Source organism: Bubalus kerabau, chromosome 22 (assembly GCF_029407905.1).
Source record: "Bubalus kerabau isolate K-KA32 ecotype Philippines breed swamp buffalo chromosome 22, PCC_UOA_SB_1v2, whole genome shotgun sequence".
NCBI classification, from domain to species: domain Eukaryota; kingdom Metazoa; phylum Chordata; class Mammalia; order Artiodactyla; family Bovidae; genus Bubalus; species Bubalus kerabau.
Window position 1 is genome coordinate 35,147,400 of NC_073645.1, and position 60,948 is coordinate 35,208,347.

At 43.4% G+C, this 60,948-nt stretch overlaps 1 protein-coding gene across 3 annotated transcripts; it reads left to right on the forward strand.

The window, feature by feature from the left end:
- Positions 1–8,304: 8,304 nt before the first annotated feature.
- On the forward strand, positions 8,305–60,595 carry ACSL5 (acyl-CoA synthetase long chain family member 5). 3 transcript variants are annotated; one of them, XM_055560115.1, is made up of 23 exons: positions 8,305–9,259; positions 9,487–9,666; positions 31,276–31,460; positions 34,963–35,071; positions 40,905–40,969; positions 41,108–41,209; positions 43,450–43,549; positions 44,534–44,712; positions 45,477–45,509; positions 45,598–45,649; positions 46,446–46,519; positions 47,091–47,168; positions 49,455–49,589; positions 50,681–50,815; positions 51,341–51,436; positions 54,325–54,397; positions 54,675–54,763; positions 55,295–55,411; positions 57,276–57,419; positions 58,081–58,182; positions 58,668–58,739; positions 59,442–59,588; positions 60,330–60,595. In XM_055560115.1, the coding sequence occupies exons 3-22, from the start codon at positions 31,305–31,307 to the stop codon at positions 59,580–59,582; spliced, it is 2,052 nt and encodes a 683-aa protein (XP_055416090.1). In that variant the 5' UTR covers positions 8,305–9,259; positions 9,487–9,666; positions 31,276–31,304; the 3' UTR covers positions 59,583–59,588; positions 60,330–60,595. The 3 variants fall into 3 exon arrangements, with proteins under 3 accessions (XP_055416090.1, XP_055416089.1, XP_055416091.1); XM_055560114.1 differs by lacking the exons at positions 8,305–9,259; positions 9,487–9,666 and adding an exon at positions 12,048–12,293; XM_055560116.1 differs by lacking the exons at positions 8,305–9,259; positions 9,487–9,666; positions 31,276–31,460 and adding an exon at positions 12,048–12,293.
- Positions 60,596–60,948: the final 353 nt, after the last annotated feature.

A 60,948-nucleotide genomic window follows, 5' to 3' on the forward strand; every position in this document is an offset into this window, starting at 1 on the left:
CTTCTTGTCCTGAAAGTCTAGGAGTCTGATGGATTCATAATTAACCCAGTACTCCATGCTAGTGATGCAACAGTTTCTTTCTGGGTCTTGCTTAGAGGTTCCTATCTTGAAGGTCTAGTCCACCAAGTACCAACCATCCTACAAGTAAGTGTAAGTCAAAATTGTTCTCACCTGCTGGGGTGTGAGCTTCAAACTTTCCTATTATGTTCTCAGTGCTTGTAAATAGTTGTGATGAAGTCAAGTAAAAAGAATCTCCAGGTAAGTAAATATTTAAACAGCTGTAGGACAGTGGAGTAAAGGTTGACTTTGTATAAAGGGGAGATGTGTTTCTTAGGTTGCAACAAAAGGCAATTCCTTGAATCCAAAGCCTCTCCTTTAGGTAATCGTGCACATACTACTCCCCAGAGGCCAAGGATGGGGCACTGGCCTTGGTTTTCTGATGAGAACATGCTGCTTGTTTCTGAAAAGGTTTGGGTCGTCCTAAGTGGCGCTAGTGGTAAAGACCTTTACCCGCCTTTATGCAGGGTATGTTAAGAGACACAGGTTCGATCCCTGGGTCGGGAAGATCCCCTGGAAAAGGGCATGGCAACCCACTCCAGTATTCTTGCATGGAGAACCCCATGGACAGAGGAGCCTAGTGGAGTACAGTCCATAGGGGCACAAAGAGTTGGACACGACTGAAGCAACTTAGCAGGCACACATGGCTGATTCACGTTGGTGTACAGCAGATACTGACACAACTTTGTGAGGCAATTATCCTCCAATTAAAAATTAATTCATTAATTTTTAAAAATGAACGTGTCCTTGCTTTACTTCATCTTTCTCTGGGGATTATACCCACCTTTGACCCATAAGAATGACATGCTCCACTATCTGAGCCAATCGGAGGCCTGGGTAGCAACTGGCTTGTCATCTGGGCACCTTCTCTCTGGTACGCAGCCATCTAAACCCAGCAGGATGTCCCTGTGGCTCCCCACCCTCTTCAGCTTCTGGTCTGGAGAGACCAGAACCCCTCCCACTTCCTGGCGTTCCTGCTCTGTTTGTGTTAAAAGCTCCCAAACAGCTCCCTAGCCACGCACTCAGTGTTGTTCTCCCACGCTATGAGCCCAGGGAACCACGGCTGCAAAGCTGAGGACACTGTCCTTAAAGCCTTGGCGAGGGGACAACTGTAAGATGCCCCACCCAGAGTACTGATACTCTTGTCTGAGATTTCTCCACACTGCCCTGTAAGAGGCAGTGTAACAGAAATGTTGAGAGCACAAGTTTTTGCAATAAGACTTAGGCTGGTTGTGATGTTTTGTACTATATGAACCTTCAGTTCAGTTCAGTCACTCAGTCATATCCGACTCTTTGTGACCCCATGAGCCACAGCACACCAGGCCTCCCTGTCCATCACCAACTCCTGGAGTTTACCCAAACTCATGTCCATTGAGTCATTGATGCCATCCAACCATCTCATCCTCTGTCACCTCCTTCTCCTGCCCTCAATCTTTCCCAGCATCAGGGTCTTTTCAAATGAGTCAGCTCTTTGCATCAGGCGACCAAAGTATTAGAGTTTCAGCTACAACATCAGTCCTTCCAATGAACACCCAGGACTGATCTTTAGGATGGACTGGTTGGGTCTCCTTGCAGTCCAAGGGACTCTCAAGAGTCTTCTCCAACACCACAGTTCAAAAGCATCAATTCTTCGGCACTCAGTTTTCTTTATAGTCCAACTCTCACATCCATACATGACTACTGGAAAAACCATAGCCTTGACTAGATGGACCTTTGTGAACAAAGTAATGTCTCTGCTTTTTAATATGCTGTCTAGGTTGGTCATAACTTTCCTCCCAAGGAGTAAGCGTCTTTTAATTTCATGGCTGCAGTCACCATCTGCAGTGATTTTGGAGCTCAAAAAAATAAAGTCAGCCACTGTTTCCACTGTTTCCCCATCTATTTCCCATGAAGTGATGGGACCAGATGCCATGATCTTCATTTTCTGAATGTTGAGCTTTAAGCCAACTTTTTCACTCTCCTCTTTCACTTTCATCAAGAGGCTCTTTAGTTCTTCTTCACTTTCTGACATAAGGGTGGTCTAATCTGCATATCTGAGATTACTGATATTTCTCCTGGCAATCTTGATTCCAGCTTGTGCTTCATCCAGCCCAGCATTTCTCATGATGTACTCTGCATATGGAGAAGGAAATGGCAATCCACTCCAGTACTCCTGCCTGGAAAATCCCATGGACAGAGGAGCCTGGTAGGCTACAGTCCATGGGGTCGCAAAGAGTCGGACACGACTGAGCGACTTCACTCACTTTTTCACTCTGCATATAAGTTAAATAAGCAGGGGGACAATATACAGCCTTGACGTACTCCTTTTCCTATTTGAAACCAGTCTGTTGTTCCATGTCCAGTTCTAAGTGTTGCTTCCTGACCTGCATATAGGTTTCTCAAGAGGCAGGTCAGGTGGTCTAGTATTTCCATCTCTTTCAGAATTTTCCATAGTTTATTGTGATCCACACAGTCAAAGGCTTTGGCATAGTTAATAAAGCAGAAATAGATGTTTTTCTGGGACTCTCTTGCTTTTTCCATGATCCAGCAGATGTTGGCAATTTGATCTCTGGTTCCTCTGCCTTTTCTAAATCCAGCTTGAACATCTGGAAGTTCACAATTCACGTATTGCTGGAGCCTGGCTTGGAGAATTTTGAGCATTACTTTACTAGCGTGTGAGATGAGTGCAATTGTGCGGTAGTTTGAGCATTCTTTGGCATTGCCTTTCTTTGGGATTGGAATGAAAACTGACCTTTTCCAGTCCTGTGGCCACTGCTGAGTTTTCCAAATTTGCTGACATATTGAGTGCAGCACTTTCACAGCATCATCTTTGAGGATTTGAAATAGCTCAACTGGAATTCCATCACCTCCACTAGCTTTGTTCATAGGGATGCTTTCTAAGGCCCACTTGACATCACACTCCAGGATATCTGGCTCTAGGTGAGTGATCACATCATTGTGATTATCTAGGTCGTGAAGATCTTTTTTTGTACAGTTCTTCTGTGTATTCTTGCCTCCTCTTCTTAATATTTTCTGCTTCTGTTAGGTCCATACCATTTTTGTCCTTTATTGAGCCCATCTTTGCATGAAATATTCCCTTGGTATCTCTAATTTTCTTGAAGAGATCTCTAGTCTTTCCCATTCTATTGTTTTCCTCTATTGCTTTGCGTTGATTGCTGAGGAAGGCTTTCTTATCTCTCCTTGCTATTCTTTGGAATTCTGCATTTAAATGTGTATATCTTTCCTTTTCTCCTTTGCTTTTTGCTTCTCTTCTTTTCGCAGCTATTTGTAAGGCCTCCCCAGACAGCCATTTTGCTTTTTTGCATTTCTTTTCCATGGGGATGGTCTTGATCCCTGTCTCCTGTACAATGTCATGAACCTCAGTCCATAGTTCATCAGGCACTCTATCTATCAGATCTAGTCCCTTAAATCTATTTCTCACTTCCACTGTATAATCGTAAGGGATTTGATTTAGGTCATACCTGAGTGGTCTAGTGATTTTCCCCACTTTCTTCAATTTAAGTCTGAACCTTAGTTTAATTTAATTTAATATGAACCTTAGTTTCCTCATTTTTAATTACCTTGATCAGCTCATGAGAGGATTAGGTGAAGTAATAGATTTTTTTAAACTTTTTATTTTATATTAGAGCACAATTGGTTAATCATGTTGTAATAGTTTCAAGTGTACAGCAAAGTGATTCAGTTAGACATATACAAGTATCTATTCTTTTTTCAAAGTTCTTTTCCCCATCTTTGTTGTACATAATATTGAGTAGCGTTACCTGTGCTATGGGCTTCCCTGGTGGCTCAGCTGGTAGAGTCTGCCTACAATGCATGAGACCTGGGTTCGATCCCTGGGTTGGGAAGATCCCCTGGAGGAGGGAAAGGCTACCCACTCCAGTATTCTAGCCTGGAGAATTCCATTGACTGTGTAGTCCATGGGGTCACGAAGTGTTGGACATGACTGAGCAACTTTCACACACACACACCTGTGCTATACAGTAGGTCCTTATCAGTTATCCATTTTACACAGAGCAGTGTGTAATAATAGCAGTTTTATAATAAGGAACAATTGTGTCAGTCAAGGAGATCATGACTTCTGTTGAATGACTGCTATATAAACTCAAAGAAACAAACTGATGGTGCTATAGAACCCAGAGGAACAAATGAAAGATTTCATTGTCTTCAAGAACACCCAGAGCAGGTATAACGTGTTCACTGCTAACATCAGGTAATACCTCTTTTGGCTTATATCGTATAGGCATTAGGCCAGAGGATCTTTGGTCTAAATTAGTGTCCAAGAAAAATAGAGTGTGAGCCACTTATGTAGTGTTAAAATTCCCAGCAGAAATATTTAAAAATTAAAAGCAGCAAATAAGATTGATTACTTAGTTTATTCAAAATGTTATCAATTCAACACATACTCCATATTTTAAAATTTGAGATTTTATGTTATTTGCTTCATACTAAGTCTCTGAAATTTGGTGTATTTTGTACTTAAGCACATCTTAATTCAGACTTTCTTTGTTACAAGTACTCAGTTGCCACCCGGAGAGACTGCTTACAGTATTGGACAGTCCACGTCTGAACCTTCACTCTGAGCTATGCGTCTAATCAGCTGGGAAATAGAGATGTTTTCTATGGGGCTGTTGGTTCTGGGAATTCAGAGCCAGAGCCTCTCTGAGGACCTTCTCACTGTTCATCTGACTCTTAATTGCTCTTGCCTATAAAGGAGCAAGTTGTCTGTGTCACTGTGTTCCAACCTTGTTGACATGACCCTGAGAATAATAGTTTTATATGATGCACTGAATCCCCTATGTGGGGCCATAGAGTGTGTACTGATGTGCTATGGTTTGCCAGTTGGGAATCTCAGATCCAAACTTGCAAGGCAATCTGCACCCTGAGGGTTTTCTGGGGGAGGGAGGCAAGCTTTTTATTGCAATCTATGCAAAAACCATTCTTCTCAATTATGTGCTCAATCTTAAGTAACACCTCCTTCCCACAAAGAATGAGCAAGTGGCCTCATGAGCTCAGGTGCCCAAGCTGTTGCTGTTAGCCACTTGAGTTGAGCAAAACAAGCTCCTCCAGCCGCTGAGCCTTGGGGTCATCTTGTCCCATGTGGTTGACAGTGGGGCCCAGAAAAGCACTGTGGCCACTCCCAGTACAGCAGACAACAAAGCAGAAAGAGCTGGGGATGGCACAGCTGAAAGACATGACCCACTGACACCCCGTCCCCCGCCCCACCCAGCGCCAGCCCAGCCCACCTTCAGCTGAGTGAAGCAAGGCTTTGTGTGGGAAGTGAACTCAGCCTCAGGAAGCACGTCCAGGCAGGTGGGAAGCCCTTCAGAGGAAGGGGAAGGGACCCGTTGTTCCACCCTGGGCATCAGGTTCTCCTTCCTGATGGTGGCCATTGGGCTTTCCTTCCTCTAGGCCAACAGTTCTTGATTCTCTTTGAGACACCAATCAGAGTTCCCAAGAGGAATGCATGTATAAACAAATGAGATTGCACAGGTTACATGGAATTAGTTCATTTCAGTTCAATCACTCAGTCATGTCCAACTCTTTGCAACCCCATGGACGGCAGCAGGCCAGGCCTCCCTGTCTATCACCAACTCCCGGAATTTACTCAAACTCATGTTCATTGAGTCAGTGATGCCATCCAACAATCTCATCCTCTGTCATCCCCTTCTCCTGTCTTCAATCTTTCCCAGCATCAGGGTCTTTTCAAATGAGTCAGCTCTTCACATCAGGTGGCCAAAGTATTGGAATTTCAGCTTCAACATCAGTCCTTCCAATGAACATTCAGGACTGATTTCCTTTAGGATGGACTGGTTGGTTCTCCTTGCAGTCCAAGGGAGTCTCAAAGGTCTTCTCCAACACCATAGGATGAGTACATGGAATGAGTCATCCTTAATCAATGTACTTGGGCTGTGGACTCAGGACTACCTGAACTCAAAATCTGCCTTTAAGACTGTGTCAACTCTTAGCCACATGCCTTGGGTGAGTTAACTTGACCTCCCTTAGCCTTCCCTCTTCTGAAAAATGATAACAACTTCTTCATCGGACTGCTGTAAGATGAAATGAGGTATTGCAGGCAGTTCAGCCCAGCAGGGCCCCATGGGAAGTGCTCAATAATATTCACAATCATTTCAAAGGCCTTCGGAATGGAGTTGACCTGGGAACCTTAGAGTGCTCCCCTGAAGGTGTACTCTGAGTGCCATTAGCCTTTTGAAACCTCAGATAACAAAGGAAAAGGTAGGTATGGAATTCTGATAATCGGAATAGTCAATTAGGGCAACTTTGTCAAGTTGAGGGAACTTTGTCCCTTCCTTTTCACATCTCAGTGGAAGGGAAAACTTCGAAGTCAGCTCTGCCATGTGGGAAGCTAAAGGTCAATCCATCACAGCTTACATTTCATCCAATTTGTACCATTGTACCCTCTGCCCTGCTGTCCAATTGACTCCTGGGAGGGACATGACGTCTCTTTCTTTTTGTCTGATTCATCAGACAGGAGTCAACATGCATAGGTTCAGCCTATAGCTCTAGGATTCTCCCCACTCCAGTATTCTTGCCTAGAGAATTCCATGGGCAGAGGAGCGTGGCGGGCTACAGTCCACGGGGTCGCAAGAGTTGAACGTGACTAAGCGACTAAACCACCACCATAGCTCTAGGACTCTGCTTCTCCTTTTTCTTGGGTCATGTTGCCTGACTTCTAAAGTCTTGGATTAGCAGTTAAAACAGCCTCAGATCCTTCCTTGATAAGTGTTTGCCAGGCACCACACGTCTCAGCTACTCCACCCATCCTGTGCCGCCCCTTCTCATCTCCAGCTTCCTTCTTTGCCCTCCCTCGGAATGCCGATGGTGAGCATTGTTGAGCAGCTATTCTGGAATCTGAACCCAGTGAAGTCTTCTAAAGCAGAGGAGCCAGAAATGCAAGATGAGTCATCTATATTCTGAGGGCAGAGGCTTTATTCAAAGGAGAAATTCCACTTTAAAAATATAGGAAACCTGGTTTCTACTTCCAATGACCTGCCAGCCCTATCACATGAGGTATCTTGGCTGTTTCCAGACTGTGTTACAAAACTCTGGAATGTTGGCTTCGGTCTTCTCCAACTGTTGTAAATGAGATGTGTGGTTCCTTTGTCCCTACAAAAGGGGAAATAGTGTACACCGTTCCTCTCCTGCTGACCAGAGCAGCGAGCATGTGTGTCAGAAATATAGCTATTGGGTCAGACTCCTTACCTCGGACACCCCACCCTTGAAAGACATAAAACAATGAAGGTTTGCACTTTTTAGAGGCAATGGGATGCCTGGACTGGCAAGGGGCTTGGTTTTTATTGATTTCTCAATGCAAATGGCTATGTGAGGGGAGGGACACGTGGAGGGTGTTGCAGAGCATTGTCGAACACGTGGGTTTTTGAAGAGAGAGGCTGTAGAAAACCATAGTTGAGCGTGAGACAGTGTGGCCTGCTAGGCAGTGGAAGCCTGGGTTCGGGACTCCCCTCTCCTACTAAACTGATGACTCACCCTTGCTGGCTGCTTCATCTTTTGGGGTCTCAGGTGCCCTGGAGAATAAAGTTATGGTTGTTAGATCAGGGGGTGCCCCTTCTACACCCACACTCATACCCACATGGGTCATCCAGCTAGGATGCCAGCGCTGATTTACATAAAGAAGGGTGAGAGGCAATACTTCCTGCTAGTGTCAAAGCACCCTCCAGGTCTTGGCCCCTCGATGGTCTTGAGCATCACCTCTCTTCTAGGGCACATCATGAGTTCCACTCTGCGTCAAGTTGTCCTCCCAATTATAGGGTCACCAGAGCCAAAATGGCCCTATGCAGAGTTCTTTTTAACAGTCCAGTAGTTGAGCCCATGGACGATGGGGTGGCTGCTTGGAGCAGTGGTGGTCCAAGTGTGTCCCCAAATCAGCAGCCTCCACATCACCTGGAATTGTTAGTAATGCAGATTCTAGGGCCCTGACCCAGGCCCACTGAGTCAGAAACGCCAGCATGGGCCCAGCCATCAGCATAACACACTCTCCAGGGAACTATATGGCTCCCTGGAGTTTGGGAACCACTCAGAGCATCGTGCTCTCAGGCAAGTGTGGTGTCAGCAGGTGTTCAGTGGGTTGCTACTTAACACAAGTTGACATTACCCCAGTCAAGTGAGAATCCCGCCCCCAGTTCCTATTGAACTGTATCTTTGTCTAAGCTACCTCTTAGAAGACTTTTTGTTTCAGGTCCTAGGTCAGGCTTAGGGCTGCAGGGCAAGAAGTGTGTCTGTGGAATTAATGTGCCGACAACCTAGATGAGATTCTGGCCAACTAAGACCTCTTACTGTTAATGAGGACTTGACGACTCCTCCAGGCCGAGTCAGCAGGAAGTGGTGTTGCCTTCTGATTTAGATATTGGCCACCTGACCAAATTCAGTGAGCAGAAACCTAATGCAGCATTTCCACGAATTTCTGCAGGCCTGATACCCAGAAAGTGTTCAAGTATTTGAGGTCTGCATGTGGTGAAATGAACATTTAGCAACAAAGCAGCACCATACAAAGGTTCTGTGGTGGTGGTCTGTGGCTCTGGGTCAGGTCCAGCCTTGACTGCTAACCGACTGCATGATGCTGGGTGATTTTTTTTCACCTGAAAAGGCCTCATTGGCCTCACCCATAAAATAGAGATTGCTCTCCAGAGTTGCTTGCGTGCCCATCCAGCATTTTTGCCTAGTGATGATGCCTTGCAGTCTCGAAGATTTTGGACTGGAGACTGATGACGAATGACTTTAAAATGGAAAGAGAGAGGAGGACAGGCTGAATTGTGATGCCTTAGCAACCCTGCTTCTTCAGTGCTCGCTCAGCTGTGGGTGGTGCAGGCTGTACCCATCATTCTGGGTTCTAAATCCGACCCAGCTATGCCTATCCCTCTGTCTAGATTCTAGAGTGACTTGAAAACATTGTAATTCTAGAGGGGTCACCAGCCCATTCCAGAAGAAAGCTTATCTCTAAAAGACAGACCTCTGCTTATCAGAATCTTAAAGTTATAACTGGAGCCACTTAGAGTGGTGTCTCAATCTTCTCTCCCCCTAAAATCAAGGAGCACTTTCCCCCTCTTAGAGGAAACTAAGGTTTCCCTCTAAGGTTACTTAGACCTTCCTCTCCCTATCACAATCTCAGGGATTCCGCCCAAAAATGAAGGTGCAAAGCCTTGTTTGCCTCCTCCTCTTCCCCAAGGTATGGGCTTTATAAAAGGTTTTGCTTGTTATAAGTTAGCTTTCCGAGCTGAGGACTCTCTCTCCCTTTCATTCGCTTTCTCTCTCCTTCTTTTTCTTCCTCTAAAGCCCATTGCATAACAATCTCCTGTTTTAACCTTTTGCCAAATCCTACACTTCTCACTGCCAGAGGTTACTGTGCAAATGTTTGAATAGGTAATGTCTACCTTTGAACCTCTATTGCAATAGGTTCAAAGGTTCCATGAGAGCTGGTTAGCTACTCTCAGTACGATACACATTGGCTTCAGGTGTGGTCCCGACTCCAGCGCTAAGGAAAAGGCAGAGGCTCCTGAATGTTGTGCTGAACCAGTACAGACAGCTGTGAGGGGCACATTTCCTGGAACCCAGGAGTGAGCAGACTCTTACAAGGTAAACTTCAATAATGCTACCCGCTCTATAGCTTATATGATATGAGATAGTAGAGATGGGGGTGACTGGGGAGAAAAAAGTTGGACGTGTGCCTATTCTCAGCCTAAGGCTCTTTTACAAGATGAAATAGCATTTGTTTGCATAGTGATCTTAGTTGACCTGCATGGGAGGCAAAAAAAAATCAGCTGCAAAAGGGGAGTGGAGACATGGAAGGAATCTGAACTGTTAGCAGGTAATGGACTTGGAAGAGAGAGTGGTTGATTTCACTAAGTGCAAATAAAACAGACTTAAAAGCTTTAAGGGTTATAGCCAAAGCCAAGATGTAGGTCTCCTTCATCTTCCATTTTGAAATGTCTGTATGATTGGAAAGGCCATCAGACAGCTGCAGACCCTCCCATTTGGAAGGAAGCAGGGAAGGGAACCCTTAGCAGACTTGCTGTCCTATGCTGGGGTCTGTACTAGATGTGTGATATACATTGGCTTATTACCTCCTGTAAGGTAAGGGGGTATCAGTCCCATATCACAGGTGAATAACATGCCTCTGGGCTCTTAAACAGCTCGGCCTGGGCTGCATAGCTAAGAGGAGGTGGGGCGAGAATCTGAGTCCTGATCGGTATGCTGCCTGATGCAGAATTCTTGAGTTCTGTGAAAACTGTCCATCATTCCCTCAAAATTTGGCAGTGTCCCTGGTGTGTGTATAGGATTGAACAAGAATGCACCTCCAGGTGCTAGAGCTTTAGAACCACCCAGACTCTTCCAAACTTGAGCGTTTGATCCTGGAGAAAACCATCTTCTCCTGGTCCTAAGCTCTTCATCTGGTTGGTGAAAGAAGAAAGCACCCAGGGAAAAGCCCAGCAGCATTAGAATGGCTGAGATTCGACACCCACTGTCCCATCCTCTGCTCTTTACTGGAGGGAGCTACCCCTGGGGAGATGAGCTTGGAAACTTAGCAAAGACAAGTGTTCTTCCAGCCAAGAGATGAACCCAAATATGGAAAGGCGGGGGGGGGGGGGCACCCTCATCCTAACCTACTTCAGCTTTCTTCCATGTCTAAAGTGGGATCCCATGAGGTCAAGGAACCAGCTCTTATGTTCCCTGAGATTGGGGCACAGCTCACTCTGGCTTTTCTGGTTGGAAGCTTTGAGGAACTCCTCTGTGCAGAGAGGGAATCCTAATACATCTCTAGTGAAGACCAGAGCTCTTGTTGGTTTTACGTTGAGCCTTCTTAAAGGGACTGAGGTTGGGGGAAATTGCTGCTTAATTCTGGGGTGTCTGAGAGGTGGTAGGGAGAGGTAGGGTTGGGAAGGGGTAGGGACCTCGTTTTTTTCTGCCTTCACATCTGAGAATAGAAACTCCCATGCCCTTCTGCAGCCACAGCCATAGGTGAATCTGATGAGACTACTATGGGTCCTGATGCCCTGAAGACCAGTCCTCAAGACGCTTTCAAGGTGTCTTCACATTCAAAGCAATTTTGATAATAATTGTTATTGTTTAGTCACTAAGTTATGTCCAACTCATTTGCAACCCCATGGACTATAGCCCGCCAGTATCTTCTGTCCATGGGATTTCCCAGGCAAGAATACTAGAGCGAGTTGCCATTTCCTCCTCCAGGGGATCTTCCCAACCTAGGAATCCAACCTGTGTCTCCTGTACTGCAGGCAGATTCTTAACCAGTGAGCCACAGGGAAGCCCCTTTTATAAAAATATCAAGAAGTAGTTTGCCTTTTCACTGTTGTTGTCTCACGAGTGTGCAGTGAAGTTTTTCAGAGGCTCCTGCGAGATGCAGGGTCAGTCTGACAGCTAATGGCATACGTGCTTGTGGATTCCTGATTTTACAATTTCTCAGATTTTATCTGGAAGGTGACAGTGCGAGCCGCAAACATTTTTAATTAAACATTGGAGGCCTGAAGAAAATGTGTCAGAGGAAACAGACTCTCCACGCTGTCCCTGTGGTTCTTGATGTGCTTGTTTTGCTGGCTTTGTCAGCACAGCTCTAGGATCTGAGGCAGGCAAGAGGGGACTGGGGAGAGGCGACAACATGCATGGCTGGCCAGCAGAGCTGGCCTCCAGGTGTCCCCATGGTCCTGGGAAGGATGTGAGGGCCGAGGTGCCCTGTGGTTGGACCTCATTGTCCCAGGAATCCAGCATGGGTCTCACCTCTCTGACAAGGGTGGTCTGCGAGGGGCACCTCCATCATCTCCGTCTGGTTCTCCGTCATCAGGCAGACAGAGCATGAGCTGTGAATGCAGGCTGGCTGCTGTATCAGCCCTCAGGGACTGCCAGTTAAGGCTCTGAAACCCAGCCAGAGGAGCTTTGGCGGCTTTTCTCCTTCTGGTCAGAACACTTCCACTTTCTGTTGTGAAAGAAAAACCAGGAAGTGAAGTCCCCGAGCACGTTAGAAGCCCGCTGTGGCCTGACTCCTGCCTCAGGGCAGCTCAGACTCGGGGCTGACGGCTTGGAACCAGAGATCCTCAGCCTGCAGGGATGCTCTGAAGCCCCCCCTGACCCTGGAGGAGCTGGGGTGAGGGGTGAGGATTCGCAGCGATTCATGTGCCAGGACTCACAGGCACTCAGAGCCAGGAGGCTCCACTCGCTGGGAGCACCAAGAGATGTGGTCCCCTCACAGGGTAAGGGGGCAGCTGGAGGTGTATTTGGCAAGGGGTCTTGTGGGTGTGGGGCAGTAGCCTGGGGGGCATCCTGACCCCCAGCTCTGGGGAGCTTGGAACTTCCTGTGTCCCAAGCACATGTCGGCACTTGCTTTCTCCCCGGTCTCTGAAGGACTTTTTTAAACCCTTCTCATCAGGAAGGTCAAGGGGGAGGAGGAATGTGGAGCAAGAATTGGTTTTCTTTTCTCCTGCCTCTCTTGGGGAAGGGAAACACAACCCAGACCCCTTTTTGAGGGCCTGAGGCTCTGCCTATAGCTCCCCTGGGCTACGCTGGGAGGGAAGAGAAGAGTTCTACTGAGTCATGTTTGACTCTTTGTGACCGCATAGCGTGCTAGGCCCCTCTGTCCATGGAATTTCCCAGGTAAGAATGCTGGAGTGGTTGTCATTTCCTTCTCCAAGGGATCTTCCCGACCCAGGGATCTGGGCTGGAGGGTGTCCTCGATTTTCCTGATGGATTTTGAGACCTTCCGAGGGGAAGAGCTGCTGGATGTGTGACGGATGGGATGAATGCTTTCTGGATGAAGCTGAGTCTGTTTTAAGGGGTAGGGCCACAAGTTGGCCTTCAAGGAGTGAGTGTTGGGAAGGGATTTCATTATTGGGGCTTACTCCCTTCTGTGGGTATCTGTCTTTTTGGTTATTTGAAAAGCAGGATTGAATCTAAACTCTGATTTGTAGGTAATTAGTAGTCTTCAAAAGTAATAAAATTAAGCTAAATTTAATTTAATTTAAAAATAAAAGATTGATCCAGTTAAAAATTTTAAAAAGGAGTCATTGGTTTGGGGGATACTGCCCTCTGTATTCCAGCATGGGAGTTACTTTATGGTTGTTCCCTCCAATTGATAAATATTTGAGATTGAACACTGAATAGTCTTGGAAGAGATGTCGTATAACATCTTGTAAGTATCACTTATGTAGTTGGCACAAAAAAAAGGAACAGAACCAGAAATAAAACAAGAGTCACAAATAATTATAGAACAGACAGGCAATAGAGCTAAGTAACGTAGAGTATATGAAATAAGATGCAGGTCGGGGTGGAGAAGTCTGACAGAATGCAAGGCAGGCACACCCCAGATAAACATAGTCCAATTCAATCCCTAGGTCGGGAAGATCTCCTGGAGAAGGCAATGGCAAGCCACTCCAGTACTCTTGCATGTAAAATCCCATGGACGGAGGAGCCTAGTAGGCTACAGTCCATGGGGTCGCAAAGAGTCAGACATGGCTGAGCAACTTCACTCATTCAAAGTAATACTGGTTTTGTTTTTTTTTTTTCCTAAATATTATCCAGACCAAACAGGATGCTTCAGCCAGTATATTTGTTGAGGTCCTGACCTAAAATAATCTTTTATCCGAATCATATTCTAATTCTCTGAGGGCAATGACACCTAAAATAATATCAGTGTATCACTGAATGCCTAAATGCTAAACATGCAGGGGGAACTCCAGATAAAAGAAGTGGGCTGGGTGTTAGGGAAGGAGAAAGTATACAGAAACGAAGCGGGAGAGGGAAGAGGAAGCCAGTTAAGCACCAGATCATCATGGGTACTCTGACATTAAGACAATATTAGGAGATAGGTGGTGAAGAGAGTAGGCTCAGAGAGGTGAAGCCAGTTGTCAACTGGAATTGAAGCTACAGTCCATATGATGCTAAAAGACATGTTCCATCCACCTCTGTGTGGAGTTAGCCCTTCTTTGGATTTCCTAGATATTTTCATTTGTAAAAAGATTCTTATGTATGGTGACCTAGGTGGTAGGTAGGTAGGTAGGTAGATATTGACTTCATGTATCTATTAGAGACTTTTTAGGTTGACATTTTTCTAGAATGCAAATAGTACAGCTATCATTCATTGACTATTTACTGTGGGGGCAGTGCTGTGTTTACTGTTTTATGGGGCTTTCATCTCCTGATCTTCAAAAACAGTCCTATGAGGTAGGTATGTGTTTTTGTAGATGGGGAAACCAAGACGGAACAAACTGGATACAGTATGAAAAGACTGAGTGGAATCTGGCTCATTTAGTTCTGAGGGCAAACTTGGCCTCCATTTCTGATGAGTCTAGTTTAGTGCATGGACCTAAGAGCAACAAACTAGGAGAAATTTCTTTTTTGCAAATCCTCCCACTTCATGTCCATGGAAATGGAAAGCAGATCGATCGGTGGTTGCCAGGGATAGGGAGGAAAGAAGAGTAACTGCTTAATGGGGAGAGGATTTCCTTTGGGGATGACGAAAGTGTTTTGAATCTAGATAGAGGTGGTTGTACAACATTATGAATGTACTAAGTGCCCACTGAATCGTTTACTTTTAAGTGGTTCATTTTATAAATTTGCATGATTGCACCACCCCCACTTCAAAAAAAAACAACTCCCACTTCTTGGCAGGTGAATTCCTAAACCAGGATTTGGAGATTTTTCAGAAATCAGGAATGTGATTTCTGTTTTTGTCTGTCTCATATGCCTGGCCAGCAGATGAACTGACTCCCATTTGAGATATGACCTCAGGTGACCCACGTCTGGAAACATCCTGCTGGGGTGACGTGTCTCCAGCAGCCCTGAGGTCAGCCTTCACTTGTACTCTCTCCACACCCTGCTGTAGACATATCCTGGTCTGTTTCTTTCCCCGTGTAACTGCATCCTGAGATCAGAAATACACTTCTTATTCCTCCCCTGGCACAGAGCCTGGTATTTCCCAGGCTCTTAATTCATGTCATTAAGATAAATAAGAGCTTTGAAGCTCAGAAGGTTAGGCAGCCCTTGGACTGCTGTTGCCAGGCCATGGTACCCACCCTCTGTTGGGGAGCTGGTCGTAGATCTCTGGGTTTCTCCATGGGTCATTCTACTCTAGGAAGTTGAGGTGGCTGTGGGAGGAGGCAGGAGTTTCACAAGGTTGAGAGAGACCTTGTGGCCTCCAATTAGAAATCCTCTGTTTGAATGCAAATGAGGAGATGGTCATACATTTGCATATAAATCGAAGGGCAGTTACAGTACAAAGTCCATGATCAACTCTTCACTTTGGGGACATCTCAAAATAGAACATCTGATATTGACAAGAAGTTGGAAATCGAGGTAAGTGGAAGAGGGAAAAAGGAAGCTTATCTTCACTGAGGGCTTCCCATGTCCCAGACAGTATACTGAAAGGTTCATCCAAAGCAAGGATACTAATCTGCCCCTTCTGGAGTGCAATGGAGGGAAACTGATGCTCAGTGACATTAAGTAACTGTCAAACTAGGAGAAATCAAACAGGGCCACCTATCTGGTAGATGGTAGTGCTGATACTCAGGTACCTGGAAAGGATAGGGCCTTAGAAGTTTACCGCTGGAGCTGAGACTTTGGGGAATAAAGCTGCTTGTTTGCACATTGCCTTTTCATTCTGTTCATGGGGTTCTCAAAGCAAGAATGCTGAAGTGGTTTGCCATTCCATTCACCAACAGACCATGTTTTGTCAGAACTCTCCACCATGACCTGTCTGTCTTGGGTGGCCATACATGACATGGCTCATAATTTCATTGAGTTATGCCAGGCTGTGGTCCATGTGATCAGTTTGGTTAGTTTTTCTGTAATTGTGATTTTCTGTCTGCCCTCTAATGGATGAGGATAAGAGGCTTGTGCAAGCTTCTTGATGGGAGGGACTGGCTGTGGGGAAAACTGAGTCTTATTCTGGTGGGCAAGAACAGGCTCAGTAAGCCTTTAATCCAATTTGCTGCTGCTGGGTGGAGTTGTGTTCCCTCCCTGTGGTGTGGCCTGAGGCCACTTGCATATTGAGTCTGGTGAGCCCTGACCATTGGCCCAGCCAGTAGTGTGAAGACTAATTCTGCAAAGAGGCCTCTTTCCCAACCTCTTGTGTCCGCCTGTCTTTATCCTGGCCTGCAGTGACTTAGTCCTAGCACTTTGTCCAGCCTATCTTTGTACAGGCTCTTATCAACTCCACTGGATGGTACTGGCTCTGCTGACCGCCATGCTCTCATAATTCACTTGGTCAGCAATAAGCTTGGAGGCCTTTGGAAATGTTTACTGAAGCAAGGCTTTTCTTGGGGTTGGGCTGCTGGACTGTGACTTGTTGGAAGCGCAGTAGTAGATCAAAGCTGACTGAGTTGATCTGAGATCCAGTGGGATTTGTCACTGCCTGTCACCAGGTTATGAGTGGCTCAGCAACTCTTCTATACTATTCTCATGGACTGAGGTAAGATGATTGTGGCATTTGACTTAATGAGGGCTTTCCTGGTAAATTCTACCCAACCCAGCTGGCCAAGGTTGGCACCCCAAGGCTCTCTGACGTTCAGGAACTGAATGACTCCTGTGCTGCAGTGTCTATATCAGGCCCCACTGTCTTATTCAGTCATTTGGAAGCCTTTTCTCTTTCCCTCTCAACTAAAGGCAGATCCTCTACTCCCATCAGAAGTGCCTCTTCACCATTCCCCTTCATTCACCCTTTTCCTTCATGCTTGTCCTGCTCTTGTGTCTCCAACCATGCCCCATCTCTCACCCAACATCTGGGTATTCCTCTTTCTCTCTTCCCCGGAGGTTTATCCTGCCTAAAGTGGTGACCACTCTTGCCATGGAAGAGTGGATGGTGAGTCACAGACAACAGTGGAGAAAGATGGTTTGGTAACAGTGACCCTGGTTGGGATCTTAGTTGGGATCTTAGCAGCCATCGGCTTCCTTTGTGGGGTGGTCGTCCTTGATTGACCTTGGACAAAAGGCTATTGGCAATAAAGCCAGGGGATCAAGGACCACACATCCTTGAGGAGCTAGTGCTCCTTGGAGGTACCTCCACTGTCTCCAGTCTACACTGGCTTCTCCTTCAAATTCATTAGCTCATCTTCCACACTGCATCCTTCTGTAAGTGCTTTTAGTGTTTAGTCCCCAGAGGGCAGGAGCTGCGTCTTCTAAGTCTTTGGCCCTCTGCACACGGCACAATGATGAATACACATAGCACATTGCTGGGTATACACCAATGTATACAAACAAGATCTTAGTTTGCCTTATTCAAAGGAAATGATATGTAAATTTAAAGTTCAGAGGATAAATATATCTCTTGCCACACACACATTTTGTCCAGTTCCACAGATGCTCCCAGAGCCGGGATACATTTCACAGAACACTTGTTTCCCACCTAGGAAGTGGCTTTATCCCCTGATGGACTAGGAACTCTGAATGAACTTTCCCCATTGCTGAACCCACTGCCTGGCACACAGTAAGTATCTGAATACTTGCAGGATGAATGAAGATTGACCTCACTCAGGTCAGGCTGTTGAGTGTTGCCCCTGCTATGGCAGGAAGTCCCAGATGTGGCATTTCTGAAGAGGGCTAGGTGACTCTGCCCCCATCCCTACCTGCACTCCCTGCCCCACTGGGCATAGGTGACCATCATGTTCAATGCAGGGTTAAATTTTGCAAACTGTTTCCTCCCCCAGACCACCCCCCTCAAGCCTGCCCTTCTCTGAACTTGTGACAATGGTGAGCAAAAGAGGAGGGTGACTCTCGGGCACTCTCTGCTGCTGCTAAGTCACGTCAGTCGTGTCTGACTCTGTGCAACCCCATAGACAGCAGGCCACCAGGCTCCCCCGTCCCTGGGATTCTCCAGGCAAGAACACCGGAGTGGGTTGCCATTTCCTTCTCCAATGCATGAACGTGAAAAGTGAAAATGAAGTCACTTAGTCGTGTCCAACTCCTAGCGACCCCATGGACTGCAGCACACCAGGCTCCTCCATCCATGGGATTTTCCAGGCAAGAGTACTGGAGTGGGGTGCCATTGCCTTCTCCCTCTGGCACTCTGGGCTAAGACAATCTCTGCCTAGGGGTGCTTGCAGCCCAAGTTGTCTGCTGAGCCCCAGGAAACACGCAAAACCCAAACCCAAGGACAGAGCAGATTCAACTCCAATACAATAGCTTTTCTTGTGCCATTTGGCAGCAGAGACATCTCCAGTGTGTATACATCGCAACCCTGAGGATTTGTTTACAGTTAGTGGGCCAGGGGACCTGTCCCAAGGCCAGCCCTCCCCTTCTCTCTACCAGCTGCCCAACAAATGGGAACTGTTGGGTATGGCCTGGGAACTGGGCTAGGAAAAGCAAGGTCTGGGAGACTGGTATATCTGTCCTGTTTTAATTATTTAAGTGCTCATAGAATCTTTCCATGGCTGGAAAAGACTTCTTCACTGTCTTTGGGGATTTAACAGGGACCCCATTTGGTAATGGTGTCTTCCTGCTTGGAACCACATGAATAATCCTGTGGAAGGGAAAAAGAGGTCCTTTCCCGTCTGCCTGGGGACATCCCTCCCCAACCAGCCCTGTGTGGAGAAGGCTAGAGGCTAGAGCCAGGCAGTGGCCTGAGCACCAGGGCGCTGGTGAGTGGCTGGGAAGTTATCTGTAGTCTTGTAGTCAGAATGTTACGCCAGCCTCTATTCTCAGCAACTGCTGAGAATGATGCAAGATGCAATTTCAGGTACCCTTTGGCCCCGTGACTCAAACTTCACCTTTGGTTTCTTATCTGCTAAGGGCATTGATCTGGTTACTCTCGGAGCTGCTGTCCAGACTGGCGGGTGACGGGAGCGTGGAGAAGAGGCTGCCGATGGAATGTGGCTTTAGTGATGAGGGAGGTTGAGTTCTAGAAATGAGGCTGAGGCTGTCTTCTCAGGCATAGTCATGTGAAAGGTCTCCAGCCAAGGTGGGATAATACAGAGTAGTTCACTTTTAAGTTGTTTTTTTTTTTAAAGCATGACTGTTACAGATTAAATGATATATCTCCTCAGGTGCTATGTTCCCAGTGAGACCTACTCTATCCTCCCCAATTAAAACTCACCCCACTGCTGTCCCCTCAATCCCTCCTTCCCTACTATAGTTTTGTTTTAACTTTTTATTTTGTATTGATCAGATCAGATCAGCTCAGTCGCTCAGTCGTGTCCGACTCTTTGCGACCCCATGAATTGCAGCACGCCAGGCCTCCTTGTCCATCACCAACTCCCGGAGTTCACTCAGACTCACGCCCATCGAGTCAGTGATGCCATCCAGCCATCTCATCCTCTGTCGTCCCCTTCTCCTCCTGCCCCCAATCCCTCCCAACATCAGAGTCTTTTCCAATGAGTCAACTCTTCGCATGAGGTGGCCAAAGTACTGGAGTTGCAGCTTTAGCATCATTCCTTCCAAAGAAATCCCAGGGCTGATCTCCTTCAGAATGGACTGGTTGGATCTCCTTGCAGTCCAAGGGACTCTCAAGAGTCTTCTCCAACATCACAGTTCAAAAGCATCAATTCTTTGGCACTCAGCCTTCTTCACAGTCCAACTCTCACATCCATATATGACCACAGGAAAAACCATAGCCTTGACTAGACGAACCTTTGTTGGCAAAGTAATGTCTCTGCTTTTGAATATGCTATCTAGGTTGGTCATAACTTTCCTTCCAAGGAGTAAGCGTCTTTTAATTTCATGCCTGCAGTCACCATCTGCAGTGATTTTGGAGCCCAGAAAAATAAAGTCTGACACTGTTTCCACTGTTTCCCCATCTATTTCCCATGAAGTGATGGGACCAGATGCCATGATCTTCATTTTCTGAATGTTGAGCTTTAAGCCAACTTTTTCACTCTCCACTTTCACCTTCATCAAGAGGCTTTTTAGTTCCTCTTCACTTTCTGCCATAAGGGTGGTGTCATCTGCATATCTGAGGTTATTGAGATTTCTCCCGGCAATCTTGATTCCAATTTGTGTTTCTTGCAGTCCAGTGTTTCTCATGATGTAATCTGCATAGAAGTTAAATAAACAGGGTGACAATATACAGCCTTGACTTACTCCTTTTCCTATTTGGAACCAGTCTGTTGTTCCATGTCCAATTCTAACTGTTGCTTCCTGACCTGCATACAGGTTTCTCAAGAGGCAGGTCAGGTGGTATTGGGGTATTGCCAATTAACAGTGTTGTGATAGTTTCAGGTGAACAGCAAAGGGACTCTGCCATACATATGCATGCACCCATTCTCCCCCAGACTCCCCTCCCATCCTGGCTGCCATATAACACTGAGCAGAGTTCCATGACCCACTGGGGTTGTATTTTACTGGGGAGTTCAACAGCAAACCTGAGCAAGAACTAGATTATAGAGCACTGTGGAATAAAAACTATTTCCCCAGCACCTGGAATGATGTTAATGATACCTGAGCCACCAAGGAAGCCAATGATATATAGACAAGCCCTTAAATATTTTAGGCTGAATGATTTGAATACTCAAACGTTTCTAGAAAATCCGTTCATAAAAACTCTTCAGTCTGTCTTTTCCTGTGAGGATTATTCTTTCAGGAACACAAAAGCATACACTGCATGGCCCAAGCAGTTTTCCCCTTTGTTGTTGTTCAGCTGCTCAGTCATATCCGACTCTTTGTGACCCTATACACTGCAGCACACCAGGCTTCCCTGTCCTTCACTATCTCCTGGAGCTTGCTCAAACTCATGTTCATTTAGTCGGTGATGCCATCCAACCATCTCATCCTCTGTCATCCCCTTCTCCTCCTGCCCTCAATCTTTCCCAGCATCAGGGTTTTTTCCAATGAGTCAGCTCTTCGCAGTACTTGGTGATATTTTGTGTGTGTGTGTGTGTGTGTGTGAGATGTCGCTTCAGTTGTGATCAACTCTTTGTGACCCTATGGACTATAACCCACCAGGCTCCTCTGTCCATGGAATTCTCCAGGCAAGAATACTGAAGTGGATTGCCATGCCCTCCTTCAGGAGATCTTCCCGACCGAGGGATAGAACCCACGTCTCTTATGTCTCCTGCATTGGTAGGCAGGAGTTTTTTACCACTAGTGCCCCCTAGGAAGCCTGATATTTCACACAGTTCTTTCCTTATCAATATATACAGATCTGCTTTATTTTTCTTAATGTGCTCAGTTGCTCAGTTGTGTCCAACTCTTTGTGACCCCGCAGAGTGTAGCCCACCAGGCTCTTCTGTCCATGGGATTTTTCCAACAAGAATACCAGAGTGGGTTGCCATTTCATCCTCCAGAATTCTCTTTAATACCTGCCAATAATTCTGTTGTATGTAAGTGGTATAATTTATCTGGTTATTCTCCTATTGAGGAAGGCTTTTCTGGTGTCTGACATTATCAACAATGTTGATAATAGCTATTATGTAATAGCTAATACCTGAGCCTGTGGGTCAGGCATTGTTCTAGGCACCACACAGGTACATTAACTTCTTTAATCATGAGGATAGCCTTATGAGGGAGATATTAGTATTGCCATTTTATAGACGCAGAAGTACACAGAAGTTATTTACCCTAGGTCACAAAGGTGATCACAAAAATTGGGTGCAACCAGACTCAGAATCCACATTCCTAACCCATGACTCAGACAGCCACTTAAAGTGATGTGCTTTATTGAACTTAGGTCTTTCTACAAGATAAATTACTAGTCGTGTCTTTAGGTCAGAAGGCACATAATTTAAATTGTGGTTTCAGACAGTAGACACATCCCTAAGGAGACTGCCCCAAATTTACATCTCCATGATTGATCCTGCATTTAATACTGCTTCATCACTGCTAATCTGAAAGATGGGGAAATGGGATTTTATTTAGATTTGCATTTTAAAAAACTGTAAGTGAAGTTGAATGTCTTTCCCCGTTTTAAGTAACCTGTTTGTTTTGCTTTGAACTTTTTGGTCCTTCCCTCTGCTCTTTGTTTTACTGGGTTATGTGTTGTTTTTCATTGACTTCTAAGCACTTCTACTGAGGAAATGAGCTCTTTGCCTAGCTGGAATATTTGATACTATTCCCAGTTTATCTTTGACTTTGTCTTTGATATCTTTTCTGCAGGGCAAGTATCTTTTAAAGTTTTGTATAAGCCAACATTTTCCTTGCACAGCTTCTAGGTTTCATGTCTGTCTTGAGTCTTCTCCATGTCAGGATTATAAAAAACAATTCTCTCATATTTTTTATCCTCCAGTACTCTCACAGCATTCAATGTTTTATATCTCGTCTTTGGTCCATCTTCAATGTATTTTCTAAAATAAGTAACTTATTTTTGGTTGTGCTGGGTCTTTTCTGCTGCTCACATGCTTTCTCTGATTGCAGCGACCGAGGGCTACTCTTTTGTTGAGGTATGCAAGCTTCTCACTGCGGTGGCATCTCTCGATCACAGGCTGGGGTCTGCAGCCGATAGACTCAGCAGTCGCCACCCTCAGGCTCAGCAGTTGTAGCACATGGGCTTAGCTGCTCTGCAGCATGTGGAATCCTTCCAGCCCAGGGATCGAACCCAGGTCCCTGCATTTGTAGGTGGATTCTTATCCACTGTACTACCAGGGAAGTCCTACCAATGCATTTTTGTTTTAGGGGTACGACAGAAATCAGCTTTAGGTATTCTGTCTGAATGGCTAGTCAGTTGTTTCAACACATTAACTAGAAGTGAAAAAAAAAATCTATCTTAATTTGGACTGCAGTTTAGTATATGATAATAGCATCCACTGAGGTTATTTCAGGATTATCTCATCACATAGACTTGTCTATTGATAACCAAGAGAAAATTTCCATAGTAAGCAAATTTGGTAATGTTTACTTCACTGCTACCCACCCAATTCCTGTTATTTTTCAAAAATTTTCTATTTTTTGTACGTTTTATTTTTCTGGGTGAGCTTTAACTTCTTAGTTTCCCAAGAAAATTTTGTTAGTCTTTATTAGGGTTGCATTAAATGTATAGATATATTTAGGAAGATAGGACCTCTTGACTATTTCAAATATATCTTTCCATTTTTTTCAAGGTCTCACTTTTTGAATATAGGTTTTACACATTTATTCTTATATACACTATTGGGAATGGCACCTTTTCCATTATTTTCAAAATATAGGAAAGCTATTGATTTTCTGACTAGTGGTTTGGTAACTGGCCACCTTATTGAAGGCTTCCCTGATGGCTCAGCAGACAACAAATCTGCCTGCAATGCAGGAGATGCAGGAGACATGAGTTTGATCCCTGGGTTGGGAAGATCCTTTAGAGGAAGAAATAGCAATCCACTCCAGTATCTTGCCTGGAAAATCCCATGGACAGAGGAACCTGGCAGGCTATGGACCAAAGAGTTGGATAAGAGTGATTGCGATGAGATGACACCTTATTGACATATCTCATGGTATCTAATTGCCTCTTATTTCTTTAGAGGAATTTTAGGATTCCCCTCTCAGCTACTTTTTTTAAAATTGGGAAATATGACAACAAATTTTATGTGGAATATAACTGAATATTGGTCCTTTTGGTTTTTGAATGATTTAAAATAGCATAGGTACTTGGATCCTGGATGAAGGATGAGCAAGAAATATTGGTTGTTGTAAAAAAATAAAATAAAAATAATAATGGCATGGTTAGTTGAGGTTTACCCTCTTTAAGAACCAATGCTTTTCTGTATCTGCCTTTAAAAAATTATTATTATTTAAAATTATTATTGAAATATAGTTGGTTTACAATGTTGTGTTAGTTTCAGGTGTACAGCAAAGTGATTCAGCTATTCCTATGTATATAAATACATATATTCCTTTTTTACAATCTCTTTTATTATAAGTTATTATAAGATGCTGAGTATAGTTCCCTGTGCTATGTCCTCATTATCAGCTTTTCCTCTGGCTAGATTTGCAAAACAAGTTTGTTGTCTCAAATCATATTATCTTTTATTTCTTAGTAGAAGAAAACTCTATTTGCTACAGAAGAGTAAAGGTATAAGGAAAGGTGGAAAGTCCTTAGTTCTTGAGGAATAGGTAAAGGGTCTTTCAGTAGAACACTTATGTGGTTCACATTCATTGCATATTAAGGAAAAGTTTATCAGTTCCTCCCAAGTGTACTCATGAGGCTATTGGTTTGTAATGCCCTATTGATCTTTTGCCATTATTTTGAAATTTGTCTATACATATTAACTATTCAGTTAAGGAATGAAATGCTGTTGTTGTTTAATCGCTAAATCATGTCTGACTCTTTTGCAACCTTAGGGACTGTATCCTACTAGGCTCCTCTGTCCATGAGATTTTCCCAGGCAAGAATACTGGAGTGGGTTGCCATTTCCTTCTCCAGGGGATCTTCCCAACCCAGGGATCGAACCCACATCTCCTGCATTGGCAGGGGGATCCTTTACTGCTGAGCCAGCAGGAAAGCCCTTGAGGAATGAAATGAAGCCCTCCTAAACTGAAGGTGGCAGAAAGTTAAGGGAAATAACAGTGAAGGCTGGGTTAGAATTTAAAGCCCAACCAAGAAAGCAGAACTTTCATATACAGCCTCCTAAATAATACACAGGCCCCTCTGGAGTCATTATGCGTTGTGAAGACTTGTGACATAGTCTCTAGGAGACAGTAGATAATTGGATGGAAGAATGTTGATTAATTGGGTATAAGAACTTGGGGACTCTGGACTCTCTTTTAATGAGCTTTCTGTCACCACCGAATGAGCCCATACATGCAGGAGAACACAAAAACCAGTTAAACCCAAATGAGTGGGCCACTTTCTGGAAGGCAACTTTTTTTTTGTAAAAAGCTTATAATTGCAATATATATTCATTATTGCATAGAAAAATAATTAGTTCTTCAAGCTTAAAAGCAAAGATAATTTGTCTTATTGTCCTTTGAATTCCAGAAATCCAGAGTAACAGAATTACATATTTCTAGGCTGGATTTTTTACCCACTGAACACTGTAGATGACTTCAGCTGATAAGCTCCATCCTATAGCTTCCTCTAAACCTGGAGGAATAGACTGACCAGCTTTTGATGTTTTAGAAATATATCCTTTCACCATCTGTTTTGGTTTCACCAAAACCAATACCTTGTCAAAATATTGATTGGGAATGCATGTCTCAAGATTGTCCAGAGTGATTTTTGATGATCTAAGATTGGAGAGCTTGTGGGTGGGGGAGTTTTACTAAGGGAAAAATGAGTCAACTGAGAGTGTGTAGAACAGATAATTCTGAACTAGAAAACGGATAATTTATTCAGTAACCAGTTACTCATTGAAAGTTTCCTCTGTGCCAAGCAGGATGCAGGCATTGGAAGCACCACAGTGGAAAAAAAAAAAAAAAATCCCCATTCCAATGAAAGCACCAGTTTAATAGGGACAATGGACCAAAATGGACCAGGACTGTTTGCGATAGCTGACAGTGATGTGAAGAAGAGAAAGCGGGTCTATGATAGCGTTTGAGGTTCAATAGGGTGATCCTATGGAGAAGGAAATGGCAACCCACTCCAGTGTTCTTGCCTGGAGAATCCCAGGGACGGCGGAGCCTGGTAGGCTGCCGTCTATGGGGTCACACAGAGTTGGACACGACTGAAGTGACTTAGCAGCAGCAGGGTAATCCTAGAGAGCCTCTGAGGAAATGACATTGGAGTTGAGATCCTACCTAGAAGCAATACATGACGATTTCAAATCTGTGGGATAGTGTTTCAGGCAAAAAAGAAGAGCAAATGCAGAGACCCTAGGATTGGAGTAGACTTATGCTTGAAGAGCAGAATATATGGCAGAAACATAAAATCTTTTAAATGGAAGGAATTAGAAGAAGAAAAATGATTTGTAGACTATAGGGATAATCTGAAAGACTCATAGCAATAAACATCGTTGACCAAAACCATGAATTTAGAGTAGAAGGGGTCATTTAGGGACTTTATCCAAAGAAAACAAGACTTAAGACATGCTGCCCCAAATCTTCAAAGGAGCAAAACCCAAAGGTGAATATGGGGTGGTCACAACTTAGGTACCAAGGCTGGTCCTGGGACCTTGCAAGCAAGTATGAAGGCAGAAGGTGTCCTTCTGCTAGCTTGAAAAGTCAGTATGTCAGGAGCCGGATGAGTAATGTTGGCTCTGGCCATCTGAACCACAGAGGAAAGGAGGGCCCTGGAGAGAATCAGGGGAGGGGTTGAGGACAGAGCGGCATCAGAGGGGCTGGGGCTGAGGCATGTCAGTGTTACCACATCAAAAAGCAAAGGAAGCTTTCTGCTTGGGGGAAGCCTGTGGCTTGTTCGACCATCTATAGATAACTTCAAACAGGAACTCCTAGCTACAGCATAACACAGCTCTCCTTCCTCTTTTTTTTTTTTTTTAACTGCTATTGCACTTCTCCCTATTCCATTCTTTCCCAACTGGGAGTGACGTTAGGGAAGAAGAAATGCTTGCAGGGGTTTCTGTGGAGTGACAGGTCCAGAATTGTAATTCAAGTGACACAGGACACATGACGAGAGAGAGAGTGGCTTTCCCCCTTGTTATTTGAGCACCTCTGGAAGTGTTAATAGATTCTAAAGTTTAGAATGGCAACCAGACCAGTACTGGTGTAACCTGAAGGTCTTGCCTTCTTTCAAGCTCTTCACTTTCTCCCATTTAAACAGTAGGGGGGTTACGTGATATGGTTGCAAATTCTCTCTAGAGCAAGCATCCTCAGTTTCAAAACGTGTCTGTGTTGTACATCAAAGAGGAGACTAGGAAGATACTGAAATGACAACCTATACATTGGGAGAAAATATTTGAAAATTATATATCTGAAAAGGATCTAGTATCTGTAATATATAAAGTAAGTTTACAACTCAACAACTAAAGGACAAATAAGACCTCAATTTAAAAATAGGCAAATGGCTGAAATAGACATTTCTTCATAAAAGAAATGCAAATAACTAAAAAGCAGATGAAAAATTGCTCAACATCATTAGTCATAAGGGTACTACAAATCAAAACCAAAGTGAGATGCCATTTCACGCCCATTAAAATGGCTATTTTTAAAAAGAGAGAGAATAGCAAAAGTTGGTAAGGATGTAAAAAGCTGGAATCCTTTACATTGCTGGTTGGAATATAAAAATGATACAGCTACTATGGGAAACAGTTTGGTGATTCTTCAAAAAGTTAAACATAAAATTACCATGTGAACCAGCAATTCCACTACTATGTATTTACCCCCAAAGAATTGAAAATAGACATTCAAACAAGACATATATACACGTCATAGCACTATTCACCATATCCAAATGGTGGAAACAACCCAAATATCCATCAGCTGATGAATGAGGCAGCAAAACGTGGTCTATCCATACTCTGAAATTTTATTCAGCCATAAGAAGAGGTGAAATACAATACCAAATCATGCTAAGCAGTAAACATGGATAAACCTTAAAAATATTAAGGGAAAGAAGTTAGACACAAAGGTCACATATTATCTGATTCCACTTATATAAAATATTCAAAATCGGTAAATGCTGAGTTGGCCAAAAAGTTTATTTGGGTTTTTCCATAACACCTTACTGGAAAACTCAAAGGAACTTCTTGGCCAACCCAATACACAGAAACAGAAAGTAAATTAGTGGTTGCCAGGGTGGGGGGAGAGAACAAGAGTGACAGTTTAATGGGTGCATGGTTTCCGCTGTTTGCAGTGGTGAAAATGTTTTAGAAATAGCTAGAGATGGTGGTTACACAACCCTGCGAATGTATTGAATGTTACTAAGTTGTCCATTTTAAAAGTGGTTTATTCTACGTTATGTGAATTTTACCTCCATTTAAAAAAATATGGGAGCCAGGGAGAAAAGAACTGAAATTCTGTGTATAGCCTGTGTGGATACCTGATCAGCAACAGCAAACAAAGTGAGTAAGCTCTTTCAGCTGACGAAATAGATTCATCCTTCAGTGTTGACCACAAACAAAGCCCCTTGCCAGTGTAGGCAAAGTAGTGAAGTGGTCGAGCTCATCCCATTTATGGCCAATAGGACAGGTGTATGTCTGAAATGAAGGCTCAAGAAATGGTAGATCATGATCCAGATTAAACCCAATGTATGTATTTTCCCCCCCGTACATATACATGTGTCCTTTCTCCTCCCAACCCCCCCCCCTTTTTAAATATTTGTTCATTTGTTTAATTTGGCCGTGTTGGGTCTGAGCTGCATCATTGGCTTCTCTAGTTCCGGCGCATGGGCTTCAGAGCACTCAGTCTCGGTAGTTGCCCTGCGGCATGTGGGATCTTAGTTCCCCCACAAGAAATCAAACCCATGTCCCCTACATTGGAAGGCAGATTCTTAACCACTGGACCACCAAGGAAGTCCCCAGTTACTAAGTTTTCATTTATCTCATGCCAGACCTTTATTCATTAAACCAGAAGTTAAAATTTAGCTTTCATAAAGATCCAGTGTTCCAGGTTTTCTAGAAAAAAAAAAAAAAAATCTGACCTTCCGATAACCCTGGGCTCACATTACTACATGGTAAGAATCAGCCAGTGTAGACAGCGAGTGCCACCATTAGACAGGCCAAGGGCTCTTTCTCTCCTCCCTTCATGTTACCAGCCAGAAGTTCACCCCCTCTTCCCCATCCTACCCTGGCACATTTCACCTTTAATCCTCTTCTGAAAATTTTGTTTACAAAGTCTCCCATTAAATCTCCCATTAACATATACATCTGCCTTGAGTAAGAAGAGAGCAAATGTCTGAAGGGCAACAACTTGTTCTTGAGGCCAAGAAGGGAGTGCAGATAAAAATCTCTTATCTGAGGGTGGGATGAGGGCAGAAGGCAGAACCCCAGATCCTAAGATACCACCAGACTGGTGGCAGAATCCAGGCTGAGGTGGGAGAGGTTGCCGGTGGGCAGAGGTGGGTGAGCACAAAGCAGGTTTCTCCTCACTGAGGCACTGCTGCCTTGCTATGCATTTTACAACTTTCCCTGGGGCGGCCCCCCTTCTCAGCCTGGCTTGGGTGGCCGGCCTTTCAAGAGACAGTGTCCCGCATGGCTGGCTCTTGAATGAGTCTTGCCTCCTGGACTGCCACTTCATCATACAAGCCTGGGTAAAGCCAGATTCCAAAAACCCCAGCTCTCAGAATGCTGGCAGATGGGGACAACAGCACCTGTTGGTAGGTAACCTACCACCTGTGGGGTCTGGCTTTTATTTTTAAGCTTCTTTTTTTTTTTTTTTTTCCACCTAAACACAACGTGGAAGAAACCAGAGTTGGGACAGTCATCTCAGGCTCTGGAAGTTCCATTTTCCTCCATACAATGGCAAGGGACTACTCCAAATTCAGATAATAACCAATGGGAGGCAGAAAAAAATGATGAAAAGTGACTCAGGGTTTCTTGTGACTGTTCCTGCTCCCACACAAAATTTCTAGGCTTTATAAAAGCCTTTGTGAGAGTGGGCTGAACTGTTTTTCTTAATGGAGAAATTTCCAGATGCCTGCTGGTGGCAACTGCTTCAAAGCTCGAATGGTGACTGTGAGTTTGATCTGATAAAGCTCTTCGTTGGACTTTATTTGCTCTCTTGATTTTGAGTAAGAATGTTTGCTCTTTTCTCTTGAGATATTGTTCTGTAGAGCATTACAGTAAATTTTTGTTGTTGTTCAGTCACTCAGTTGTGTCCAGCTCTTTGCGACCTCATGGACTGCAGCACCCCAGGCTTCCCTGTTCTTCCCTATATCCCAGAGTTTGCTCAAACTCATGTCCATTGAGCTAGTGATGCCATCCAACCATCTCATCCTGTGTCTCCCCCGTCTCCTCCTGCCCTCAATCTTTTCCAACATCAGGATCTTTTCCAGTGAGTCGGCTCATCACATCGGGTGGCCAAAGTATTAGAGCTTCAACATCATTCCTTCCAGTGAATATTCAGGATAGATTTCCTTTAGGATTGACTGGTTTGATCTTGCTGTCCAAGGGACTCTTGAGAGTCTTCTCTAGTACCGCAGTTTGAGACCATCAATTATTCAGTGTTCAACCTTCTTTGTGGTTCAACTCTCCCATCCATCCCTGACTCCTAGAGAAACACATACAACATCTGAACATCCTTTGCTGTGACTCATAAGCTGCCGGAAGAATTCAGCCTCCTTGAACTCTATGGCTAGACTCTGTAAGGAGGAAAGAGTTGTGGTTTTGTCAATTTTAATGGGGAGGCAGCAGTGGGAAATGGTGAATGACCTTGGACAAGTCACTTTACTTCTGGGAGTTTCTATTTTCTTATCTGTAAAATGTGACTTTGTGATATTGGTTGAAATAAATTAGATAATCCATGCAAACAACCCAGCTTGGTGCCTGGCATACAGTTGGTGCTCATATGTTTGCTGCTGTTATTGCCTTAATCAAGTCTGAAAGTTGTGAGGCAAGACCTGGAAGAGATGATGTCAGTGAGAGTAAGGTCCTAGGATCTACCCAAATGTTAATGCCTCCTTATAGAGAGTAGTTTGAAGCTAAAGTTGGCTGGAAGCTACAAGTAAAGTTGAGTTGTGAAGGGAAGATTTTGTTTCTTTTGGTTCCTAGAGATCTCTTCCTAGCTTAAATCTTCAATGCCTCCTGGCTACCATGTGTCCGGCCCATTCTCCAGCAACCTTTCTCAGACCTGGCTAAAGTTGTCTCTGATAAAAATGATTCCTCCAGGTTCCCTGGAGAAAGAGGACTTTGGACCCAGCAAGTTGTCATGCTTTTGATCTCTGAGACCCTCCTGATGGCTCAGAAGAAAGCAATGAGCAAGGCATATCTGGGCCAGCAGGAAATGTCCTTCACAGGAGAACACATGATTTCTAAGATGGGAGGTATCCCCTCTCCAGAGGTTCTGTCTTCTGTTTGGCTGATACTAGGGAGAAGCAGTCCTAAGAAGTCCTTCATGACCCTCCGTCTGCCTGGGTGGGAAAGCTCTCTGGAGCCCCCCCCGTTTGACTACCAGCTTCTGTTGGATCCAGAGGGCTTCTTCGAGGGTTTGTGAACCAAAAAATAAAATGGTAGTCATTTATCAAAATTGTCTGGGAAATGATTAACCTCTTTCCTTTGATCCTTTCCCACTTGTGGGAGGACAGTCAAGTAGCCAGGGTGGAGAACGTATTCTAGTATTTCCGACATTGCTAAGGTAAACAGTGGGAGGAATTCAGCTGCTAGAGTGGTTAACAATGGCTATTTGGAGGGTTAGAAGCTGTATGTGTGTGTGTAACTTCTGTAAGCATAGAGAGCTGATTGAGCAAAAAAAGTACGGCAATTTCCTCTTTTTCTTTCCTTTTTTTTTTTTTTACAGGCCTGAATTTCCTGCTGCTATTCATAAAGATGCTTTTTATCTTTAACTTCTTATTTTCCCCACTTCCAACCCCGGCACTGATCTGCATCCTGACCTTCGGAGCTGCCATCTTCCTGTGGTTGGTTAACAGACCTCAGCCCGCCTTGCCTCATGTTGATCTGAACAAGCAGTCGGTGGGAATTGAGGTAACATGCCAATTACCTTTGCAGTTTGTCAGCCTTCATGGAACACAAACTGTAATTCAGGACCTTAGGAGAGGTGGTAAAGGAGACTGGGAGTAGTGTGGGAAAGTAAGCCTTTTTGATTAGCAAAAATAAACAGAAAATCTACAAGTTGAAAGTTCTATTAATGGTATATTTTTGTTTGTAATGAAATCACAGATTTTACTGGTTTTATGATGCCAAAAATCTAGATGTGGGATTGGCAGACTATAGCATGCAGACAAAATCCACCTTTATCTGTGTGAGCAAGCTAAGAACATTCTTCATATTTTTCAAAGGATATGTAAAAAGAATAAAAGAAAGAGCTAGATCATATGTGTTCCACAAAGCTTAAAGTATTTACCATCTAGTCCGTTGCAGGAACACGTTACTGACCCACAGTCTAGATGACAGAGTTAGGACTCTGCGGACAGAAAAACATTTTCATTGAGAAATACCATGTTTAAGAATGGTAAAAAAAAAAAAAGTTATTGAATTCAATTCCAGCTTTGAGTTAATAGTCCCTCTTAAAACTGACAGACATTGAACTGGGCTTCTCCCCTCAATTCTTTGACATTTTAGCAAATCATATCACTTCCTATTAAGGGTTAGTGCCATGAATTTTCTCTCATGATTTTTCATCTTCAACCCTTTTCAGGGAAGAAAGCATTAAAGCTAACCCTTTCTGATCTTGTTACAAACTCTGTGCTTCTAGTTGGGAATCTGACTCCAAGTTGTCTCCATTCTCCACCACCCTCCATTTTATTTGGAAGACTTTCATCAGCATCTTACTGTCCCTATAATCCTGATACTTCAGGCTGCCATGTCTTTTCAGTCATCCCTTTCTCCTGAGTCTTTAAGAGCAGACTGTTGATTTCCCCTCGTGAACTTCAAGCCACTGAGGCCTGACTTTTATCACTACCATCCCCTCAGACTTCTCAGCGTCACTCATAATCTAACTTCTAAATTCAGTGATTCACAGCAAGGTGCTACTGTACAGGACAGGGAACTATATTCAATATTCTGGCATAAACCATAGTGGAAAAGAATATAAAAAAGGATGTATATGTGTGCATAACTGAGTCATTTTGCTGTGCATCAGAAATTAACACTACATTGTAAATCAAGTATACTTCAATAAAGAATATATTAAAAAATAAATTCAATGATTCTTCCTCTCAATTGACACTTCCTTCTTAAAACTTCTTCCTTTGCATTTCATCATAGTCTTCAGTGAGATTTCTTCCTAATTCCAAGATAGTCTTTCTTTGTCACTTAGATTCTTTCCTCTCTTTATCCTAGAGTTTCAATCTCACCAACTTTTGATTCCTCTGAAGCAAGGATTGGCAAACTTGTTCCATGAAGGCCAGATAGTGAAGAGTTTAGGCTCTGCAGACCACATGGGTTGTGTTGCAACTATTCAGCTCTGCTGTTACAGTGTGAAAGCACCAAGAGATATGTAAATGAGGGCAGGGCTGTGTTCCAATAAAACTTTATTTAAAAACTGGCTAGCCATGGTTGGCCCCAATTATAGTCTGCCAATCCCTGCTTTCAATCCTCACAGCTTTTGAGAAAACCACCCTCTAATATGATATGAATATGTACCTGAAGGGCTATGACACCCAAATCTGACCTCTCTTTTGAGTTCCAGTCCATCTCAGTGACACTTGAGTACCTCAGGCTCCACACATCTCTTTATTGCATGTTTTCTCCCTTACATACCGACGTACACACACGCACACACACACACACACACACACTCTTGCATACACACCTGCACCCTCTCCTGCTTCCCCTCCTGGTCTATCTCAGTTAAATTCATCTCTTCTTACCCAGTTGCCAAAAGTTGAATCATGTTTCATTCTTCCTCAATGCTGTCTATGTAAGTAGACAGCAAGACCCCATCTTTCTTTCCTAGAAATAGAACTTTGTTTTTGATGTCTTGACTTAATGCGACATCTGATGGAAATCTTCCCTGATGCTCCAGATTAAGTCAGATCTTTTGTTAGAGTCTCATGGGTTCTCTTGGACTTGTAGAGCCACTATCTTGGTAGTAACTTGCAGTTTTGAATGCCTATTTAATTGATGGCAGGGCTTCTCTAACTTTCATGAGGGTTGAATCATACCTCTAGCTCCTATGGCAGCTCCAGGAGATCTAGATCAGGACTGGATCCTAAAGTTCCAGATGACATTTCTAGACACATCCCTAGCTATGCCCTCATTCTCAGATACCCTGTTCTTGAGCTGCCCGCCAGAATCTGCAATGTGTTTTCTCGCCTCCTTTTTTTTAAGTTGAAGCATAATTGGTTGACAATACTGCATTACTTTCAGGTGACCCCCATAGTGATTTTTTTTTTTTTGCAGATGATATTCCATTATAGGTTATTACAAGATACTGGGTGTAATACCCTGTGCTACACAGTAAATCCTTGTTGCTTCCTCTGCATCTTTATTCAGGCTATTCCTTGACTCTGAACTGTTCTCTTTTCCCTCCATTCTATGAAACCACATATTTTTGGTAAATGCTTACTGTCATCAGAGTCTCTATTGAAATATTATTTCTTCTCTGTAGGCTTTCTATTTGATTCAGGATTGGTTACTTCATTCATCTCCCAGAACATATGTTGTTATTACAGTGTGTACATCACGGTATTATATTTGCATGTTTTCCCCTTCTTGCCCTGCCCCAGCTCCCAAAACTCTTATTTATGTGGTGCTCATGGGCAGATCCCATGGAGAAGGGAAAGTATATCCACTCCAGTATTCTGGGCTGGAGAATTCCAAGAACTGTATAGTCCTAAGGGTTGCAAAGAGTCAGACAAGACTGAGTGCTTTCACTTTCACTTCACTTTCTCGGGCAGTACTTTTGTCTTAACTCACTTTGCATCTACAATATTTGCACAGTGCCTTGAACATAGTATGCATTTGATAGATGTTTAAACTTAATATGATTTTTTTATAAAAGGGCTTCCGTGGTGGCTCAGATAGTAAAGAATCTGCCTGCAATTTAGGTGACCTGAGTTTAATCCCTGGGTTGGGACGATTCCCTAGAAGAGAGCATGGCAACCCACTTCAGTATTCTTGCCTGGAGAATTCCATGGACAGAGGAGCCTGGCGGGCTATAGTCCATGGGGTCACAAAGAGTTGGACACAACTTAGCAATTAAGCCCAGCACAACACATAACTATAATATTGTCTCTCCTCTGTGTGTGTGTGTGTATGTATGCATGTGTGAGTGAGTGCATATGCATATACCTAGGGAGGTGGGGGGAAATTATCAAAAACATAACTGAGACAATCTCTGGGTTTCTCTGATATGAAGATACCACAATTTTGAGACTTAAAAAAATTGATTGATTGAATACTAAAAGGGTCATCAGTGTGACCTCAATAGTAAGTATTTATGTTCTTTTCAGTTCAATCCATACAGGTTCGGAAAGGGTGGGGAAAGACTCAGGCTTGACCTAAACTCAGTCTTGTGTCTTAGGGAGGAGCACGGAGAAGTATTTCCCAGAAGGACAATGACCTAATACAATACTACTTCTCAGATGCCAAGACGACATATGAAATCTTCCAAAGAGGACTTGCTGTGTCTGGTAAGCCTGGCTGTTTCCCCTGGCCTGTAAGACCAAGGTGGGCTCTTGTTCCCTACCTCTCCTTCCCTGTCTCACTCCTAAAACTTTGTTTAAATGTGGTGGTCTGAGAAGAATTAAAAATACAGCATGACAGGGACATGAGCAGAGGATCTGGGTGGGTGCTGGAAACTGTGTAGCAGGACAGACTTGGGCTTGAAACCCAATTCTTCTATTGCCAGCTGTGTGACTGCACAGACCACTTTGCCTCTCTGAATCTGGTTCTCATTTAATACAAGGAGAACTTCCTGGCCAAGTTGTTAAAGAGTTAACAGTAGGAAAATATTTTGGCTAATTCACTAGTACATTTGTTTAGGAGGATGTGTTTCATAAATGTAGTTCCCTGCATTATAGAATCTGAGCTAGAATTAGCATTCAGGCCTCCTGACTTTTTACCTTGACCTTGCCCCTAGTATCGTACTGCTGGCCCTTGTTGCTTCTCTTAGTATCACAGAAGGTAATTGTCTTTTGGACTTTCCTAGAAGCATTATCCCATGACCTTTGGTAGGTTTATTTCCAATGAATGAAAGAAGTACCTCAAGGTTCAGTACTTGTATCTGATATCATTGAACACAATGCTGGGTATACTAGCTTCCTTTCAAAATCAACAGGCTTATAACTCTCCCTATATATTGTTTTAAATGTTTATTTATTTGGCTGCATCAGGTCTTAGTTATGCCATATGGGGTCTAGTTCCCTGACCAGGGATCAAACCCAGGCCCCCCTGCTTTGGAAGGTCAGTATCTTAGCCACTGGACCACCAGGGAAGTCCCACTCTCCCTGTAACTTTTTTTCTTTAGGGTGATACTCTGTCCAGGTAGAGGTTTACCTATGTGACTTTTTGTCCTCCACTTCCCTTCTGCCTTTTAACTCCAGGAGTTGGTGATGGACAGGGAGGCCTGGCGTGCTGCAATTCATGGGGTTGCAAAGAGTCGGACACGACAGAGCGACCGAACTGAACTGAACTGATGACAATATTTAATAGGCAATTCCTGTTGAGGACAAACTATAGTACTGCATGGATAGCATCTACTTATTTTCTTACACCTCAGGGATTAGTTGCTATGCTGCTGCTGCTACTGCTGCTGCTACGTAGCTTCAGTCATATCCGACTCTGTGCCACCCTATAGACGGCAGCACACCAGGCTCCCCCGTCCCTGGGATTCTCCAGGCAAGAGTACTGGAGTGGGGTGCCATTGCCTTCTCCGATTAGTTGTTATACACCCCCATTTAAATTTTTTATTTATTTATGACTGTGCTCGGTCTTCACTGATGCTCACGGGCTTTCTCTAGTTGCCGTGAGAGGGGGTTACTCTTTGTTGCGGTGTGCAGGCTTCTCGTTGCAGGGGCTCCTCTCGTTGTGCAGCAGGGACTTTAGAGCATATGCAGCCTCGGTAGTTGTGGTGCCCCGGCTTAGCTGTCACAAGGCATGTGGCATCTTCCTGGACCAGGGATCAAACCTGCGTTCCCTGCATTGACAGGTGGATTCTTAACCACTGGACCAACAGGGAAGTCCAACCTCATTTTTTAAAGTGAAGAATTAGAGACTCAGAGGTTCAGGAATATTTTGAAAGTGACAGAACTAGAAAATGTTGATGCTGATACTGAAATCTAAGTCTCTGTCTAGATTATTTTATTTTACATCAACTCTTAAGTGTTTTGTAAAAGTTGTTGCTCTTCAAGACAATGAAAGTTTATTGTAAAGAAAGCTTCTATCTGAAGGTTCCAGAGGGGACTGTACTTGGTATTTCTGGCTCCACATCAGTACTGATTTAGATTTCCATCCACATAACAAACAAAAACAAACCAACGGCTAGTTTCTTTACTTATTTGGCAATTTAAGATAGTATATAGCTAATACAATAGACTTTCCTTTGGGACTTTGCACTTTTTGAAGTTTTCTTCACTGAGCATGGATTGTTATTGGAACTAGATACAAGTCATTCAGCACACAGCATGTGGCCCATAGGATACCTTCATTTAGAATTTTTTTTCAATGTTAAATTAAAACTAAACAGATAAATTGGCTTCTCAAGTAAGTAGGCATGAAAAATCCAGCCTATTTCCATAGAAAAATGACACATCTGATTACAACTGGGATGGAATACATCAGCCCTAACCTCTATCTTTATAGGGTTCCCAGGTGGCTCTAGTGGTCAAGAACACACCTTTCAATGCAAGAGACTTAAGAGCTATGGGTTTGATCCCTGGGTTAGGAAGATCCCCTGGAGGAGAGCATGGCAACCCACTCCAATATTCTTGCCTGGAAAATTTCCATGGACAGAGAAGCCTGGCAGGCTATGGTCCACAGGGTTGTAAAGAATTGGAAACAACTGAAGTGACTTAACACAAACATACACAACCTCTATCTTTAATCCCTGCCCAGTAGATGGTCCATGTGAGGATCACCTGCATGCATGCGTGTTAAGTTCCTTCCGGTGTGTCTGGTTCTGTGCAACCCCATGGACTGCAGCCCGCCAGCTCCTCTCTCCAGGGATTCACCAGGCAAGAATACTGCAGTGGGTCGCCATGCCCTCCTCTGGGGAGAATTACCTGCAGATAGTGTTTAAAATATAAAATATGTTTTATATTTAATATTTATATTATATATATTATTTAAAATAAAAAATAGTGTTAAAAATAAAAGATACTGTTTATGAGGACTTGCAGAGAAGGCAATGGCAACCCACTCCAGTACTCTTGCCTGGAAAATCCCATGGATGGAGGAGCCTGGTGGGCTGCAGTCCATGGGGTCGCTAAGAGTAGGGCATGACTGAGAGACTTCACTTTCACTTTTCACTCTCATGCATTGGAGAAGGAAATGGCAACTCACTCCAGTATTCTTGCCTGGAGAATCCCAGGGACAGAGGAGCCTAGTGGGCTGCCGTCTTTGGGGTCGCACAAAGTCGGACACAACTGAAGCAACTTAGCAGTAGCAGCAGCAGTGTTTAAAATATAGATCCTCTGGCTCCACTGTGTTTTACTGAACTGGAATTCCAGATAGTTGTTGTTCAGTCGCTAAGTCCTGTTCAAATTTGTGCAATGCCATGGACTGCTTGTCCGTCCTTCACTATTTGCATGAGTTGGCTCAAATTCATGTACATTGAGTCAGTGATGCCATCCAACCATCTCATCCTCTGTTGTCCCCTTCTCCTCCAAATATGAATTTTAAACAGAACTTTCCAAAGGCTTTGTGTGCCAAAATTTCAACTCTACCTAGCTTAGGGCCCCAATTTTGCTGAGAAGTTGCTAATGGGTAGATTCTTTATAGATGGCCATGTCTTAGAACAGAAAATCTAAGTTGATTAATCAAAGGCTAGGCTATTGCCTAGTCAGGACTTTGGCTAATCAAAGTGAAGCTGATTAAGGCACAGAGTTTAATGAAACCCCAGTTGGTGCCCCCTTGGGCCAATTATTTGACTTATTCCTTGACCATGGGCCTCTGCTAGTATTTTTATCCATAGGGAAGTGATAAGGAGATGCAATAGAGTTTTTCTCACCTTTATCACCTCTGCCACTTAATAAGCGCACTTGAAGTTGTTCAAGTTCATGATTCTTGGTTCCATGGGGATAATGATAGTTATTGGGAAGACCCAGTGAGTTAATGTGTCAGCGCAGAGTAAGCCAGGGCCCATAAGAGGTACGTATCGCTGGGGGTTAATGTTAGTACAAACCAGTGCATTGGCAGAGTGGCGCACACTGTAGGCTGGAGCAGGGGCTGTGAACCCCTAAAGCAGGGCTTGCCTGGCTTCAAGGAACATCTCAGTCTGAGACTTGACTTCTTGAGCATTCCATGCAGCTGTTTCAGCAGAAAGAAAAAGCACTAATGTTGCCTGTGAAGAGTCTCCATGTTCATTAAAAAAAAAAATCTTTTTAGACAATGTGGCTATCTCTTTCCTGCTTTCTTTCCTTTCTCCTCTGTCACTTAGTCTGGAAGTTCACTTATTTGCCTCTGAATTCCTAATAACCTTCTTTTTGAATGCTTCCTTTTGGCTAGAACTGAAATCCCCTCAGCAATGTGGCTAGATCCTCTATGTAAAACTTCCTTCCTTTCTGCACTCCTATTTATAACTCAGTTTCATTCTGGCTTAGATATGGGTGTTTCTCAGCCAGTTAGGGCTTTTCCATAGCCTCATAGGTATCATAACTTCTGTGACTTCTGTGGCTGAAATGACTATTTCCTCTAGTAAGTGTATGACTTACTGTAATTTTAAATAAGCCAGAATAGTTTTGATTTTCAGAAGTTTAATTCTTCTATTGTCAAATGTGAGACACAGTTGTAAAAATATTCAAGGCTAATGTACATGTGTGTGTACCCAAGTGCTCCTGTGTATACTCAAGTGTGTTCTTGTAGCTCTTTATGAGTCTCAGTGTCTCAGAAGACACTCTCATATAAAGTACGTTACCAACTGATTCATGAGAGTAAATGAAGCTTGACAAATAAGAGAAAAGGTCCCATTTTAATAGCTGTGAAAGAAGCTTAGACTAAAGTAATAACTTTTAAAATCTGTTAAACCAGAAGACATATTAAAAAGTGACTATTTAGTGTCTATGACTTGATATTTGCTGGTGGGAGAAAAGGCAAATTGTCCCAACTGATTCACTAAGCAATGTGATGCTGGGTATCAAAAACCTGAGCTGTATAACATGGAACTCTGCTCGATGCCATGTGGCAGCTTGGATGAGAGGTGAGTTTGGGGGAGGATTGGATAGGTGTATATTTATATATATAGCTGAGTCCCTTTGCTGTTCACCTAAAGCATCACACCATTGTTAATCGGCTGTACCCCACTACAAAATAAAAAGTTAAAAAAAAACAAAACCCTGAGCTTTCTAACCAACTGTCCTCACCCCCAGCTCCTGCCACCCTTCCCAACCCAGTTATTTCATTTAAAATACTCTATTCTAAGGAAATGTTCTAACTTTGAAATGATCAATTTGAAAATATGTATCATAGCATTATTTGATGTGTCAATTTTGGAAACAATCTCCATGCCCAAAATGAGATCAATTCAGCTGTACACTAGAATCCTTCATTACTTGGCCATCATAAGGCCATTAAAATCTCTATAGAGAAGAAATAATAATTGGAATATTTGTATAAAATGGGGAAAGAAAGCAGGATACCAAAATATATATGTGGAATGAATATAACCTTGAAACTATCAAAGGAAGTATCAAAGAAAATACTTAATATCAGTCTTGATAATGGTGTTTATGTGATGAGATTATTGATGACTTGTATTTTTATTTTTGTCTAAATTTTTATGAGCATATTTTTTTACTGTGCATGTATGCTAAGTCGCTTCAATCATGTCTAACTCTTTGTGACCCTGTGGACTGTAGCCCACCAGTCTTCTCTGTCCAAGGAATTCTCCAGGCAAGAATACTGGAGTGGGTTGCCAAGCCCCTTTTTTATTATAGGGAAACTCAGTCCAAGATTACCCAATACGGCTATTCGTGTTCACTTGTAGGTTTTTGCTTGTTCATGTCATGTGGGTTAGTCCATATTCATCGCTTTCCCCAAATGCCTGTTACCATGGAGGTCACATATTCCAAGATGGAACCACCCCTGTTTTTCAGCATTTCCTAAATGTTGCACATGCAGTTTTCAAGGCTCTCTCTGTCTTTGAGAACTGAGTACTTATCACTTTTGGATTTCCTTGGCACGTAAGAGAAGCTTGAGTCCTTACTGGATTTATCCTTTGTGTCTTGTCTCTTCCTAACCTCCTTTTACTTTCTCTGGTCCAAAGAATTTGCAGCTGGAGCTGATTTTCTCTTAATATTATGTTTTTAGACAATGGGCCTTGCTTGGGATATAGAAAACCAAACCAGCCCTACAGATGGCTGTCCTACAAACAGGTAAGTCAGGCCCATGATTTTGGATAAGTTCTTTTGCTTATGTGTATCCTGAGCTAATTTGTTCTCTCTGGAGTCTTGATTGCTTTTTTTTTTTTTTTTTTTTTTTTTCCTCTCTCTCTCTACCTCTCTCTTTTGTAGGTGTCTGATCGAGCAGAGTACCTGGGCTCCTGTCTCTTGCATAAAGGATATAAACCATCACAAGACAGCTTTGTTGGCATCTTTGCTCAGAATAGGCCAGAGGTAACTGTGTTGAAATTAACTGAAAGAAATGAGTCGGGGCCAAGTCTAAAGACTCCCCCAAATCCAGCACTCTGATGCTTGATGGAGACTTATGAAAGCTGTTTAGAGACCTCAGACTCTTTAAATATTGTTCCAGTTGAAAGAGTTATAGTGCAGGGCCTCTTTAATCTTGGTTGAATGTCTGGTGCTATTTGCTGGGTGACTGGGCTTCTCTCATGTGTTTCCAGTTATGTGTCATTTTAAGCCAGTCTGTCATATGAGGAAAATAAGGAAACTGTGAGGGGACTGGCAAATAACAGCTTGAGGGTGACGTGGAAAGGGATGAACTGGTGTTAGAATTGGAACTTGCACGTTGTCCCTGAACTAGTGACCAAGGCCTCCACTTCTCTTGAGACCAGCTGTAGCCATCTTTCCACAGTGAGTTGAAAGCAGATTTTAGACATTACAATGATTGGAATTAAGCATATCTCCAAGTTCAGGTGAAGTCATTAGACCCAATATCCTCAGAGAAAAACCTTTGTGTGTTTTGGAATAGTTGCATGACATATGCTTACCCAAGCCAGTTGTTTAACTGAAAATCCAAGGTGGGGGCAAGCCTGGCTGCACTTCTGGGTGCATCTATATACTTCATCTTTCCTTAACCCAGCCTCGGAGATATCCTTGACTCTAGTTCAAGAACTTAACACCAAACCTGGTATCTTAGTCTATTAGGGCTGCCATAAAAACAATACCACAGACTGGTGGCTTAAACAACAGAAATTAATTTTCTCACAGTCCTGGAGTCTATTCAAGATGTCCAGTTCAAGATAAAGGTGTCAGCAGCCTTCTCCTGAGGCTTCTCTTCTTGGCTGTAGACGGCTGCCTTCTTGCTGTGCCCTCACTTGACTTTTTCTCTGCCATCCCCAGTGTGTCTTCCTCTTCTTAAAAGGACAGTAGTTATATTCGATCAGGGTCCCATCTTTATGAGCTCTGTGCTGTGCTTAGTCACTCAATCAAATCTGACTCTTTGTGACCCCATGGACTGTAGCCCCCCAGGCTCCTCTGTTCATGGAATTCTCCAGGCAAGAATACTGGAGTGGGTTGCCATGTCTTCCTCCAGGGGATCTTCCCAACCCAGGGATCAAACCCAGGTCTCCTGCATTGCAAGCGGATTCTTTACCAGCTGAGCCACCAGGGAAGCCTAAGAATACTGGAGTGGGTAGCCTATCCCTTCTCCAGGGAATCTTAACCAACCCAGGAATTGAACCAGGGTCTCCTGTATTGCAGGCAGATTATTATTTTTTTTAATTTAAATTTATTTATTTTAATTGGAGGCTAATTACTTTACAACATTGTATTGGTTTTTCTATACATCAACATTAATCCGTCATGGGTGTACACGTGTTCCCCATCCTGAAACCCCCTCCCACCTCCCTCCCTGTACCATCCCTCTGGGTCATCCCAGTGCACCAGCCCCAAGTATCCTGTACCCTGCATGCAGATTCTTTACCAGCTGAGCTTTATGATCTCATTTCACCTTAATTCTTTTTAAAAGGTGCTATCAACAAAAACAATTGCCTTGGTGTTAGGGCTTTGACATGAATTTAAGGGGGAACATAATTCAGTTCATAATGACATTTAAGACCCACCATTATCAGGTTTGGACCCATCAGCCCAATTCACTTCCTGTCACTCTTTATGCTTTCTGATGTATATGTAGTGATGTCATGCAATTCTGCTTTGTTCATTCACTTCCTTCATCCTTCTCTGTCTCCATCTCCATAACCAAATCCTACCTGTCCTTCAGAGCCCTGCCCAATTTCCGTCACTTTTCCCAAAGTAGTTCCAGATAGCTTTACTCCATCCCTGAGAGTGACTCTTTTTCCTTAAGACTCCCTAATGCTTTCTGTAACTTATATGGATAGAACTTATTATACTCTACCTTTGTTTTATAGTTGTCTCAGTACCCACATTATCTCCTTTATTTAATTATATTTTATAGCATCAGCAATGGCATTCCCTAAAGTATCACACAAAAAAAGAGATTTGAGGGGACTTCCCTGATGGTCCTGTGGTTAAAACTCTTCAAATGCTGGGAGTCTGGGTTCCATCCCTGGTCAAGGAACTAGATTTCACACAACTAAAGATTCTTTCTTTTAACACAGAGCCACCAAATAAGCATTTGTTGATTAAATGACTGAATTAACACACTTCATCGTCAAAGCATATGCCAGTCCTTATTTGAACATCTCTCCATACAGTGGGTCATCTCTGAGTTCGCTTGTTACACGTACTCCATGGTAGCTGTGCCCCTGTATGATACCTTGGGAGCAGAGGCTGTCATATACATCATCAACAAGGGTAAAACTTTGCTATTACATTTTAACTTGATTCTTTCTTGATGCTGAGTAGTTCCTCGTTATTGGTTTTTGTTAACAGACTTAGAATGCCGTGATCAGAAAAATGCTCAAGTCTCTCTTGTCCTGTAGCACCTAGGATATAATTTAGAGGGAAGTTACAAAAAGCCCATGAATCAGGGATGTACTCAGAAGTTTCAGTGAAATGCTTCAAGGTGGCATAATATGACAATATAGTTTTGGCAATGAGCTATTTTCACTGGCCACGCTGGATGAAAGGCCATAGAGTGAGTGAATAAATCACTTAATTGACTGTATCACTATGAAACTACTGGTTTAATTTCCTACTCTTGTAAATCGAAATGAGTATAGTTTTCACCAGCATGTACCAATGTCCATGTCCATGGTGAGTCTGTAGACAAAATGACTATTGTTAGAGGAACAAGTTCAAGTTCAATGGGCAAATAAGAGATATATTAGATGTTACCTTCCATCACAGAACTGGTAGATTAAGTGAGTAGATCCATTGGAACTATAGACTTCATCGGAAAGTTTCTATTTGTGCAAACAAGTATCAAAGCAATTGCTACCATTAAAAACCATAAAATGCTTGTCTGCTCAAATCCTACTTGCCCTCTCCTTCCCCTTGTAATCCCTCCCCATGCCCCCAAACAAAGCAAATGGACAGGACCACATATGTGACCAAGCGTGTTGTCTGTATTCTTAACCTGAAGGAATTTTGTGGCTCCTCTAGAAACTATAAACGGTTGGCAGTGTGCAAGGTAACTAAGTGCTTCTGTTTCAATTAAGTTTATTTTATAATCAATGGGATGTTTCCGATTTTATACATTATAAATCTGGTTTACAAACATACTCTCCTTTAGGGATCCAGTAGTTTTGACATTTTCAAAAATCTTTTCCTCTTTGCGAGAAAATCGGATGCACGGCAACACAAGAGGCTCACCCCTGGCTCTCTTTCTGCTTTCAGCTGATATCGCCACAGTAATCTGTGATACACCCCAAAAGGCATTAGTCCTGATCAGTAATGTGGAAAAGGGCCTCACCCCAGGCCTGAAATTGGTCATCCTCATGGATCCCTTTGAGGATGACCTGAAGAAGAGAGGGGAGAAATGTGGAGTTGAAATCTTATCCTTGTTTGATGCTGAGGTAGGGGACTGAAGCTCAACTGCCAGCCAGAAGGCTGGTCTCACAACTGTGGGCAACTTGTGGGACTTCCATACAAGAAAGCAAGTTGATGTCCTCCAGAGGTGGCAGGGGAGGAGTCAATTACACTCATGCTATTAAGCTATGGGAATCATTTCCCCAAGACAACTCAGAAAGCCTGCCAGTGGGCGAGGAAGGTCTGTGGCCAGCAGACAGACTTCCAAGTAGAGAATTTATAAATACAGAAGTAGTTAGGGGGGGTGATCCTGGAACCAGGCTTTCTGGGTTCACCTTCTAGTTCCACATCCATTAGTTAGGTGACCTGGGGCCAGTTGCACCACATCTTCCTTTCCCCTTCTGTAATATGAAGATGAAACCATCCCTACTTCACAGAGGAGATTTAAAGAGTTAAATGAGAGAACATAAAGTGCTCAGGGCAGTAATATAATGTGCAGTAAGCCTTGAAATGTCAATTATTCATTTTATTTAAAATGATTTAGCAATGGTCCTAGAAGACTGAACCTTGAGAGTCTGATGGGAAGTTTGGACATTTGGGATCTGCCCTCATAAGTTGGTATTCTAGAGAGAACTTATACTCTACCCCGAGGCTTCCATTGTGCCTGAATGTTGGCTTTTGGGCCTGACCTGGGTTGGAATTTGGGTTGTATTCCCGCAGAGGTGTTCACATGCAAAAGGAAAAGAGGACTGTATTTGTCCTAAGACTGTCTATCTCAACTATTGTCTTTCTTGCTTTTTTGTTCATGCAGAATTTAGGCAAAGAGAACTTCAGAAAACCCGTGGTAAGTTTTCTTCCGCCTGATCTTGAGTCTTGCCATCTTCAGCTCTCAAAGCTCATAGTAGACTAAGCCCTTATGCTTCCCCCTCCAGCCTCCTGCACCAGAAGATCTGAGCATCATTTGCTTTACCAGTGGGACCACAGGTCAGTGCCCAGAAGTTGCCCCAGATGCCCCTAGTTAGCCAAAAACATGGCTTGAGTCACTGACCACTGGTGGGCTGGCAAATATACTTTACAAGCAGGCCTATCCTGAGGGAATTATAATCTAAGACTTCTGAATATGGTTGCCCACTTAGAAAAACCCAAGCATAAGCAAACACATTTCAATGAACAACCAGGAGCAGTTTACATGCTCTGGAATGGAAGGGCCTTAAAGATGGCTTCATAAAGTCAACTTCCTCCCCCAGCCTACCACTCTCTCAACTTAACATCACTGGAATGGCTTTACTCAATCAAGATAGCCCAGTGGTAGATCTAAACAGATCATTCCGTGTTCTCTTTCTTCCCTTCTATATAGCTACCTAGCTATTAGAACTCTTAATAACTTTTAATTTGAACCACAATAATCTAGAACTCATAGCCATTCCACTGTGCCCCGTTTATAAAGTGATGGCTAGGTAATACTGTTAGATCTGAAGTCTTCAACATGAAAACAACACAAGGCAGGGTGGGGGTCACTTGGATTCTTCTTTTTGTTGCTATCTGAGACTGCGGCTGTGCCCTGTGTGTAGCACAAGGCTAATAATGCAGTCAGAGTAGCGTTTCTGGGGGTATCAGTCATTCATAAGCAGAGTCATTTACACCATTCATAAAAAGACCCGGGGACAGAAGAAGTTCTTGGCTCCATGGAACAGAACAAAACGAATGTAGATTCTCATTTCAGTGCCAGAGACAACCTGTTAGTCACTTACTGCATCTTCCCACCTCTTGTTTCCTACAGGTGATCCCAAAGGAGCCATGTTAACCCATGCAAATATTGTTTCCAATGCTTCTGGTTTTCTCAAATCTATGGAGGTCAGTGGTCAGTTGAAAACGAGGCCCTCATTAAATTGTCAATCTGTCATAAGATTTTAATCTTAAAGTGAGAGGAGGCAGAGAGGGAAAAAACAGATTGAAGGCTGAGTGTGGATGAATACCGGTACATCTTTGTCTGGAGTTTTGCCCTTTTATTTATTTATTAAGATATATATATATATATATATTTTTTTTTTTTTTTTAAATCTGGACCATTTTTAAAGTTTTTATCGAATGTGTTATAGTATTGGTTCTGTTTTATGTTTTGATTTTTGGGGGGCTACAAGGTACATGGGATCTCAGCTCCCTGACCAGGGATAGAACTCACACCCTCTGCATTGGAAGGTGAAGTTTTAACCACTGGACCTCTGGGGAAGTCCCGTAGAGTTTTGCTCTGTTAGGGTCACTGCAGATCTCCACACTCAATGCAGTTAGAGCAGCCCTTAGATTTACATAGGGCACATCTGCACAGCTGTATGCAGCAGTCCTAGAAAGAAGTGTTTAAATCCTCTTTGGAAGAGGAAATTGACATTAACCCATTGTTGTCTCTTTTCCATTTCCTGATCTCTAGGGTGTTTTTGAGCCCAATCCTGAGGACGTGACTATATCCTACCTCCCCTTGGCTCATATGTTTGAAAGGGTTGTACAGGTAAGATCCTATATTCCTAGCAGTTGTGTGAAAAGAGGGTCCTGACTTGCTAGTCTCCCATTTATTCCAAGGGCAGCTCTGCAACGTTTGCAATCTGCTATCTAATGTGAGGGCACGGGCAGCAGGGAGTTGTCACGGCTGAGTCCTAATCTTGGCGTCACCCCTAACCTGCTGCAGAGTCTTCCTGTGTGCAGTCTGTCTGTATCCCATGGGGTGAATGCTTGCTCCTGCTTTCACACAGGGTGCCTGCAAATCCTTGGAGCTCCTGGCCTGGAGCTTACATCTATCCTGCGCGGGGAGATGAGGCATTGTTTTTTCGTTTCTTTGGGCTAGAAGTTTTGAAAAGATCTAGGCTTAAAGAAAAGGAAGTTCCCCACAGAGGGGCGAAGAAGGAAACTTTGATCCAGATAAGGTGTCCAGAGTGTGTCAGGGGGAGCTGCTGACGATGGCATGTGCACTGGGAAAGAGCTGGCCTTCTGTGAGTGGTCATCTAGCTTTTCAGGCTATTCTGAGGCTGGCTTGAGAACCAAAAGCAAAAACACAGGTGTCATTAGGGATGGAAAATCCCCTCTCTGATCCCTGCTTAAATACCTCTTCAACCAGCTTATCTGTTGGTACATGAAATGCTAAAATGGAAGATTAGGTTCCTTGGGTTAAAGTGCTGATATCTGATTAATATAATATTAATTCTAATCAGCATATTTTTCACATTTTCAGTCAGTTCAGTTGCTCAGTTGTGTCCAACTCTTTGTGACCCCATGAACTGCAGCACTCCAAGTTTCCCTGTCCATCACCAACTCCTGGAGCTTGCTCAAACTCATGTCCATCGAGTCCATCCATGTCCATCAAACTCATGATACCATCCAACCATCTCATCCTCTGTCGTCCCCTTCTCTTCCTGTCTTCAATCTTTCCCAGCATCAGGGTCTTTTCCAATGAGTCAGTTCTTCGCATCAGGTGGCCAAAGTATTGGAGCTTCAGTTTCAGCATCAGTCCTTCCAATGAATATTCAGGACTGATTTCCCTTAGGATGGACTGGTTGGATCTCCTTGCAGTCCAAGGGACTCTCAAGAGTCTTCTCCAACACCACACTTCAAAATCATCAATTCTTTGGTGCTCAGTTTTCTTTATAGTCTAACTCTCACATCCAAACATGACTACTGGAAAAACCATAGCTTTGACTAGACAGAACTTTGTTGGCAAAGTAATGTCTCTGCTTTTAAATTTGCTGTCTAGGTCGGTCATAGCTTTTCTTCCAAGGAGCAAGCATCTTTTAATTTCATGGCTGCAATCACCATCTGCAGTGATTTTGGAGCCCCCCAAAATAAAGTCTCTCTCTCACTGTTTCCATTATTTCCCCATCTATTTGTCATGAAGTGATGGGACTGGATGCCATGATCTTAGTTTTCTGAACGTTGAGTTTTAAGCCAACTTTTTCACTCTCTTCTTTCACTTTCATCAAGAGGCTCTTTAGTTCTTCTTCGCTTTCAGCTGTAAGGATGGTGTCATCTGTGTATCTGAGGTTATTGATATTTCTCCTGGCAATCTTGATTCCAGCTTGTGTTCCATCCAGCTGGCATTTCACATGATGTACTCTGCATGTAAGTTATATAAGCAGGGTGACAATATACAGCCTTGACGTATATTCCGTGAATATATATGAAAACTTCCGGAGTTTTCACATTTTATCACTTCTGAAATTGAGATGGTCTTAACCACTGTAGGCGTGTTCTAGTTTGAGTGCTTTTTTCTTAGTGCTATGTAATGAACGGGCTCTTAGAAACGATGCCTTAGACACTCACCCAGGGCCGTGGGTGGAGTAGGGGTGGGCCTGCAGCCTCACAATCTGACTTGCCTGTCCTGCCACCTCAGCAGAGGTGAGTGTCATCCTGTCTAGGGAGTAGGGTCTCAGAGTTCTGGGTACATGAAGTGTCAGGGGTGAGGGGGTCCAGAGAAAAGTGTGCATTTTTGTTGTTGTTCAGTCACTAAGTAGTGTCTGACTCTTTGAGACCCCATGGACTGCCGCATGCCAGCCTTCCCTGTCCTTCACTGTCTCCCAGAGTTTGCTCAAAATCAAGTCCATTGAGTCAGTGATGCTATCTAGCCATCTCATCCTCTGCCACCCCCTTCTCCTTTTGCCTTCAGTTTTTCCAGCACCAGGGTGTTTTCCAATGAGTCAACTCTTCACATCAAAGTGCCCATTGGATGTCCTTAATTTTGTCCCAAACAGACCTGACTCAAAGACGTTCTTTGGCTCTGAGCCCCGCCCTCTGGTTTTGCTTTTAGGTCATCGTGTACTCTTATGGAGCCAAAGTCGGATTCTTCCAAGGAGACATCCGGCTGCTGCCTGATGACATGAGGACCCTGAAGCCCACATTGTTCCCCACAGTGCCTCGACTCCTTAACAAGGTCTATGATAAGGTACTTACCTTGCTTCTGCTGGGCTGGCCCTGAGCTGTGCGGGGCTTAGGCATGATTACAGCTCCTAGAGACTCTGTGTTGCTAAGAACTGTGCTCCAGCTCCACCCTCACCCCCACCCCTACCAGCATCCACTTACAGCCACACTTACAAATGCAGCCATGAAAAATCGTACAAATGAAACCCCTTTCCTCTGGATGAGATTACTTGGATGTGATATGGACAAACAGATTAATTCAGAGACTTGAGGAACCTCTCAAAATTCAGCTGACTTGGAAATTGTTACTCTGATTCCATAACACCTGCTGGTCAGGGTGCTTCTTGCTGAGGTGCTAAGCCCATGGTAAATATTTCATATACATTCCATCATTTCATTCCTACAAAAACCCAGGAAATCACACCAACATTTATTACCTCTAATTTACAGATGATGAGACTGAACCTTGGAGGTTAAATAGCTTGTCCAGAGTCAGGTCTAATAAGGAGATGAGCCAAAATTTCATGGCCTCATGACAGATTTAGCTGTTATTGATCTCTGCTCTGTTTTTCATTAAGGTTAGGAAAATGGTGATTTTTCTAATCCAAGCATTTCTCTTGCCTTCATTAGCTGAGAGTCTTCCAGGAAGGCACAAATATTTGATTTTTTCCCCCTTTATTTATCAGTCTTGAAAATAATGAACTGGTACCCCAGTGACCTTCAAAACTGGTCAGTGAAAAATTTTCTTTGTAATATTATGATACTATATAACATGCATACATATGATCCTAAATCAAAAGCCGTAACAGTGGTACAGAATCAGCTGTTTCATCAGTACTCCTAGGTAACTTTGTAGATAGATGCTACCTTTTGGGGACATGCTGTATCAATTGTCAAGGTTGTTTGCTAAGGACAAGGAATTTGGAGGAGCTGGTTGTCTGTGTGTATGAAGTTCACTTCTTTGTTAGCATGAACTTTCATCATTGTTCAGCATACCAGTGCGTGAATAAGAGTCACTTTCTTTTGATGCTAGGAGGCACTATCTCTTGCTTGTTGATGAATGGCTTTGGTGAGTATCCAATAGGTTTCCAACTAAGAGGGGTTGTCACTCTGCAGGTACAAAATGAAGCCAAGACACCCTTGAAGAAGTTCTTGTTGAACTTGGCTGTTGCCAGTAAATTCCGTGAAGTGAAAAAGGGTATCATCAGACGTGACAGTCTGTGGGACAAGCTCATCTTTGGAAAGATCCAGGTATGCTGGGTAGATCCTGATGGACCCAGGTACGTGTCTGGGCTGCCCTCTGCTTCAGCATACTTTGCTTTTCCTTTGATGGTCAAGTGTCTCTTTAACTGGAGACCCTTTGGCACTTTCTGTGTTCACTCAGCCTTTTGAGATCTCTCTCAGACAACTTTGTCACTAAAGGGATTTGGCTGAAATACAGAAAGTGGATTTTTCTTAGGTTCTAGCTCTTTCATTCTCTTGGGTGGTCTGTTGAGAGTCCTAAGTAATTTGAAATGTCCAACAATACAAATTACCTGAGGAAATGTAAAAAAAAAAAATTGCAGGTCTGGTTCCCGCTGTGGATGGTGGTTACCATAAGAGCCAACATTTTAAGTTCTTTTCTACAATGATGGACCCTTTCTAAGTGCTGTGTGAATTAATGAGTTTAATCCTTATGACAACACTGGATAAGTAGGCTGTTCTGCCCATTTTGCAATGCAGGAGACTAAAGCCGAGGGAATAGTTTTCAGCAGGTCTTTTGTTTCTATTAAACAGGAAAGCCTGGGTGGGAAGGTTCGGTTCCTGATCACCGGAGCTGCCCCCATCTCACCTCCCGTCTTGACGTTCCTCCGGGCAGCAATGGGATGTCTGGTAAGCCAAGTACCTTTTTTTTTTTAATTTTTCATTGGGGTGTAGGTGCTTTACAATGTTGTGTTAGTTTATGCTGTACAGCAAAGTGAATTAGTTATATATATCCATACATCACCTCTTCTTTCCTTCCCATTCAGGTAACAGGCGCCTTTTTTGGATGATAGCTAATTTCACTTTTGCACAAGTAAAACTCACTATTTAAATAAAAATGAAAACACAAATGAAAAGTGCCAAGGAGAAAGTCAGCCAGAAACTCAAAGTCAAGAGAAAATATCCTTCCAGTCACTGCTTAATGCATCTGTATACAGAAACCTTGGCACAAACAGCATCGATGTTAACAAAACTTTGCCATTTGCAGCAGTGTGAATGGGCTTGGAGGGCATTATGCCAAATGAAATAAATGAGACAGACAAATTCTATGTGACATCACTTATATGTGGAATCTAAAAAATGCAACAGACTAATGAATGTAATAAAAAAGAATCAGGCTCACAGATACAGAGAACAAACTCCTAGTGGAAGGTAGAGGGCAATTTAGGGGTAGGAGGGTAAGAGGTACAAACAGGTGCAAAGTGAGTTAAAGGATATTATTATATGGGAAATATATCTGATGTTTTATAATAACTATAAATGGAGTATCATCTTTAAAAAATGACATCAGTGTTCTAATATACTTGTTAAGCAGTGCTCACCCCATCCATATTGATCCTAGTCAAATAAACATCATTTTAATGGTTTTGTAATCGTTTATTGAATGTACCCAAATAACTAGTCTCCTGTTGATGCGTGTTAAGTCATTTCAGTCGTGTCCAACTCTTGACTCTTAAAGACCCTATGAACTGTAGCCAACCAGCCTCCTCTGTCCATGGGATTCTTTAGGTAAGAATACTGGACTGGATTGTCATGCCCTCCTCCAGGGGATCTTCCCAACTCAGGGATTGAACCTGTGTTTCTTATATTTCCTGCACTGGCAGGTGGATTCTTTACACTTGTGCTACCTAGGAAACCCAGTCTCCTATTGATAGACATCATTTTTTTTTTTGCTGTTATAATCAATGAGATGATAAGGATAATTGTGCATATTTATGCAACTATCAATTTAGGATAAATCTTTGCAAGTGGGAATTTTTGGGCCAAAGTATATGAGTTTTTTTTACATGTTAATGTTAATGCTCACACTTCCTCAGAAGGGTCTTGTCTTTCTTATACATTCCTGCAAATAAAGCACAAGTCCTGATAGCCCCACCTTTTTGCTAGTGATAGATGTTTTCAGTCATTTAAATCTTAGCCAAATAGATACTTGAAAAATCTTATTACAACTTTGTTTCTTTTATTAACACCAAATATCTTTTGGGGGGCTCTTTTTTCCCTTGCCTTCATCACACTGAACATTCACAGATTTATCTAATAGTATTTGTGAGGTTTTGTTTGTTTGGCTGCACTATGAGGCATGCAGGATCTTAGTTCCCCAGCCAGGGACTGAACCCAAGACCTCTACATTGGAAGTGCAGAGTCTTAACCACTAGACCACCAGGGAAGTCCCTAAACATCCTTTCTATTGTTTACTGGCACTTGTATTGCTTTCATGAATTACTACATTACCTCCTTATAGAAAAAAGAGCAAAGGAGAGTTTGGTTCTCTTTCACCTTGCTTTCTAAGAATTAGAATAGTAATAAAATCAATCTTTGTTGTGTTAGAAGTGTATTTCCTAGTCTCATCTTTTGCACTGTGTATTGCTAGATAAAAGTTTTAAATGTTTATGCACTAAGTCACCTTTTTTATGTGGTTTTATAAGAGCTTGGACCTTAGGCTTCCTGACCCAACCCTCAATATTGCATAAAACTTTTCATCCAGATTTTCTGGTAACCTTGTGGTTTTACCTTTTTTCAATTAAGTCTCTGCTCCATCTGGAATTTAGTAAAAGGGCTTGAGTACAGATAGTCTCATATTTCCCCCTCGATGGCTAACTAGTTCATTCTTTCAGCCAACACGCACAGTATGAATGAAACAAACAGCCTTGTCCTCACCAAGTACCACCTGTGTGTATAACTGTCTTCACAATAGATTCTGAACTGATGCCAAGGCCAGAGTTCCTCTTTCTTCCTTTCCTTCCTTTCCCTCAGCTCCTAACACCCATAGATCAGAAGGCCCTATGTCATATCCCTCCCAGAAATGCCTTCCTCTCTTCCAGCGCTCTGCCTGGAACAGACCCCATCTCCACTTCAGACTCTGCATGTGTTTCCCCCACAGCCCCTCTCCAGTCAAGGTTATCCTTTATACCAGCAGTTGGTCTGTGCTACAGACCAAATCTGGCCTGTTCCCTCTATTTATAAATAAAGTCCTGGTGGAACACAGCCATACTTATTAATTTATGTATTGTCTACTGCCACTTTGGTGCTATATTGGCAGAGATGAGTCATTGACATAGAGGCCAAATGGCTCATACAGTCAAATATATTCACTCTCTGGTCCTATATACAGAAGTTTGCCAACCCCTGTTCTATACCATAGCTATTTCCCTTAAAAGATACTTCTCACTTTCTTTAGCTCCTTCAGTAGCATGCCCTTGCCTAGGTCCAAGTCCAATTGCCATTGGATTGCATGTCACTTAATAAATAACTCTCTTTTCCCCATCAGCTTGTAATGCCACATTTCCCAAAGTATAGTATGTTTCCATACTTTGGTCAATTTCTGGACCCTTTTGGTTTTGGAGTGAATCCACAGTTGCAAAGACCTAGCAGCTCAGGTTCTCATGAATTCAAGGTTTTAAGACACGAAGTGTCCTCCAGCTCTCAGACACCTTGCTTTCCTCATGTCTGGCCATAGGGCACGGCCAGCTCCTGCTGTATCTTGAGTAACTCCCAAAGCCCTTCTTTGGTTCACACAGGTGTTTGAAGCTTATGGTCAAACAGAATGCACTGCTGGCTGTACAATTACATTACCTGGGGACTGGAAATCAGGTATGTTCTTTGCTTACTGGACAGTGGGTGCAATGGCCGGGCGAACAGTTCTAGATAAACTAGGATTTGGGTGTTTAGATAGCCTCAATACTCTGGATGAATGTGGCAGATACTAAATCTAAGAGTTGGTCCAGGCTTTTCTATCTCGACTGTCTGGCACTGCCAAATGACTTTTCAGTTTTATTCTTCTAGAGTCAATCCATAAGTATCTCTCAAACATGGCTGGAGTTATCACCGTTTCCCAGTATCCTGGCTGATTCAGTGTGGTGTGTTCTAGGCCACGTTGGAGTCCCCATGCCTTGCAATCATGTGAAGCTGGAAGATGTACCTGATATGAACTACTTTGCCGTGAACAATGAAGGAGAGGTGAGTAGGCTGTGCCCAGCAGTCCTTTTTACTTAATCGTGGTGGGGATGTGTGTATCAGAAAAAGCACATGGTTGTGAGCAAGTTTGTGTTTGGTTCTTTCGAGAATTTTAGCAAGGACTTCAATGTCTTGGAGTCCAACTTTGTCCCCCACAATAGAAATTAAAATCTGGTGCTCTTCATTAGTGTCATTGGTATTAGTCAATCAGTTGTGTCCGACTCTTTGCAACCCCATGGACTGTAGCTCACCAGTCTCCTCTGTCCATGGCATTCTCCAGGCAAGAATACTAGAGTGGATAGCCGTTCCCTGCTCCAGGAGATCCTCAATCCCAACCCAGGGATTGAACTCGTGTTTCCCACATTGCAGGCAGATCCTTTACCATCTGACCCACTAGGGAAGCCCAGTGTTCCTCATACGTATAGTGGAAGCATCAAATGACTCAAGGTGGTGGGAAAAAAAAGATAAAAGGCGGGAGTAGGTGTTTGTAGCAGCCTTTGCTGTTATCACCATCGTGTCCCAACTTCCGTACAGATCTGCATCAGGGGCCCCAATTTGTTCAAAGGATACCTGAAGGACCCCGAGAAGACACAGGAAACCTTGGACAAGGATGGCTGGCTTCACACAGGAGACATTGGTCGCTGGCTCCCGGTGGGTGTTTCTTCAAAACTTCTGGGTGTCCCTTAACGAGGGAATAGACTTGCTCAAAATGAAAGTCACTCAGTCATGTCCGACTCTTTGCGACCCCATGGACTGTAACCTGCCAGGCTCCTCTGTCCATGGAATCTCCAGGCAAGAATACTAGAGTGGGTTGCCATTCCTTTCTCCAGGGGATCATCCCAACCCAGGGATTGAACCCAGGTCTCCTGCATTGCAGGCAGATTCTTTACCACCATCTGTGCTACCAGGAAAGCCCGAGAATACTGGAGTGGGTACCTTTCTTTCCCTTCTCCAGGGGATCTTCCTGACCCAGGAATCAAACCAGCATCTCCTGCATTGCAGGCAGATTCTTTACCAACTGAGATATCAGGGAAGCCTGGATACCAGGAATGACTTGCTCAAAGACAGGGGGAAATTTGGTGACTTTTCCAAAGAAGTGTAGTAGTGTATTTTGTTGTGGTGGTGGTTTTTACTTTTCTTGTGGCAGAAACAACTCAAGATAACTCCATGGGCCTGTAGTGTTTGCCTTTTATAGGGATACATATTTTTCCCCCCACTTAATATGTAGACACATCAAAATGAGGGGGCAGGATTTCTAAGCCAGGTGTATGCAGAGACTAATTTTTGCCTCTCAGTGACCTTCACAGCCTCTTTTGGTGAAAGCAGACTGAGACTTTCTTTAAAGCATAGCTTGCTGACAAAAAATCAGCAGTAAGTAGTCTCTGTAAACCCCACCTGTTTTCCTGAGAAGAGAGGAAATTCTTGCATAGTCATGATGGTGCCTTAGAACCCCTGAAGGGAATTTTCAAGAGCTTTCCTCTCTGGCAAGTTTTTGTCTCCTATGTGCTGGGGGAGTGGGAACGTAACCAGATTTAAAACCCCCTTCTTGCTCAATATTCTCAAGATTTAAGTGATATTCAGGGAATGTTTGACAACAAAATCTCCAAGAACACCGGTCCTAATAATGTATTTTATAGATTTGGGTATTATGGTAACATGTCTGTGTCTGTATGGTAAGAGTTCTCGGGTCTAATAAGCCCAAAGTATAGGCAATAGATGTGTTTTCACACTAGAATTATAAAGGGCTGAGCTTTATTCATCACTTTCAGATAATGTCTGTTAGGCTGAGCTGGTGGTTAATTTCTGGAGTTGGCCTTGTTGATGGTTCCAGGATTGGTTCAGTCTATTGCCTATTTCGGGTGTGATCATGTGGACCGTATTTGCCACTTGTCCCAGTTCTACAATTCAAATCCCTAAAAACCTAAGCTCCTCAAATCAATTAGCCCAGAGATAGAACCTGCAAATGAGCTCTGGTGGCTGGTCAGAGAGCTCTCCCTGGCTGTTTCTGTCCTAACAAGCGCAATTACTGACTTGTTTGATTAGCAGTGGCACAGTGGAGCTGTATAGACTGCTCCTGGATTTAAAAGCGATAGAGAAAAGGGAGACAAGGAGGGGAAGATCATTCTAAAGTCTAAATAAAAGATAACACCTTCCCTGCTCCCAAGAGTGCTGGAATGAAGTAATTGGTAATTAAGAGCTGCAAAATTTCTTTATTGAATGAGGCAACCATGTGCATAATCCCAGTGGGTCCAGGGGACTTTTTCTGAGGCTGCCCACTGACTCTTCACAGACACATGCAGTATAGACAGGTTTTGTGGAAGGCTGCATCCCTCCCCTTTCCCCAAAGCCAAAAAGAGAAATGAAAGATTGTCCAAAAGTCAATGGAGAGGTCAAGTTTAAAAGGGAAGATTAAAAACAAAAAAAGGAAGATTACCTCTGATTTCACCTTGCTCTTCACTGATATCACTCAGTAGGCTCAGAAACACTGATGCTGTGGTCTTTCTGTCTGCTACAGAACGGAACTCTGAAGGTCATCGACCGAAAAAAGAACATTTTCAAGCTGGCCCAAGGAGAATACATTGCTCCAGAGAAGATAGAAACTGTCTACATCAGGAGTAGTCTGGTGTCGCAGATTTTTGTACATGGGGAAAGCTTACAGGTAACATACATTTCTTAACAGTCACCAGTTTTATAAACACAGTGCTTAAACTCGGCTTCTCGGGAGTGCGGGAGGATTGATATGCAGAGGTCAGAGTTGCTTTAAGCTTAATATTGAGCACCATTTCTTTTTGAACAATCACATTTGAATGGAACATTCTTGTAGAGATGTTAAGTGGGAAAATGAGATTAGAGTTCCATGAGGGTTTGAAATATATTAGTAGGATTTCGTTCAGTTCAGTTGCTCAGTCATGTCCTACTCTTTGTGACCCCATGGACTGCAGCACACCAGGCTTCCCTGTCCTTCACCAACTCCCAGAGCTTGCTCAAACTCATGCCCATCGAGTCGGTGATGCCATCCAACCATCTCATTCTCTGTTGTCCCCTTCTCCTCCTGCCTTCAATCTTTCCCAGCATCAGGGTCTTTTCCAAGGAGTCAGATATTCGCATCAGGGAGCTTCAGCTTCAGCATCAGTCCTTCCAATGAATATTCAGGACTGATTTTCTTTAGGATGGACTGTTTTGATCTTGCTGTCCAAGGGACGCTAGCCCTGAATGTCAGGCTTGGGAACCATCACGTATTAGGAAGATGTAACGCTGCCTTCTTTGCCCCACTAGGGGGCAGTGCTGCGCTAGTTCACATGCCTTTATTTCCTTTCCAGTCATTCCTAGTGGGAGTGGTGGTTCCTGACCCAGATGCACTTCCCCCATTTGCAGCCAAGATTGGGGTAAAGGGCTCTATTGAAGAACTGTGTCAAAACCAAGTAAGTCTCAGTCAGGAAAGCCTATGCACACCCATGGGCCCATCATGGGAGGGGGATTCCCTGTTCTCCCCACCCTTCAACTTGGGCACCCACGGTTTCCCGGAACCTCCTCGCCGGAAGAACAGACTCTTGCTGTGTCTGTACTGGCTGGTTTTATTAGACTGGAAGATGGGATGTGGAGTTTAAAAACAACTACCAAAATCCCTATTCTTTTTATAGTAAGATGTGCATTGTGAAAAAATTAATTGGAAAATGAGGAATTAAATAATGCCATCCAGAGAAAACCCCTGTTACCATTTAGGTCTGCTTTTTCTTCTCATTATTGTCTTTGAGCAACATTTAGATATCACACGTTCTTGCGCATACCCCCACATCCTGCTTTTATCTTGATGAGTTTAGTTGGTGTTTTGAATTGGTTCCTGCTCAGCCTTTTCTTTAGGCTCTTTTTCAACAGCCAGTCTCTAAGCTATGTTTTATATTCCTAGACTATAAAGAAAGCCATATTAGAAGACATGCATAAAATTGGGATAGAAGGTGGCCTTAAATCCTTTGAACAGGTATGTACTACTCATGTTATCCTGCCCTCTCAAGTCACACTAGAAAGTGTTCAAGTTTGCATTTATAATGGGGTCAAGAAGTTCAGTTTCCAAGGAACTGACTTCAGTGGTACTGTTAACCCATTGATGACAAATGGCAGTGACCTTTGCATTCATTTGTGTAGTCCCTCCATGCTGTTCATTATTCATTCTCCTTCTCCACTCATGTCTTTCCCAAATTATTAGTGTGAGAATAGGCATATGTTACTGTTCTCCTAACCCTCCCACATCATTATGCCACTTCTATAAGAGAAAAGATTCTCTAAGTTTCCCCGCATAGCATTTATTTTGGATTTAGTTTTGACCGAGCTGGGTCTCCGTTGCTGTGTGTGGGCTTTCTCTAGTTGCGGCGAGTGGGGGCTACTCTATGGTTGTGGTGTATAGACTTTCCACTGTGGAGGTGGCTTCTCTTGTGCGGCACTGGCTTTCGGGCACACAGGCTTCAGTAGCTGTGGCATGTGGGCTCAGCAGTCGCGGAAACAGGCTTAGTTGCTCCACCACATATGGAATCTTCCCAGAGCAGGGATGGAACCCGTGTCCCCTGCATTGGCAGGCAGATTCTTAACCACTGGACCACCAGGGAAGTCCCACATAGCATTTAGGAGGGCTCCGCAGAACAGCCCGGATCACTAATAAATGTGTGTACGTGTGCAACTCTTTCAGGTCAAATGCATCCATCTACATCCAGAGCCATTTTCCATCGAAAATGGACTCTTGACACCAACCTTGAAAGCAAAGCGGGGAGACCTTGCCAAGCACTTTGGAACTCAAATCAAGAGTCTGTATGAGAACACCCAGGAGTAGGTTAAGGTACTTACAGCTGCAAGGGGCCCATAAGTATCCTGCCTTGTAGGAATGTGGATTTAAAACTAATCTTACATTCATTTTCTTTTTGTCTTTCCTCCTGTTGTTTTACCTACTAAATTATAAAACCATAATTTTAGGGCTTTTAAAAAATATTCACTGAGAGATTTAGCACGTGGAAGCTTAGCCTTGAACTAAATAACTCTTGTCTTTCCCATCTTAAACGTTGCTGAAATGACATCTTAGGTGTTAGGACTGCTTTTATCAAGACACCTTCCTTCAAGGTCCATCTGTATAGAATCTTTGTTCCTGCCTTGTGAAATGCAGCCCTTATAAGTGATAACTAGTTCAGGGGCCAAAGTGACCCGTTGGGACTTTTCCCTTGTTTTATAGTTAACCTAACTCATTGGTGGTCTCAATATTTAGAGTTTCCAATGTTCAAATTAAGAGACCTTTAAGTTCTGAGGAACTTAGGAACATAGTTTCTAACTATTTCATAAAACCCCTAAAATTAAGTAGAGTTTTAAGCTATAACAATACTAATCATGTTTACGAGACAGATTTCTTCTATGTCCTTCTGTGTTCACTAAAGTCTGTGTCCAAAAGGGAAGAATTTGATCCCACTGAGCATTTCCTAAAGTCTCTAGTTTGGGAGAATGTAGAACTGGGCCTGTGACACTGTGCCCGAAAAGAATGTTCTGAGAGTGTTTTCCACAGTATACCTGGTGACGAATCTATTCCCAACAGTTTGCTGCTGAGCTGGAAGCTGTGGGTAAAGGAGCTGAAACCCACGTCAAGTGCAGCTTTCCAGTAAATGAAGCAAGCACTGAGGAGCGGCCTCCCCAACTGGGAATGAAGGCATGAAGCCTGCACAGCAGCCACATCTCCTGGGAAGGAACCGACTGATCTCTCATCCCGACTCCACTTCCTGCTGTACCTTACCTGCCTTCAACACACACTGATATCGTCTGAAAATACAAGGTGTTAAGAATAAACTATTGCAGAGAACTGAATTTGTGGTGTGTTTCCTCGTGGATCATGAAGAGAGTCAGCCTTAGACAAGGGTTCCTTGACCATCACGGAAGCTAGTGGCTCTCAAACTTGGCTATGCACTAGAATTACCTGGGAGTTTAAAAAGATACCAATGCCTGTGTGACACTTCATGGATTCTGGTTAACCTGGCCAGGGGTACAGCGTGGGCAATGGGATTTTTTAAAGGTCCCTAGGTGATTCTAGAACGTCACCATGTTTGATAGCTACTGAAGGAAATGACCTTGAGGATCAGGCCTTCTATCCCACAGCTGTGAATAAAAAAATACCAGTCGAAGCCTGACTCCAGCTGAGCACAGTTGGTGCTCTTTCTCCT

Bases quoted from the DNA above. Each gene is read 5' to 3' on its own strand.
- ACSL5 (XM_055560114.1), top strand. From the start codon at position 12,215: ATGTGCCAGGACTCACAGGCACTCAGAGCCAGGAGGCTCCACTCGCTG. The intron at 31,461-34,962 runs GTAACATGCCAA...CTTGTGTCTTAG, and splicing joins AGCAGTCGGTGGGAATTGAG to GGAGGAGCACGGAGAAGTAT. The intron at 46,520-47,090 runs GTCAGTGGTCAG...CCTGATCTCTAG, and splicing joins GTTTTCTCAAATCTATGGAG to GGTGTTTTTGAGCCCAATCC.